The 72,089-nt window shown below is 36.6% G+C and overlaps 1 protein-coding gene and 1 long non-coding RNA gene across 2 annotated transcripts; both read left to right on the plus strand.

The window, feature by feature from the left end:
* Positions 1-11,857: 11,857 nt before the first annotated feature.
* On the plus strand, positions 11,858-31,082 carry LOC133833908 (uncharacterized). The gene is made up of 2 exons (XR_009893203.1): positions 11,858-11,987; positions 30,169-31,082. It is a non-coding gene; the product is annotated as an uncharacterized LOC133833908 (long non-coding RNA).
* Positions 31,083-57,054: 25,972 nt separating this feature from the next.
* On the plus strand, positions 57,055-58,495 carry LOC133778012 (FCS-Like Zinc finger 2). Its single transcript, XM_062217813.1, has 2 exons — positions 57,055-57,560; positions 57,864-58,495. Exons 1-2 carry the CDS (start codon positions 57,259-57,261, stop codon positions 58,048-58,050), a joined length of 489 nt encoding a protein of 162 aa, XP_062073797.1. The 5' UTR covers positions 57,055-57,258; the 3' UTR covers positions 58,051-58,495.
* Positions 58,496-72,089: the final 13,594 nt, after the last annotated feature.

The raw sequence follows: 72,089 nt of genomic DNA on the forward strand, positions 1-72,089 counted from the left end.
AAATTTGTTGTTTTCTTTTATTATATTTTTCGGAAATCCACTTTCCCATTTTGTAAATTTTGGATAATTATGAGTTTCCTTATTTAACTTATATTGTCTCAATTTGTTTATAAAAAGAAATTTTATATTACAAATATTCAGTACTTACCCAAAGTCGATTCTGGATTATTTGTTTATATATTTTCGTGCAGCTCAAGAATTAATAAACAGGAAACTGGATCCTTAATATCATTAATTGTTGTTTCCTTTTTGAGCTTGTTTTTTATCCGACACAGGTCTGAGCTGTCCCCACCAAAATCGTATCTGTCGGATCAGCATCTTCTAAAAAAGGCAACTCTTCATCAATCAAGAATATCTTCAATTATTCTTGTCTTTATTAGAAGAATTCTTTCTCAGCCTTTATGAGCACAAAAAATGATTCTATAAATAGGGTTCTAAAGGCAGTGAGAAAAGGGAACTCTTTTGTGCATTATTTGTGAGCATAATTGTAATATTTGTGAGAGTTCCTCTTTGTATTCAAGATCATAAGTATTCACGTGATCTTGTAGAAATATGTGTGTTTAGCTTTTAGTGGTGAGTTTATACCATGTTCATGAGTGAATACACATTGTAATTTGAACACAACGTTTATAGTCTTCGGGAGAAGATTTTTTACAAGCCTTGCGTTGGGAGGATGCAAGCACTCACTAGCCATTGAAGGGAGTTCAAGTGGTTGAGCGTTTCAATCAAAATCAGATTAGTGAAGAGAAGTGCAATAAAGTTGCGGCAAATCTCAAGAGGGAGTCTTGTTTTGTTTAAGTCAATATTTTGTACTAGTTTCTTTATTAGTTGGTTTTATTCTCTGGGCGTGGCCCCAAGGAGTAGATTATCCGAAAGGGTTTCTGCACCTTGTAAAAATCCGTTGTGTTCTTTATTGTTTTGCACTGTCTTTTTATTGTGTTCAGTTTCTGTCGTGACAAATCTGATTCTGTCCCGTTAGAACTGCAATCTGTGTAAGCAGTTAATTACCATTCCGCACTTTAATTAATTCACATGGTTTAATTAATTTGGTAATTATTAAAAACAAAATTTCAATTGGTATCAGAGCAGGTCACTCATTTCTGAGTGTGATCTTGGTTTATTCCGTTTGTTGTTCTTGTTCTTGCAATGTCTTTTTTCACAAAAGGAGGCTCCATAACTTGCCCCCTATACTCAACAATTCAAACTATCCATATTGGAAAGTTAGAATGAGAGCCTTCATCAAATCTCAAGATGAAAAGGCTTGGAGAGCTGTTTTAAGTGGTTGGACTCCTCTAGCAGAAAGCGATGATGTAACTAAGGTAAAATCTAAACTTGACTGGACTGATGCTGAAGATAAACTGTCCAGTTGCAATAATAAAGCATTACATGCTATTTTTAATGGTGTTGGTGAAGGTTACATTAAATTGATTTTTTCATGTATTTCGGCCAAAGATGCTTGGCAAATCCTTCAAACTCAATTTGAAGGAACTACTGATGTCAAGCGTTCTAGGCTTGTTATGCTCACAACAAAATGTGAAAATTTGAAAATGAATGAAAATGAAACCCTCACTGAATTTTATGAGAAATTGTCAGATATTGCTAGCGAATATTTTTCTCTTGGTGAAAAACTTGAAGAGAATGTTTTGGTTCGAAAAATTGTTAGAGTTCTCCCTGACAGATTTCAGACAAAGCTAACTGCAATTGAAGAAGCAAAAGATCTGGACAAAATAAAAGTAGAAGAATTGATGGGTTCACTTCGAACTTTTGAACTAAACCAACAAATTAGACAAAAAGGTAAGACAGAGGAAATCAAGGAAAAATCTATTGCCTTGAAATCTTCTAAAGGAAAGTTCGGATGATGAGATGGCTCTGTTGACAAAAAAATTTCAAAAATACATAAAGAAATTGGGAAACAAAAAGGCCATATCCAAAAACCCAAAAGGTAATTTTTCTAAACCCTTTGAGACTAATAAAAAGGATATTCAGTGCAGGGAATGTGAAGGATTTGGACACATTCAATCTGAGTGTGCAAATACCTTAAAGAAAAAGAAAGTCATGACAGCCACGTGGAGTGATCAAGACTCTGAACAGAGTGATGAGGAGGAAAATAGTGTTGCCTTAACCTCTGTTCACAAAGGTATGGTTTTCTCTTCAGTTAATCACAAGGATGTATTATGCCTTAATAATTCTGTTCAGAATAATGAGAATTCTGACATTGATTCTGATGATTCTAACTTAGATGAGGAGTCATTGAAAGAGTCTTATAAAATAATGTATGATCAATGAATGAAAGTGTGTTCTGAGAATCGTCTAATGGCTAGCAATAATAAAAAATTTGTTAAAAAAATTGAAAAACTTGAGATGATTATTGCTTCCAAAAATGATGAAATTGATTTTTTGCAGAAATGTGTCAAAATGCTTAATCCTAGATCTGGAATATTGGATGATATTCTTTCTGTAGGAAAAAAGGCTGGTGATTACAGTGGATTAGGATCTAATGGATCTGAATCCTCAAGAAAAACGGTTTTTGTAAAATCTATAAATTATCCGTCTGTTGTGCCAACTAACCGTTTTGCATCTGCTGAGACCACAAAGTTGTCATCTGATTCAACAGATCTACAACTAAAGAAAATTTCTCCAAAAAGAAACATTGGACAATTTGTACCAGTTTGTCATTTTTGTGGAATAAAAGGACACATAAGACCTAAGTGTTTTTCTTTGTTAAATTTGTTCAAAAAGAATTATGTTAAACACTTTGGTAGTATGAATCAATTCTTGACCGAAATAAATTCAAAATCAAAAACAATATGGGTCAAGAAAGTTAACTTTGTTTGCTTAGCTACCTTTACCTGCCATAAAATGCATGCATCTAGTTCATGGTACTTTGATAGCGGTTGTTCAAGACATATGACAGGTAATGCCAACATACTTACCAACTTCAAATCCTTGAAGTGTGGAGTAATAACATTTGGGGATGGAATGACAGGAAATATTTTAGGTAAAGGTACTCTAAACATTGAAGGGTTACCGAAACTGAAAAATGTGCTTCTTGTTGATGGGCTAAAAGCCAACCTAATTAGCATAAGTCAAATTTGTGACCAAGGTTTTCTTGTTAATTTTTCGCATGATGAGTGTAATGTTTTAAATCAAAGTGGTGATATTGTTCTCAAAGGTTGTCATTCTTTGGATAATTGTTACACTCTCACACAAAAATTCACATGTCATGCATCTTCATCAAGTTTTAATATTACTGACTTGTGGCATGAAAAACTTCGACATATAAATTTCAAGAACTTGAAAAAGATTGCTAATGCAGGTCTCATCCGTGGTATACCCAAGCTGGGTAAAGAATCGCTTGGTAAGTGTGAATCATGTCAATTGGGAAAACAGTTGAAAATTTCCCATAAAGCATTATCCGATATTAATACTTCAAATGTGTTAGAATTATTGCATATGGATCTCATGGGTCCTATACAAGTTGAAAGTATTAATGGTAAGAGATACATTTTTGTATGTGTGGATGATTTTTCTAGATTTACTTGGGTAGATTTCTTAAAAGAAAAATCAGATACATTTGAAGCTTTTCAAACTCTATGTACAAGATTGAGAGTTGAAAAAAATTGTAACATTGGAAAGATTGTACGAATACGGAGTGATCATGGTAAGGAGTTTGAAAATTATGTTTATGATGAATATTGTAAATCTTTTGGAATTTTGCATGAATTTTCTGCTCTCAAAACCCCTGAACAAAATGGGGTAGTGGAACGGAAAAATCGTAGGCCAGAGTTATGCTTAATAGCAAAAAACTCACAAAGAAATTGTGGGCAGAAGCAATTAATATAGCTTGTTATACAATTAATCGTGTTTTTCTACGTCCAGGTACAAATAAAACTCCCTATGAAATCTGGAAAGGTTGAAAACCCAATGTCAATTATTTTCATGTTTTTGGGTGTTTGTGTTATATTCTTAGAGATCGTGAGAATCTGGGCAAATTTGATGCCAAAAGAGATATGGGAGTTTTTCTTGGTTATTCCACCAATAGTAGGGCTTATCGTGTCTATAACATGAGAACCCAAACTATTATGGAATCAGCTAATATGGTTGTAGATGATTTAAAATATTTTTCTAAGTACTCCCATGAGGAGGAAATTGACAGGCTCATTGATGTTCAACATCATAAAGAAATGGCAGATCTGACAGCATAGCCTTCGGAGGGGATAACAGCCACTGCTGACGTATCAAATGTTGATTCTGTCGAAACAACAACTGGGCAAACAGAGAAGGAAAATCCAGTTATTTCCTCTGACTCTGTTCAAAGAGAACCATCAATTAGAGTAAAAAAGAATCACCCTTCTGACCTTATTTTGGGAAATCTTGAAGAGAGTATGGTCACTCGAAAGAGGTATGTAAATTTGGTTCAATTTGTTTGTTTTACTTCTACTTTGGAACCAAAAAATGTGAAGGAAGCCTTAAATGATGAATCATGGATCAATGCTATGCAAGAAGAGCTAGATCAATTCACAAGGAATGAGGTATGGATTCTTGTCCCTAGACCGAGTCATACTAATGTTATAGGTACAAAGTGGATATTTAAAAATAAAACTAATGAATTTGGGACCATAATAAGAAATAAAGCTAGACTAGTTGCACAGGGGTACACTCAAGTTGAAGGAATTGATTTTGATGAGACTTTTGCCCTTGTTGCAAGACTTGAATCCATAAGATTATTACTAGCTATTTTATGTGTTCTTGGATTTAAATTGTTCCAAATGGATGTAAAATCCGCCTTTTTAAATGGATTTTTGAATGAAGAAGCTTATGTGGAACAACCCAAAGGGTTTGAGGATCCTTACAATCCTAATCATGTTTTTAAATTGCAAAAAGTTTTGTATGGGCTGAAACAAGCCCCACGGGCTTGGTAGAGACTAACTCATTTTTTGGTCTCAAAGGGGTACAAGAGAGGGGGAGTAGACAAAACACTTTTTATCAAAAATGTTGATGAAAATAATATGATAGCACAAATATATGTTAATGATATAGAGTTTGTAAACACTAATGATTCTTTAGTGCAGGAATTTGTGAAACAAATGCAGGAAGGGTTTGAGATGAGCATGGTATGAGAACTCAATTTCTTCCGAGGACTTCAAGTGAAGCAGTCAGATAAAGGAATTTTCATTTCACAAAGCAAGTATGCAAGAAGTCTAGTGAAAATATTTGGACTCGATGCATCTAAACCTGCTAAAACTCCAATGGGTACTACGGTCAAATTATCTAAAGATGAAAATGGGAAGAAAGTTGATCCAACTCTTTATAGGAGTATGATTGGGTCCTTTACTTAATTGCAAGTCGCCCTGACATCAGTTACAGTGTTGGAGTGTGCGCTCGTTTCCAAGGGAACCCCATGGAGTCTCATGTGACTGCTGTAAAAAGAATTATTCGTTACATCAATAATACTCTTGATTTAGGCATTTGGTACTCCAAATAAACAAATTTTAACCTTGTGTGTTATAGTGATGCAGATTGGGCAGGAAACACTGATGATCGCAAAAGTACAAGTGGTGGTTGTTTTTACTTAGGAAACAATTTGGTCTCCTGGCATAGTAAAATACAAAACTCAATCTCCTTGTCAACAACCAAAGCTGAGTACATTGCTGGTAGAAGCTGTTGTACTCAACTTTTGTGGATGAAACAAATGTTGGCAGACTATGGGTTTGATATTAAAACTTTAACCATTTTTTGTGATAATACAAATGCTATTAATATCTCCAAAAATCCTGTTCAGCACTCTCACACCAAACATATTGACATTTGTCATCATTTTATTAGGGAACTTGTTGAAAACAAAACATTGATTTTAGAATATGTTGAGACTAACAAACAAATTGCAGATATTTTTACTAAAGCTTTAGACACGGTCAGATTTGATTCCCTCAGGAAGTCCTTGGGGGTTTGTTTTATTTGAAATTGCCTCTAAATTGATTATCTTGCCTTGCATATGTGTTTGCGTAAATCTCTTGTCCTGTTTGGAAGAAATTTGATGAGCATATCTTTTGTATTTTAGAAAATGATCGTTATAAGTCCTATACTCTGTTCGAAAAAAAAATCATATTTGAAAAATTATAGACCATCCAATTTATATTTGATCAAATCATTATGTTTGTTTGAGCATTCCGTAATCCAGTTTCTTTTTCAGGCTCCATTTTGGAAAAGATCTACCTATACTGATGTGTGAAAGCCGACACTGAGTAAGTTGGTACCAGGTAATTAGCAATTATATTGGAGGATACTCTACCAATGTAAAGGGCTACCATCAGTATAAGAGTTATAGCCTCCATTATGGTTACAATTTGAAAAAGGCTAAAATCTCCAAATATGGGCAATGACCCTAGCTTTAAAAGGCCAAAAAGAAACGCCAAATTGATTATACATGCACACACACATGCCTATTGACTAGACTGTGTAAGATGGTTGTAAGACTCATACATATAATGAATTGATTCAAATATGTTTTGTGATTGGTATATTTTTCGAATTATGGTCTCTTAGTATTTGAATAATAACTCATTTATCTAATTTGTGAAAATATGGTTATCTTGTTTCTTTTGAACAGGACTTGGCATTTACATGGACACATATGGTATGGCAATTTACACTCCATTTTCGGCACTTTTGTAATAAAATAAAATAAAAAAATTGTAAAATAAAATATATGTTTGTATCGTGTATTTAAAAAAAAAGGGGTTTGAAAAAATTAATTGATGCAATTTATTTGTTTATCTTAATATATTCTAAAATATTAAAAAAGTTTCCATTTTTGAGGTGTGAAAGAATTTGTTTTAAAAATGAGATATTTTGGCATTTATCACTTAAAATCCGGTCACCCATTTTTGAACTTGCCTCATTTGTGCACCGAATACTCTATATATTCGGATTCACTTTGGTTGTTTCATAATCAGTGTTTTCTTGTTGAATCTCTCACTTATAACCAAAGTGTTTAGGGTTTCTTTCTTTGTGTGTTTCACTTGTTTCTCTCTTAGCAGCCATGAAGACTCGAGGCCGTGGTTCATCTTCCAAATCTGTGAAGTCTCAATAGGAGACAATTCCTGAGTCAGTTCCCACTGCCACTCCTCCAGTCCCAGCATCAATCCCTGCTGTCTCTCCTACTCCAGGCCGTCGACCTAAAACCACAACAAGAAAGAAGGTTCTTGCTCTTTCGGGTCCTATAGGATCTTCTGTTCTTGGAGCTTCTAGTAAAGGAGTTATGTTCCCCAACTTGGATGCTGAGCCAATCCTAGCCTCGGCGGTTTCACTCGCCTCTCCCGAAGGTCAAGTAAAAGCCAAACCGGCCTTGGCAACAAGTCATTCCAAATCAATTTCCACTGAAGCTGTCTCTGATCCATTTGATCATGACTCTGAGTCATCGTTATCTCCTGATGTATTGACCCCCAAGGCAAAGGGCAAACGCAAGACCAAAGCTGTTGGAACGAAAAAAGGGAAGAAGGCCAAAGTGGCTCCAACAAAAGGTACCATTTCCATATCTGATTTATCTCCACTATCCCGATATAAATTAAAGGCAAAAATCAGCCCACCTCCTTGCACCTCATCGGAGGATATTTCTCCTGAAACGAAAGATTCTCAACCTGAGTTGGACCCTTCCTTAACCGAGCCAAATCCTGATGTTCCTCTTGATGATTTGGCGGAGGAGACTGAATCTGAAGAAGACCCATCCGAAGCCTCTCCTGTTGCATCTAACCCAAAAGGCACCACACCTTTGGCATTTCTCGAATTGTCTTCCAAACTCACTAAACAAAAAGGTGCTCCTGTCCGTACCTCAGGTTCTTTCAAAGCTCATTCTCTTACTTTTTGTTTTAATGATAATGAGAAGCACATGCAATTTTATGAGCATCGTCATTTTATAAGTGAGCAAAATTTTCTTTTTGCTCCTCATCGTGTTTTTGGGGTCTTACTTACTTTAGAGGAAAGAGGTTGGTTGCAATCTTTGTCTGGGTTTGATGGGTTTGTGCCTCGGGTTGTCAAAGAATTTTATGCAAATTTGAATGATGAGTTATTAGACCAATCTTCTTTTATGTTTCATAAAGTGTATGTTAAGGGACATTGGTATAAGTTTAGTCCGTCTGAAATTGCTAAGGTCCTCACTCTCGTTCCTGTTGAGATTGATGATTCTATTGAGTTTGCAAATGATCAAGTTTTGTCTGAATTGATTGGTCAAGCTATGGTGTGGGAACCGAGCACCTCTCTTCGAGTCACGGATCTCACTCATTATTATGGTGCTCTTTTCAAATTCACAATGTTTAATTGGATGCCTACCACTCATTCCTCTACCATCACTCAAGACATGGCCTTTCTATTGTTCAAAATTGGGACTGGAGTCGCAATAGATCTTGCTGCTGTTATTTTTGACCAAATCATGTCTTTGAGTGGTGCCAAATGTAAGGGGCAACACTTGATGTTTCCACAAGTCATTTATAAACGTTTGGACTCTCAGCGTCCTTTGAAGAAGTCTCATGAGACTTTGATTTCTCCTTTGGTTGGTCCCACCTATACTGTCAAAGATGATCATGCTCTGTCCACAGCTCGAAAAGTCAAAGGAATTAATCTGGCTGGTCCTGGTTCTAGCAATGTTGTGAATGTCACTCCTGCTGTCCCGACTGATCTTGCTTCTGTCCAGACAGGAATTACAAGTTTTTCTGACTGGTTCATTCTAATGGAGGAGACTCAGCGCCAAATTCTTGCTTTTTTGGCCATTCTCAGTGCATCCAGCTCTCCTGCTCCATGATGGTCACAATACCCATTGATCTATTTTTATTTTTCTTTTGTTAGATGTAAAAGAACACTTGATGTGTCTTTCTTTTGGTTTCGTTTCCTTTGTTCTTTGGCATTTTCTTAAACAATGAGGGGGAGAGAGAGTAACTCTATTTTTTGGTACATCGATTATGTTGAATGAATTGCTGCTTCTTATTAACAGTTTTATCTTGTGCTTTGGTTATCTTTCGTAGGGGGAGTCATTCTGTGACTCTTATGATTTTAAGCACTTACTTGTGTTTTGCAGGGATCTTTCAAAAATAAATATTCTTTGTCTATAAAATTTCCAAAGGGGGAGATTGTAAATCCTATAATCGGCATTTTTATAGAAATATCTTTTTCTTAAAAGATAAATTGGTTGTTTCCCTTTATTATATTTTTCGGAAATCCATTTTCCTATTTTGTGAATTTTGGATAATTATGTGCTTCCTTATTTAGCTTATATTGTCCCAATTTGTTTATAAAGGGAAGTTTTATATTACAAATATTCAGTACTTACCCAAATTCGATTCTGGATTATTTGTTTAAATATTTTCGTGCAGCTCAAGAATTAATAAACAGGAAACTGGATCCTTAATATCATTAATTGTTGTTTCCTTTTTGAGCTTGTTTTTTATCCGACATAGGTCTGAGCTGTCCCCACCAAAATCGTATCTGTCGGATCAGCATCTTCTAAAAAAGGCAACTCTTCATCAATCAAGAATATCTTCAATTATTCTTGTCTTTATTAGAAGAATTCTTTCTCAGCCTTTATGAGCACGAAAAAGGACTCTATAAATAGGGCTCTAAAGGCAGTGAGAAAAGGGAACTCTTTTGTGCATTATTTGTGAGCATAATTGTAATATTTGTGAGAGTTCCTCTTTGTATTCAAGATCATAAGTATTCACGTGATCTTGTAGAAACATGTGTGTTTAGTTTTTAGTGGTGAGTTTATACCATGTTCATGAGTGAATACACATTGTAATTTGAACACAACGTTTATAGTCTTCGGGAGAAGATTTTTTACAAGCCTTGCGTTGGGAGGATGCAAGCACTCACTGGCCATTGAAGGGAGTTCAAGTGGTTGAGCGTTTCAATCAAAATCAGATTAGTGAAGAGAAGTGCAACAAAGTTGCGGCAAATCTCAAGAGGGAGTCTTGTTTTGTTTAAGTCAATATTTTGTACTAGTGATTCTTTATTAATTGGTTTTATTCTCTGGGCGTGGCCCCAAGGAGTAGGTTATCCGAAAGGGTTTCTGAACCTTGTAAAAATTCGTTGTGTTCTTTATTGTTTTGCACTGTCTTTTTATTGTGTTCAGTTTCTGTCGTGACAAGTTCGGATTTTGTCCTGACAGAACTGCAATCTGTGTAAACAGTTAATTACCATTCTGCACTTTAATTAATTCACATGGTTTAATTAATTTGGTAATTATTAAAAACGGAATTTCAATTTTATTTTTGAATTTTTTAAATACAAAAATGTAAATATTATTTTTATTTCGTGAGGAGAACAAGAGCATAGCTCGATGAAGGATCCCAACTCAAGTAATTCGCAAAATACTTCTAAAAATATGCTCGAATAATGACAGGTTAGCATGTGACTTCAAGCATTGAATAGATCCTGGCAAAGTATATGAGCCAATAAAGCTCAAAGGAATCGATGATTGAGCTTGAATAATGAATGGTTAACATCATCCATAAGAGCGTGAGTTTCTCATGGGTGTGCATGAGCTTCGTCTCAATGAATTTCCAATACGCAAACTTCATCTTAACATGTTTATCATGCCACAACACGAGCTTTCCATTTGTGAGAGGATAAGCTCCCAAAGTGCGAGCTTTGCCTTGATGAGCTTCTATTACACGAATTTCTTCTCAATGTGCTTCTCATTCAAGAGCACGAGCTCCTCATAAGCAAGCACAAGATCCCTCATATGTGAAATTCGTCCCAAAAAGCTTTCTTAAATCTCTCTAAAAGGAGAAGAAAAACTCTACATATAACGATCACAAGCTTCGAATGCTAGAGCTCATATTCGACAAATTTATGATAAAATGAAATAAAAATGTTGACGTAGATTTTCGTCAACTAAAGCAAGAGCAATTTAAAGAACTAATAATAAAATGAACACGATAAGATTTTTTGCGTGGTTCAGTAGTTAATTTTACCTAGCCCACGAGTCACTTTTATTTATATATATATATATATTCAATTCTTGGTTAAAGCTTTAAAAGTAATTTCACAAAGTGTGTTTGATACAAGAAGTGAGTATGAAAAACTAAATGATCGATAACTAGCCTATTTATAGAGAAAATGGTCACAGATTCTCCTCCCACTATTTTAGGGGAGGTTACAAGATATTTCATTTGAATTCAAAATAAAAAATCATAAATAAATAATAAAAATAAACTAAATATCTACTTAGTTCCTTACAAAGTGGAACCATGATTTAAATTTAAATCATGATATCTATTATGATTTTTTTGGGCTTTTAACACATTTTTGAGCTAACTCATGTACATATTCTCTAAGCTGAGGTAGTGGATCCCTCACGAGCAAACCCTCTCAATTTTTATGTAAGCTTCTCGACACTGCTCTGAGCTGGTACACATTACCGAGCTATTGCGTATTACAGTATATTCCTTAGCCAATTAAATGTTACACAAGAGTTTCTGCAGTATTCTCTTTTTCAAACTTGATATATTTCCCGAGTTAATTTTATTCATCTAAAAAATTGGGTAACATTTTTCCCCTCAAAAATATATGCTCGTATCCTTTGGGAGAAATTTTTAGACTGCCATCTTTGGAAATTGTGCCTACATACCACTCTCGAGTATAGAATACGTACCATTTTGTCATTAAGCACTTTGTTGGTACTTGACCATTTGTCACTGTGCACGTTCCTTCAATCCCCTTTCTTTGCCGCCATTTGAAAAAAAAAACCCTAGCCATTGATCACTTTTCATTTTATTTTAATGGCTCGGATTAGTTCTTGAATTTATTTTATAAATACATATTTTCCCTTCTCTTTCTCTTCTCGCTTTATTTTTCTATCTTCTTCTTTGTGTTTCCTATGAAAAACTAGAGATTTTTTTTCCTTTACTTCAATTAGTTTTCCACATCAACACCAAGTTTTCTTAAGGATTACTGATTTTCTCACCCTCATCATCGATTGCAATACCACTTTTTGCGTAAGTTTCCAAAATCCTTGTTATGTGAATTTATTTTTTACTATTTATGAATATTCTTGACTGTTCTTGATACAAAATAATGAAAAACAAGCTTTTGATCTGATTTTGGGAAAAAGGAATACCAAAAAATTTGTTTATGAGTACAATTTATGGGTTCTCATAGGGTTTTGTAGTAAAGAAGTAATGAGAAATTATTCTGGAACTATGGAACGTGTATAGGGATTTTATCGGATCATTTTTGGTAATTGTACCTTTTTATAGGAAAAAGTGTATTAAGTAGTAGGTAGCTTTTTAGGGTTTTCAAATCATAGGTGAAAGCCAAGTTGGGCCTATATTCGAGGTCCAGTGGATTTTTCGAGTTTGCTACCTAATTAGAATAACATCTTCTTAGCTCGGTTATCTTATCCATTGAGCATCTTTCATATATTCAGCTCGGCTATTAACCCTTTTGAGCTATTTTTTCCATGCGAGAGACCCTCACCTTTGCCTTTCTCTTGCTATATGTCATAGTCTGCATACGAGAAGAACTGGTGGGAGTTCTCAGCTTTTGCCATTTCGTATTGTAAGAAATATCCCCAAGTAGAATCTCCATTTTTCCAAAACCAAAGACTTATTCGAGCGCACGAACAATGGGTAAAAAGTCAAAACATAGTTACCTCCTGTAGACCTCAACTCGAAGAAGTTTATGAAGCCAAGAGAAAATGACTCCGTCTCACTGCGTGACCCGAGCCATTTTTTGTTAGCCAAATGCCATTAGCTTGACCTTTAGATCCAAAATTAATAGTTTCCATCGCCTTCAAACCAGGTGAATCAAAATTCGAGATAATGAAATAAACTCAATAATACAAACCTTAAAGGCTAATAAAAAATCACATACATAGTATAGTATGAAGAAAAATCTTGGAAATTTAAATATTGAAACAAGATCTAGAAATGATGTAAAATGGAGAGTAAAATTTCACCTCCTAGGTAAATAAAATCCTTACATAAAATGTAACTAGGCCTGGCAATTCGTGTTATCGTGTCGACACGATTATGACACGACACGATTAGAGTAAACACGAACACGACACGATTATTATTCTTGTCAGAAATCCAAACCCGTACACGACATGATTATCTTAGTAGGTCACACGACACGACACGATAACACGTTTAATAAATTTGTCATTTGACACAAATCTAAAACTGACACGATTAATACACAATTAAACGTGTAATGACACGACACGAAATTGACATGAAATTGACACGATTAACATAATATAAATAAATTAAAATGTTTATATCATCTTAAACGTGTCTTAAGCGTGTCATTTTCGGGTTAAGCGTGTTGACCCGAAAATGACACGTTTAATAAACATGCCGACACGATTATGACACGAAAATTAAATGTGTCACCCAAACCCATTTATTTCGTGTCGTTTTCGAGTCGTGTCATCGTGTCGTATCGAAAATTGCCAGCCCTAAATGTAACAGAACTATCAAAGATGAAAACACAAAATATAATTGCAAAAACGAAATTAAAAAAATATATCTTATATAGTTAGGATTTTAGAGAGATACTTTGAATTAGATAATTTAGTCTTCAAATTTTGGAAAACATCAAAATGCTTATATACGAGATAGAAAAAAGTTACATTTTAAAAAAAAATTATTAAATATTACAATCAATGATATATACATTGTAGTACAAAACATGTCAATGATTCCTAATTCTATTTACAATATAACTCTAACCCAACATAGCCCACAGAGCTTGATCTTGATATTGCAATGTTGATAGCACATTCTTGTTATAATCTTAGAGAGAAGTAGTGTTGAAATTCTTTCTTCTGAGATAGAAAATAATCTTAGAGAGAAGCAGACATGAACACCACTACCAATATCTGAGATAGAAAATAATTACTTTTGGATTGAAGATGTTTGGTACAATATAAAGAGGATATGAATTGTTTGTAAAATTCCATTGCTTAATATGAATTGTTTAATAAAAGTTGTACGTCTAAGATCATGCATAATCATGTACTATCCATGTATTTGTGATCATACAAATAATTTTTTCTTTAAAAAGTATTTTATAATATTTTAAATAAGTTTAGATTTTTCTTGTTCATCAAAAGGAAAAAGATTTATCACTCATAATTTTATATTTCATCAATTTTCTTTTTAAGGAGGTTTCTACTTGCTTTGCTAGTATATATAAAGAGTTCATGAACATTATCATTGTGCTTTTGAAAGTTCTTGTGTTATTTTCTGTGGACCAAATATATATTCAATTGAAATTATATTTTTCTTATTTGAAAATAGAAAGCTCATTTAATATAATAAAGAGAGGAGAAGAAAAAGGAAAGATTGAGTCAAAGAAAAAATTAAAAGGAAAAATATTTATATAAAAAAAGTTGAAATTAAATGTCACCTCACTTGAGATAACTGAGCGGTCTGGGCCAAATTTCATTCAATCTTGAAAGACTTTGCACACCAAAATTAAAGTAAGAAAAGTGATTTTCTATGACATGTTCCGAGAAAAGGGAACGGTCTTTGACAATTTTTTTTTTATATACATAATTAATAATCTTAATTGTTTCATGACGTAGAAATAAGAACATAACAAATACAAGTCTAGCTACTATCCTAAATTACTGTTCTCACAAAGTTTTTTTAAAAAATTTGTTTGGTGGGGTCTGGTCTCAAATTTTCAAATATTAAAGCATCTCCATAGAATGCTATAAAAGTTATTTTTTAGTTTATTTTTATAATATGAAATTCTCTAAAATATGTGCAAAATTTTATTTATGCTAAAAGTTGTATTAAATTTGACTAAAAATATAACATTTAACATATTTGACTCCTAATAAATATCACATTTTTTAATTACTCATTTATCATTCATTAATACAGTTTATTAATTTAAAAGAGTTTTTAATTTTTAATATATCTTTTAATAATTAAAAAAATAATTGTTTTGTATATTTTCAATAAGCATTAATAGTTATATTGACTTTTTTAGCTAGTTTGCACCTTGTGCATTTGAGTATAAACGTAAAAAGTTGGTCAAATATAACATTGACACACACTAAAATCTCCATAAAGTGTTGCTCTATATTGGAATAACTCCCGAATAGTCATAAAAATTTTTTGTCACAACTTGTGATCATTTATAAATAGGAATAAACTTTACATTGTAATAAATTATAATATTTTTTGGTCTCTCCTTTAGAAAATATGTCTCCACACAGTTATAATTGTGTTAATATTAAATATACTTATATATATATATTGTTGACGGCATTTTTCGTCAACTAAAAACAATAACAATTAAGGAAATGTATAATTCAGAAAGAAAAGAAAAAACAAAGATTTTTACGTTGTTCGATAGTTAAATCTATCTTGTCCACGAGTCACTTTTATTTATCTTTCCGTGTTAAAGCTTTCAGAGCAATTTCATAGAGTTTTTGCATAAAATAATTGTGTGTGTTCTCTAAAGACCATTGTCTAGACTATTTATAGGCCTGTTACATCAAAATATCCTCCCTTAACTTTAGGGAAGTTACAATATATCATATTTGAGTTTGAAATATAAATTTGCACATTAAAATACAATTAATTGCATTAATTATAAATAAATATCTCTAAGCAATAGGATTGATTACACAGTTTAAATTAAATCCCCATGATTGCAGGGATTTTACAGCTGGACATGCAATTTTGAGCCTGCTTCATGTATCGAGTTCAACGTGACTCCAATGTAAACTGTCAGACTTTCGAGAATACCCTTTGGAATAAGCCTTTGCGTTCGAGCTCGCCTTATAGGCTCGAGTACGAATGACGTGGCGCCTTAGCGCGACTGACTATTAGCGTAAGTAGTCATGCAGACTGCTCTTTACATATTTAATCTTCACAATTACGAGCCTACATTTTGAGGATGCTTTTCATATCTTCGAAATTTGGGTGCAACATTTTGCCCCCGAAAAAGTGTCATCTCGAGCCCCATGAGAATGAAACTTTTGAACTTCTCTTTCAAGAAATGTGCCCACCTACCACACTCGAGTATGCACACGTGTCATCAGAGGAATTGAAGTTTAGAGTACTCAAGTACTCTTTTCTACCCATGCTCTTTCATTTGCCATCTTTTTGTTGCCATTCTTCAGGATTGAATGTGGTCCCTTGGATCACATTTTAATTTTATTTCAAGGGCCAAGATTCACTCGGAAACTTCCGTTTTAAGCCTATTTAACCCCCTTTTCTCTCATTCTTCATCATTTTCACTACCTCTTCTAAAAAAACTAGACCGTTTAAGCCTCCTTGCATGTTCTCTTCGAAGAAAAAGAAAGATATCTCCAAAATCCCTCAATTTCTCACTCGATCTCCATTCGAAAACGAGTTCCCAAGGATTTCCTTGTACAAATATTACTAGTTGATACTCTAGTTTCCTCATCAACTTCCAACGTGCAAGTCTCTAATTTCTCTTTATTATGAATGCTTTTTTTAGGCATTCTTGATTCTGTTCTTAGGGATTTATAGGAAAAATGGGTATTTTGGTTTGTTTCTCTAAGATATTTAGGGATAAAAATAGGTTCGTATAGGGTAAATATGGTTAAAATGGAATCTTTTTTGGGTTTTAGGCAGGTTAAACACAGGTATCGTGTAGAACAAGAAATAGGCTTTTAAGAATAGGGTTTTAATGCAAGTATTTCAATACTAACAACTTTTTAGGTAACTGCCCATTTTCCTAAAAAAATCAGGGTAGCCCAAATTGGAAATTAACTATCCACTTCTTGTGGATACAATCTCGATACTCTGAGCCTATTTTAGCTCAATTACATCGAACCTTTAGCCTCGTTATTTCGAGCTTTCAAGCTCGAATTTTTGAGTTATTCTTTCCAATTTTATTCTTTTAAAATTTTGGGCCCTCATCTTTTTCTTTGTTGCTAGATGATGTAATTTCCAGAGAATTAGTGGGGGCCTGAATTTGTCATTCCATACCAACCTCCACACCCTCGAATTGAATCTCCATTTTCACGCAACCAAAGACTGATTCGGGAATACGAAGAACGATCTGAGCGCGAGGACGTCAGTGCCCATTTTTGACGTCAAATGTTTGAGGTTCAAGAAAGACAAAGAAGGATATTGCGAGTAGATATTTATCCCAATCCTAACCAAGAAATTAGGCCCATTCCTCTAGATCCTAAACTTAGGATCACCGTTGCCTTTCATCCTAACGAACTCTCTTTTAAGATCATGTAAAGTTCTTCAAGCCACCCTTCTAAACAGCTAGGCCCAAAAATTTCTTCCACCCCTGCCTTGGGAAGTACTTTTTCGTAGCTGAACATTATAAAAGAACCAATACTTCCACGAGGCAGGTTTCAAACATCTTGTCCTGCCACAACTTGAGGTTATCTACCAAGTTTGTGTGCTGATCTCCCAGCTTCGAGGAAATGAGCTGTGTTTGCTCCGGGTGAAGACCACCAGAAGAGAAAATACAAAATCGGGGCTTGGAGTCACGAGCACATGTGGGATGAAGCACTCCTCCCCTTGAAGGATTACTTCAGAAATTTTACCGATTGGGTCAGTATGGCCTCTTTACTTCTCTAGTCCAAATCATATCGATTCCTAGCGGCACTGAGGTCGCTATACCATGAAATGTCATGGGAGGGACCATCGACTTACGAGATCTTATATCTCTTTTATCTTAAAAGCAACCCTACTCGAGCTCAAGGTGGGGATGACTTCTTTTACTTGTCAAGCTACCCCAAAGAAAGAAGGCTGTTCGAAGATATACTGAATCATCCTCTGAAATTTAAGACACAGTCTCGACCAACGGGCTCGATCCATCCAAGTTCTACTCCTTTGAAAGACTCCATAAGTTTTTATTCTGTATTTTCTAATTTCAATCTTTTCCTTTTTGAGCTCGAATGTTCATCCCAATTGTTTATGCAGCCAACTTTGACCACCCGAAGCCCACCAAAGACATGGTGGATCACAAGAAAGCAATGATGGGGCTTCTGTAGGGAAGAAGGTCTCTTCACTACCTCCTTCACGAAGACAAGCTCCGCTTGTGTGGTGTTCTTGTCGAGGGCGAGTCTACAGATGATGTTGGGACTCATAAATATGCGAGATGGGAGAATGTCCCGATCCCAACATCCAAACCTCCTTCAAAGAAAAGGAAAGTGGGTTTGAGCTTGAGGGCTTCTGCTCCTTCTCCCTCTGAACCATTGGGCTCAGGGAACGAAGCCCAGAACGAGGCTTTTCCTGGCCTATCCGATGGAGGTAAAGTAGTCATTGTTATGTCTAACTGGTCCCCTACTCTCCTTGAGCGAGAACCCAACGTTTCAATTCCCTTTAAAATCCCTGAGTGTAATTTTATGACATAGTTAGGGGTAGACTTTAAGGTATATAGGAATGATAGTTGGCTCGTAGAATCCCAAACAATGTATAACATTAATGAGGTATGGGAAGGTATGGGGCTACAATATGGCTCGAACGAGTGGAGAGATTTCTCTGAATTGTCCCCCACTTTCTGAGGTGAGGAACCTGATTCTCATACTATCGAAATTTCCTCAGAGGACATAGATATTTCTTGGACCTTAAGTTCTAACCAGGGTGAACCCTCCAGTTAGGCTTCTTTTCGAATGTTGTACTTACTTTTGAACTAATTGTGAATAAATACTGATGTTTTTCTTTCCATTTACAAGTGAAATGGATTCAAATCTCGACAACATCCTCGTAATGCCCCCAAGGCTTGGTATCCTCGAAGAAAGACGCTCCACCTCCTCCTTCTAAGATCAGTAAGATCTCCGAGGGTCCTTTTGTGGCGGTCTCGGAGGTTCATTCTTCTGCTCCAAAGATAAAGACTCCTTCACCTCCTTCGAAGTCGAAGACTCCCCAAACTCCTCCTTCCCCCAGCCAAACTCCTACTGGGAGTAAAGGAAAAACGGTTGCTGACCTCGCTGTAATGAGGCCAGCTAGCACTCCTGTTCCCACCGTGACCTATAAATTCTCAGCCTCAACTCACGATCGAGAATTTGTCTTGGACAGCGAGGCTGGTGCCTTGGGAGCCGACCTGAGCTTCGAACTCCTTTCCCGAGCAGGTCGGTCTTTAAGTAATCTTGAAGCTCCTATTTGTAGGATTTTGAGGGGTAATAACACCAATGCCCTATTCGATCAGGGCCATGAGCTCGGGTTTTTGGTAAGATGTTTTTCAGACGTAAATATACCACTATCTTGCCTTGTTGCCTGCCTAACTCCTTGTTTACTTCAGGCATTCCTTGGGTTCATACGCCAATGGCCCCTTTTATCAACAAAGGTGGCCACCAGTGAGAGGCTTGCCTTTGACGCCAAGGCAACTCAGATCAGGGGCGAGGATGCCTTGAAAGAGGTTAAAGGCAAGCTCTCTTCTTTCGAAGCGGAGGCCAGTCGTCTGATGATCAATTTAGACATAGTCAAGGCCAAGCTCGATACGAAGACTACCAACTTTGATGCTGCCAAGACCGAGCTCGATATGAAGACTGCCGAGATCGAACGCCTTCAGGCTCTGACAGTCAAACTTGAGGAGGAGAAAAAAGCCACATATGATGTCCTCGAAGAAGAAAATGCTTGTCTTCTGGAGGAGCTCAAGGTGAAAAAGGAGTGGTCTACAGACATGGCCATGTACGTATTTGGTCCATGAATCTGGAGATTGACACTTCTTTTTTGATGGACAAAGAGGAGGCCTTCTTGGCCAAATGGCGAGCTTGATTGGCAGAGGAAATAGTGAGTGATGTGATCGCAGTTGAGGATGGAGGTGAAGCGGAGAAGGGCGAGGATGTCGAGTCTACCCTTGCACTGAAGGAGTAATTAATTTTGTGTCCTTATTACAAGGGTTTTGTCCCTTATTTTTTTGTTGACATGTATTTTACTAAAGTCCTTTAGGTTTAAACAATTTATAGCTCGAATTGGTGGCCTATTTCATTATCTTTTATTTGTTTAATTATTTTTCTAACTTTTTAAAGTATTTTGACACTTAATTCTCAGTCTCAAAAATTTTATATGTGTTGTCTACTTTACTTTTGCCATCATGTGACGCACTGTAACGCCCTGGCTACCCCAGAACAGTTACGGTGAACCGGAAATTCGACCCGCTACCCGAGTCCTTTGGTTAAAAACGTGATCTAGGTGTCGTTAACAGGTTAAGGCGCAAAACCAGTAAAAAGGAAAGGGCAATTTTCACTAAGTAAATAAATTGCTCATGAGCCTTTTAAAATGTTTACAAGTAGTTTGTAATACAAAAGAGTTGCTACAGTTCCATATATACAATCTCCGCCGGCCTAAGCGGCAAAAATAGGGTAAACCCCTAGTCCCTCTGAGAACTCCTTGACCGTGGCGGTCAAGCGGCCCTGTATGTACATCACACCGCCCAAGCTCTCCACTCAAGGTTGGCCAAGCTTTTCCTTTCCTTTACCTGCACCACATAGCACCCATGAGCCAAGGCCCAGCAAGAAAACACAGTAAAGCGCGATATAATATCAACAACGGTCATAGTAACCATTCAGGACTATCAGTCCAACAAATAGGTGACAATAGCCAAAAGTCACAATAATGAGCATCGCTCCCTCTAGCCATGTGACGATAGGGTCACCAGGGCTTAATCGATAAGTGTTTCATTCATAAGTTTTCTTAGGACAGGTGCAAGGTGATTAGTCACCAACATAACCTTCCTCACGACTCTAGAGTCGAATCTACAGACAACGTCCCTTAGCCTTGTGACAAACGGTCACCGGGGTCATATACCTTGGCTATAATCATCTGGTCGTAGACCAGGCAAGCGCTTATATGTTCATCGACCCTAGGGCCGGTCCCGCATTAATGCCATAGAGTCATTCAATGCGTGATCGTCGACTTTAGAGTCGGTCCCTGACTAGTCAGTGTCTCAAACAGGTAATTCGCGTTCACTAGCATTTAATATGCAATCCGTGTCCACATATATCAATCAACATGCCTTAATATCAAACCATGCATGTCATATACCTATACAGGGTGCAGCTGTATTCATACACTGTTTTCTTACCTCAGATTCGAGCTAGAAAGATTAAAAGAACGGCCCGCGAGAACGATCAACCTTTAATCCTTTAGCGGTCACCTAATTAAAACCAAACATGAGACATCATTAATAATAATGATCAACATAGGTTCCCACACCAATATCTAGCCTCCGGAAGACCAATCCCAACCAATCCAAGTAGTAGGAACACTCCCGAGGCCTAAAACTAAGTTCCCGGGGTCAAAACGAGCAAACGGGGCGAAAACAGGGCAAGGGCTGCGGCCCGGGCACCTTGGGCCGCGGCCCCCAGGGTTCCCAGAGGCAAGGGCCGCGGCGCCCCCCAACTAGGGCCGCGGCGCCCAGCAGGCACAAAGCCTCCACCTGCTTCTTCAAAGAAGGGCCGCGGCGCCTCAAGAACAGGGTCGCGGCTCTCCACCCTGGGCCATTCCCAACCGCGATTTTATCACTCCAAAGCCTCCAAAATCATACCTAAACATTCCCCAATCATCAAAACAAAGTTCCCAAGCTTCCCCATGCATCAAAACCCTCAAAACCCAAGGTTCAAACGAATCGGAAACTCAAAAATTCACAAAATCAATTCAAAGCTTAGAAACTCAGAAAACTCAAAACTTAAACCTTGATTACCTTCGATTGGGTTGTTTTCCATCAAATCCTTCGGTTAAGAAGCTTCTAATCTTTCCTAGGATCGCTACGCCTCAATCCTCGCTTGATTTCGACTCCCAGAACACGAGATATCCTCGAATATGCTCAAACGGTAAAACGGGCTAACAAAAGGAAGAACGAGAGGTTTTCTTAATGTACGTTCTATCTGACAACTACTTCAAGCTTAAGTAACCTCAAATAAAACCTGGTGCTCGGGGTCCCGAAAACACCCCCGGGGACACTATAGTCAAAACCTCCAAAATTTCACCCTGATCTCAAATATTCCCAATTTATCATCAAGTGAACATTTCTATTACCCCAAAATTGACCCCATTATGGTAAAACCGCTAATCCATTATATATGACCGTCTCATGCTGAATAGCTCGAATATATCTCCATAATAATGGGATCTCATTCACAAATTAAGTTATGCACCCAAACACACAAATTCACCCTCAATGGGCCAAATTAGCAGAATAGCATAATTATTTAAATGTGGACCCGCATGCACGCATATAACATCATATCATAATATAATTCACATATACATGCATAAACACATTTAATGGCGTAATTAAACAATTATGGCCCTCCCGGCCTACTAATCCAGCCATAAACCATAACAGAGAATCCGGGGCGCTACACGCACCATGTTTACTTGTCGAAGCATTTTGTGCATTTATTATGTGGCTTTTGACTTACTTGTTTATTCATACAAATAGATTTCGAGCTTATCTCGAATTTTCATATAATCATACATGGTTTATTCGTTTGTTCTTGGTTCGATCTCGTTTTAATCAAGGTCGATTTCTACTTGCACCATGTATCTTCTCTTTTGCAAAATACTTGATGGTGTGTAGAGTTATTTGCCTTGTTGTGTCTTGTTTGGTAACAGTTCCTTATCCTTATCCACGATGATAGTTTCATAGTTCCAAGGTTGAAATCGTATGTTGCAAAAAAAAAAATATTTGGACTAGGCACTGATCGAGTTCGTGCTTGGTTTGTTATCCTTGCACTAGTTATTTTTGTTTTATTATATTTTTTCGAGCCTGTGGTATCACCATGGTATACCACTTATGCCCCCTTAAAATTCTATGATTGTAAAATCTTAGGTTATTAAATATTCGAGAGCAAGCAAAAAATAAAAAATAAAAATAATGAAAATGGATAATGTTTTATTGATGAATGGCCTCGTTAAAACCTTCAAGAGCAAACCCTGTGGGAAAATATCATGAAGGAAAAAGAGTTCCTGTGGGAAAATACAAGCTTGGTTACAGCTAAATAAACATCATTCCATAATTTATTGATAATATGGTCGTAGATGTTCAACGTTCCAAGCTTGTGGTACCAATTCTTCATTTAGTTGAGCGAGTTTATAGACTCCAGGTCGAATGATGGATTCAATTTGGTAAGGTCTTTCCTAATTAAGCCCGAGCACGCCTACTGATGTATCTCATGTGACCAAAAATACTCTTCTAAGCACCAAGTCTCCCAATCCAAAGCTTTTGTCTCGAACCCTCTTATTAAAGTATCTTGTGGCGCATGGCTGATACGCGACATTATTAAGCTAAGCTTCGTCTCGCTTTTCCTCTATAAGATCTAACGATTCTTCGAGCTAGGATTGGTTTGAGTCTTGTGAATACACCTCACATCTTAGTGTTAGAAACTCAACCTCGATTGGCAACATGACCTCGCAGTCGTAAGCTAACGAGAAGGGCCTGTGTTTAGTCGAAGTTTGAGCTGTCGTTCGATAAGCCATAGCACTTGTGGTAATTCTTCTAGCCATCTTCCCTTTATCTCATTGAGTCATTTATTTATCAAACTTTTAGGGTCTTGTTTACAACGTCGACTTGACCAGTTTCCTGTAGATGAGCTATTGAGGAGAAGCTTTTTATTATCCCTTTCCTTTAACAGAACTGAGTGAACAGTTCGTTGTTGAATTGGGTTCCATTATCTGAAACTATCTTCCTTGGTACCCTATATAGGCATATTATGTTTCTTACCACGAAATTAATGGCTTTTTTTTTAAGTGATAGTGGCTAGAGGTTCAACTTTGGTCCATTTGGTAAAATAGTCCACTGCCACAACTGCGTACTTAACTCCACCTTTTCTCGTTGGTAATGATCCTATGAGGTCTGTCTCCCATACTGTGAATGACCATGGGGAGCTCATCATGGTGAACTCGGTTGGTGGAGCTCGTTGTATCAACCGAAGTGTTGACACTTGTCGCAACGCTTTACATACTCAAACACGTCCGCCTTTAGAGTAGGCCAGAAATACCCTTGCCTTATTACTTTTTTGGAGAGGCTATGCCCCCCAACGTGATCTCCGCAGAACCCTTCATGAATTTCTTCAAGGATTCTTTTTGCTTCAGGCGAAGTTACACATCACAATAAATGCATGGAATATCCCCTTCGATACAACTTTCCTTCCAAGATATTATATCTTGGTATTTGATACATCAACTTTCGAGCTTTATTTTGGTCATCTAGGAGATCGGTGGTTTGGAGATAGTCGATTATAGGTGTCATCCATGCTGGTTATGCGTCAATCATGTCAACCTCGTTGGTTTCTAGCTCGATGATACTTGGCTGTAGTAAAAACTCTATTGGGACCACATTGAGTGTGTCGGCCTCCCTGGTTGTTGCAAGTCGAGCCAAGGCATCTGCATTTGAATTTCGTTCTCTTGGGACTTGTTCAATTGTATAAAATTAAAATTGGCCAAATGTTGTTTTTACCTTGCCCAGGTATGCAACCATTTTCGTTCCTCGAGCTTGGTATTATCCTAGAACTTGGTTTACCGCAAGTCGTGAATCACTATAACAATGTATTGACTTATCTTTTTACTCAGTGGCCACCTGGAGTCCAGCTAGTAGTGCTTCATATTTAGCCTCGTTATTGGATGCATCGAATCCAAATCTCAACACTGAATGATATCTATGTCTCGATGAGGTGATGAGTATAATCCCTGCCCCCGATCCATTCTCATTGGATGATCCATCGACGTAAAGTCTCCACAGCTTCTGAGCTATGGTTATGACTTCCTCATTGGATATTCCTGCGCATTCTACTATGAAATTGGCCAGCACCTGTCCTTTTATAGTCGTCCTTGGGTGGTATATAATTTTGAATTGCCCGACTTTGACTGCCCACTTCAATAGTCTACTAGATGCCTTGGGTTTTCAAAATATTTGCCTCAATGGTTGATCAATCATCAAATGTATTGAGTGCGCCTAGAAGTAAGGTCGCAGTTTTCGAGATGAGTGCACTAGGCATACCGCAAGCTTCTCCATAAGGAGGTACCGGGACTCAGCTCCCAAGAGTCTTTTTCTGATATAGTAAACTAACCTTTGTACCTTTTTGTCCTCCCGCACTAACGCACTGATGGCATGCTCGGTTGTAGCGAGGTATAAGTACAATATTTATCCCAACACTGGTTTAGATAAGATTGGTGGTTCAACGAGGTGATTTTTTAAAGCTTGCTCCATCCACTCAAATTTATTGCCCCCTTTGAAAAGGTTAAAAAAGGGTAAACAATTATCAGTGGATTTTGAGATGAACCTGTTTAGAGAGGCCATCCACCCAGTCAAACTCTAAACATCTTTATGCTTTCGAGGTGAGGGAATTTCAATTAAAGCCTTAATCTTGTCTGGACTCGCTTTAATGCCCCGAGCATTCACTATGAACCTTAACAAATTTCCTAACGATACCTCAAATTAGCATTTTTGTGGGTTAAGTTTCATGTTATATTTCAAAGTATAGTAAAACACTCGGTGAGGTCATTGACATGGTTATTACTGTTTTTGGTTTTTACCAGCATATCATCCACATACACTTCCATGTTATTCCCAATTTTCTCATATAGCATATTATTTACCAACCTCTAATATTATTTTAGCTCGAATGACATTACATTGTAGCAATAGAGCCCTTTATCCATCATAAAGCTCGTATGCTCTTGATCGAGAGCATGCATTGCTAGCTAGTTATATCCATAATAAGCATCCATGAATGACATGACGTCGTGTCCCGAGGTTGCATCTATGAGCTAGTTGATCCGAGGTAGTGTAAAATAATCATTTGGGCACGCTTTATTTAGATCCGAATAATCTATACATATTTTACATTTTCCATTCAGTTTAGGAATTAAGACTGAGTTCACAATCCAATCGGGGTAGAAGGCGTCTCTTATAAAACGATTCTCTTTTAATCTATCAACCTCCTCCTTTAGGGATGTTTTCTTCTCATCATCTAGGAGCCTTCTTTTCTGTTGTTTCGGGGGGGGGGGGGGGTGTCAATGTTTAATGCATGGCTTATTATGTTGGGATCAATCCTGACCATATCCGAATGAGACCATGCAAAAACATCTTGATTCTCCTTCAGGAAGCGTATTAATTGCTATTTTGCTTCCTTTTTGAGATTTTTCCCTATCTTTACCACTCTGGTGACATCCTTGTTATCGAGCTGGATGTCTTCGAGCTCCTCTATTAGGCTGAGGTCTGCCTAATCTTCTTCCGCTCTAGAATTGATCTCATCTTCTACTTTGAAAATCCTTTCTTCAATTTCCTTTATTATTATTAGTGTTTGGGCACTAAATTGACTTTTTCCCCCTCATAGAAATACTATAGCATTCTCGAGTCACCAACTGTTCTCCCTTTAGTGTCCTAATTCTGCTAGGCATTGGGAATTTTAATGCTAAATGCCTTTCGGATATCGCTGCCCCTAGCCCAATCAAGGCTGGTCTTTCGAGCAAGACATTATAGGCAGAGGGGATGTTTACTACTGTGAATTCGAACATTCTTGTAACCAAGATTGGGTATTCTCCCAAGGTTACTAGAATTTTGATTGCTCCTGTGTTGGCTATCCCTTCTCCCAAAAATATGTAAAGGGTTGCCTCAAATGCCTTTAGGTCTCATACTTAAAGGCCCATTTTTTCTAGCGTCGCTTTGTAAAGGATATCCATCGAGATCCCGTTATCGATCAGTACTCAGTGGGCTCTTTTGTTAACGAGCTGCATGGTTATGACCAATGGGTCACTGTGAGGAAATTGTACGTGTGAAGTATCTTGTTCTGTAAATGTTATAAGTTGTGTAACGCCCCCAATTACCTAATAAGGCTTAGGGCCTTGATTAGGGGGCCAAGATGGAATATTATGGAGAATTATTTGAATATATGTGATTTAATTATGAAATATGTGTTTATGTGATATATATGTGTATCACTATATGGTTACGTGAGTTATATTATAATATGACTAGATATGCATGTTTAGGTGTATTAAATATGCATGTGGGACCGCTTCTTATTAGAAGGGCAATTTTCGTAAGTTGGCCTGTTACGGGTTTATTTGAAATATATGTGATATATGTATGAGACCACATTATTATGTGGATATATTTGGATTATTCGTCATGAGGCGATCCTGTAACACCCCAACTCCAGGGACCGCTACAGTGCACATTGTAAACAGTGCTAAACTCGCTAACCGAGTCGTTTGGCCATAAACGTGTAACTAAGTATGATTAGCGGTTTAGGGATTAAAAATTTTGGTTAAGATATAATGTTTCACTAGAACGTTTACTGTATACATTGGGATCCCAAAAATATAATTTCAGGGTCTATTACAAGAGAATATTTACAACAGGCCATTCTAAGCGGAAAAACAGGGTTTAACCCTAGTTCCTCTTTCAAACCTCACCCAAGTATTGGTCGAGCAGCTGCATATGTACACGTCATCACCTAAGCTCTCCAACTCAAGGATGGTCCAGCTTCCTTTTGCCTTTACCTGTACCACAAAGCACCCGTGAGCCGAAGCCCAGCAAGAAAACTCATATGCTCATGAACAGTCATATCATGATATCAAATCATATCTGGCATGCCTAGCAAACATAGCTTTATTCAAGCATGCAAATGAATTCAAACAATGCTGGGGTATCCAGGATAAGAAATCCTGCCCTTCTGATTGGATGACTATCAAGTCAATCCTAATCAGATGAGTGTCTCAACACTTGAGGTTCTGGTAAACCATGCTGAGTGACCAACAAGCAAGTCACTACGCGGCTCAGCACCCAAAGCCATGCATATGATGATCAAAATGATCATACAGAGCTCATAGCTCTGATCAGATGAGTGAATATCACTTGAGGTTCTGGTAAACCATACTGAGTGGAAGAGTGGCTGCTGGGTGAGCCACTAGCCTTCAACAAATGAGAGACTGATGGGTAAGTCTCTATTTTAACAAATGAGTGACTGATGGGTAAGCCAAATTCATCGAACTTGAGGTCGGTCCGGCATTAATGCTCTTTGAGTCATCCACTGCAGAAAGTTGATTAGATCTAATCTTTGTTGGCTTGCATTGAACACGCTAAGGCCATCTTGACTAATGAGTCAGCGCAATGTGACCAGTGCTCAGTACCACTACCGAACCTGACTAATGAGTCACAGCTTCACAGTTGATACTAACACCTTTGCCAATTCTGACTAATGAGTCAGTACCATGCACAAGTAAGCATTGCTACCAAACATATATCATATGTCACACATCCAAAGATGAGGCATTCAACATGCTTACTGAACAATTGTGAGCATAATAATGATCATGCACAAACACAGAGACTCAAGCTCTAACCAATCTCATATTCGATATCCATGGCATGCCCTAGTTACATGTTTCTCGTGCATCACATGCATCACACTTAATCATCCAACATGCCTCAATAGTAATCATATGCAAATGAGCAAGATTGCTAAGCATTCATTATGCTATCAATGTTTACATTTAAACATCCAACATGCATCAATAATAGCCATGCATGTCACACATGGGGTGCAGTTTTCTTACCTTGGGTCCAAGCACAGGTTACCAACAAATGAGCCACAAGCACGATCCTGATTCCAAGCCTCTAGTGATAACCTAGTCACAACCACAAATGGTGATCCAATGAGTTCAAGTTCTAAAACCAATCCTTGAACTAAAACTTAGCCTCCAAGACATCAATCCTCACTAATCCGGGTAGTAGGAATGATCCCGATGCCTAAAACCATGTTCCTGGGGTTAAAACACGCAAACGGGCTCAAAAGCCTGCCTAAGCCACGGCCCCCAGCACAACCTGAAGCAAGCGCCGCGGCGCCCAGCAAGAACAGAACTGGGGCACCTGCTTCATCGAGCAAGGGCCGCGGCGCTCAAGAACAGGGTTGTGGCCCAACTTTGGGGCAGCCATTTTCCTTCATTTTTAACCTTTTAAAACCTCCCAAAAACATGTCTAAACATTCCCAAATCAACAAATCAAAGTTCCCAAACTCCCCAATGGTCCAAAACCACCAAAACCTGAGGCTCAAACGAACTAAAAACTCAACGATTCACAAAATCCAATTCAAGCTTAAAAACTTTTAAAAACTTAAAACTTAAACTTTGAATTACCTCCGATTGAGTTGTTTCCAACTAAATCCTCCAGCTAATAAGCTTCTAATTCTCCTTAGGATTGCTATGCCTCGATCCTCGCTTGATTTCGAGTCCTAGAACTCAAGTTATCTTTGAAAACGCGATCGGGAGATGAAAAGAGAACTTTTTGGGAGAGAGAACGTACAGAACGTTCTTTTTATTCTTTTAAAAGGTTACTTCAAGCTTAAGTAGCTTCCAATAAAACCTAGTGCTCGGGGTCCCAAAAACACCCCCGGGGACATTATAGTTAAAACTTCCAAAATTTCCCCCTGATCTTACTAACTCCCAATTTATCACAAAATATTAATTCCCATTACCCAATAACCCGGTAATGCTCTAAATACCCCTTGACTTACTCCAAGTCAAGCTTAAATCCCGTTGTGACTTTCCCACTAGCTTACCTCCTAGGATCGCCTTGTGCTGGGTAACCTTGGCATAACCAAATAATAACAAAGCACCACGCCTATTTCACATATATGCTAAAAATGCCCGAAATAGTCAAAATATGAAAATCGCCCAATTAATCACAAATGGGTTCACATGCATATTTAATACACCTAAACATGCATATTATCATTAAATAGCATAATAAAGTAATTATGGCCCTTCCGGCCTCCTAATCAAGGTCCTAAATCTTATTAGGAAATTTGGGGCATCACAGATCCTATGGAGCAAGATAGTGATCTAGTCATAACGGGATCAAATACCCGACTCAGTGATAACTCTACAAAATAGAGTTATTTTACCATATTTTATATGCTAGTTGTTGCTTAGTTCTTGAGTTTTTAATTGATTTGTTAAGTTTTTAAGTAATTTTGAATTTATTGGGTTTATTTTGATTTTATATATATTTGTGTGTTTTTATAGTTATTTTGTTGTAAAATATTATAGTGAATTATTTGAATTATTGTTGTTTAATTTGAGGTAAAAAATGTTGTTTTATGGAAACTAAATGTTAAATTAAATTAAGTTTTAATTAATATTTTCAAATAATTAATATGATTTATTTTATAATTGAAAATATTTTATCATGACTTAATTTATATTTATTTTGTAGGAATTATGTTGTTTTTTTTGCCTCTTGAAATCCAAGAAGAGAAGAGAAAAAAAAAAGTGGTATTTTTGAGAAATTAAAAGGAAACCTCCAGCTGTGGCCCAATTCCCACGCAGCCCACCAGTGGCCTTCTGCCCAGCCAGGCCCGCCTGGCCTCCTTCCCAGCCACCTGTTGCATTCTCCAGGCCCACGCCCATAGGCCCGTGCCTCCATTTAGCCGCCTGGGCTTCCCACTCCTCAGCAAAGGCCCAACCGAATCACCCCAACATCCAGCTGCCTTCAGCTATTGCACCCCACGCCTGGCCTCCATGTCTTCAGCCAGCACCGAAGCCCACGCCTCACCTCTTGCCCAGCCGGAGACCCACCAGGAAGCCCATAGCCAGCTGCCATTTCCCCTTGAGCCCAACAAAAGCACATTGTCCCCTTGTCCCCTTTGTCTAAAAATGCCACATTTTTACCCCACTTTCTACATATTTTACCCAAAAATCATCATTACACCCTACAATTTACTACTATTTTCCATATTATAATTAATTCAATTAATTTAATCAATTTAATTAATTTAAATTGATTATTTTAATACCTTTTTTTTGGCTATAAATAAGGGAGTTTAGTGCTTATTTTTTAGGGAGGTTACACTACACAAGTTCCACTCTTTCAAGACATCTCTATTCTCTTCATCTTTTTCTTCTTTTTGGCCATTTTTCTATGAGTTTTTAAAGGAAAAATTTGGGAGTTCATCCTCCAAATTTTCCTATTTATGTTTGTAATTTTTAATTTGTATTTGTTATTCTAGTTATGAGTTTCTAATCTTTTTGAGATTATTAAGGTGATGATGAAACAATATCTAACTAGATATTATTTATCTTGTATTTTGATTTCCCATTTATGCAACAAAGTTTATGGATTTTTTGTAATGCCCCAAATTTCCTAATAAGGTTTAGGACATTGATTAGGAGGCCGAGAGGGCCATAATTGATTTATTATGGTATTTATTGAATACATGCATGTTAATGTGAATTATATTATTATATGATGATAAATGCATGCATACTGGTGTATTTATAATTATAAGGGCATTTTGGTAATTTGGCCTATTGGGTGCGTATTGTAATTTGTGAATGAGATTTCATTATTATGGAGATATATTCGAGCTATGCGGCATGAGACGATCTTAGATTATGAGTTAGCGGTTTTATCATAACGGGGTCAACTTTGGGGTAATAGGAATGTTTATTTGGTGATAGATTGGAAATATTTGAGATCAGGGTGAAATTCTGGAAGTTTTGACTATAGTGTCCCCGGGGGTGTTTTCGGGACCCCGAGCACTAGGTTTTATTTGAGGTTACTTAAGCTTGAAGTAGCTTGTCAGATAAGAACGTACGTTAGAAACTTCTCGTTCTCTCTCAAAACAGTCTGTTTTACCGTTTGAGCCTTTTTGAGGAAATCTTGAGTTCTAGGAGTCGGAATCAAGCGAGGGTCGAGGCATAGCGATCCTAGGAAAGATTAGAAGCTTCTTAACCGAAGGATTTGACGAGAAACAACCCAATCGAAGGTAATCTAAGTTTGAAGTTTTAAGTTTTTAAAGTTTTTAAGCTTAGAATTGGACTTTGTTAATTGTTGAGTTTTTGGTTGGTTTGAGCTTTGGGTTTTGAGGGTTTTGGAGTATTGGGAAGCTTGGGAACTTTGATTTGATGATTGGGGAATGTTTGGGTATGTTTTTGGAAGATTTGGAGTGTTTAAAACGCGTTTGGGAATGGCCCAGGGTTAGGGGCTGCGGCCCTGTTCTTGAGCGCCGCGACCCTAGTTCGAAGAAGCAGGTGTCAGGAAATTGGCCTTGCTGGGCGCCGCGGCCTGGGCCGCAGCCCTAGCCTCAGAGAACCCTGGGGGCCGCGGTCCAAGGTGCTAGGGCCGCAGCCCTTGCCCTGTTTCCACCCCGTTTGCTCGTTTTGACCCCGGGAACTTAGCTATGGGCCTCGGGAGTGTCCCTACTACTTGGTTTACTTTGGATTGATCTCTTGGGGGCTAGATATTGGTGTGGGACCTTTGATTATCATGTTATTAATGGTGTTCCATATATGGTTATGATTAGGTGACCGCTAAGGGCTTAAAGGTTGATCGTTCTTATATTGGTACTAGCTCGAATCTGAGGTAAGAAAACTGCACCCTGTGTATATGTGACATGCATAGTTATCATTGAAGCATGTTGGTTGATTATTGAGTATGACATGCATGGTTATTATTGATGCATGTTGGATGTTTAAATGTAAATGTTGATAGCATAATGAATGCTTGGCAATCTTGCCCATTTGCATATGACTGTTGTTGAGGCATGCTGGATGATTAAGTGTGATGCATGTAATGCACGAGAAACATGTGATTAGGGCATGCCATGAATGATGAATATGAGATTGGCCAGAGCTTGAGTCTCTGAGTTTGTGCATGATCATGATTATGCTAGAAATTGTTTAGTAAGCATGCTGAATGCCCTATTCTTGGATAACTGGCATATGATACATATTGATAGCATTGCTTACTTGTGTTTGGTACTGACTAATTAGTCAGAATCGACAAAAGTGTTAGTGTTAACTGTGAAGCTGTGACTTATTAGTCGGGTTCGGCAGTGATACTGGACACAGGTCAGGTAGCGCTGACTTATTTGTCAGAACGGCCTTAGCGTGAATCACGCAAGCCAACAGAGATTATATCTAATCGACTACTAGCATTGAATGACTCAAGGAGCATTAATGCCTGACCGACCCTGAGGGTCGATGAATGAAAAAAGAGCTCGGAGGCTAGTGGCTTACCTAGCAGCCACTCTCCCGCTAGAAAAGAGAGCTTAGAGGCTAGTGGCTTACCTAACAGCCACTCTCCCGCTAGAAAAGAGAGCTTGGAGGCTAGTGGCTTACCTAACAGCCACTCTCCCGCTAGAAAAGAGAGCTTGGAGGCTAGTGGCTTACTTAACAGCCACTCTCCTGCTAGAATCATGTGATGATCACCCATTGGTTTGAAAGCTTTATGTTCAGTGTGATTATAACGATAATCATTTGATAATGTTTATGAAAAGTGTTATGTTTTCTTGCTGGGCTTTGGCTCATGGGTGCTATGTGGTGCAGGTAAAGGCAAGAGGAAGCTGGACCATCCTTGAGTTGGAGAGCTTAGGTGATGACGTGTACATATGCAGCTGCTCGACCGCCACGGCCAAGGTTTAAAGTGGAACTAGGGTTGAACCCTGTTTTGCTGCTTAGAACGGCTTGTAGTAAATATTTTCTGTAATAAACTCTGAAATATATATTTTTGGGATCCCAATGTATATATTAAACGTTCTAGTGAAACGTTACATCATAACCAAAGTGTTTAAACCCTAAACCGCTAATCATACTTAGATCACGTTTTGGCCAAATGACTCGATTAGTGAGTTTAGCACTATTTACAAGGCACACTGTAACGGTCCCAGGAGTTGGGGCGTTACATTTTTCTTCTTCATATATGTCTTTCATCTTTAATATCTCATATTTTGGATTGTTAGATAATATGCACTTTTTTCTTCATTTTGCAAAAACATAATATTCTTTGTGTAAGATGTGTCATTAAATTGTACACATCCATGCTTAGAACAAAAATATTATGTTTTGCCTTATAAATAATGTTATTTGACTTTTTGTTGTTTCATTAGGTTGATTCACATTAAATACTTTGAAATTATACTTTTTGAAAAGTGAAGAAAAATCCTATCTTTTTAGAAGTAATTTGTGCTTAAAATTATAAATCTATTTGGAAAATGATAGTTTGATTTATTTTAACTATCACTAAAACTTGGGAATCAATGTACTTATAATTAATATTGAACTTATATTTTGTGAATTCTAATACCTTAATAATCTTATTTTACCATCTTGATTTCTACTAGTAATTTATTTATTTATATTATCTTTAATAGCTTTATTTTAAATCTTTTATTTTATATTCATGACATTAAACCTCATCAATCTTTGGAGCTAGGTTAGAATTTTTTAATTTTGATTTAAAATAGTTTTCTTTTTGATTTTAGACAATTCCTTTGGGTTCGATCTCGTGCTTACACGAACACTATATTCCATATACGATTCGTGCGCTTGTGAGTATAAATTTTTAAAACATACCCGTTTTGGGTCCATCACTCAGGGTGAGCCTAGGGGTATTTTGGTAATTTAGTACATTATCGGATAATGGGAAATTATTTAATGATTATCCGAGGATATTGGAAATAACGGGAATTGTGAGATATTATTTATGATTAACGGGAAAAAAGTGGCAAATGACGGATTCGCCCTTGTGAGCATTAGAGAATAACTAATGGGCTAATGGGCATTTGGGTCTTTTTTGCCAAAGTAGTGACTTAGTCACTGGCACTCAGCAACCTTAGAACTTAGTAGAACCAAGGAAAAACTAGCAAAAACAAAGCAACTCTCTCTCTCTCTCTCTTTCTCTCACCTGTTCTCTCTCCATCTCTATAAGTTTTAGCTTGATTTTGGGGAAAATTAGTGGAATTCAAGCTTGGAATCGAAGGCATAGGTCTAGAGTTTGTTCTCTCTCCCTGTTATGATTCATTTTTGTTTTTGGTTTTAGGTGTTCTTGAGCTTTGTGGCTCAAGATGTGGAATTGGAATTTCGTGGAGGTTTTAATCAAGTTTAAGGATGAGTTTTAGTGTTGGTAATGTGTTGATAATGTTCTGGGACTGATTTATGATTTTGGGGTTAGTTTGGGACATATTTTTGGTAAGAATTGGCTGAGGAAAATCTGGGAAAATTGGGGCTCGTAGGGTCGCGTCGCGACCCTATTTTTGGGGCGCTGCGATCCGCATGAACCTGCGACCCAGGGGGTTCTGTTTTGCTTAGGCGCATCGCGACCCTTCAGGCCTGAGTCGCGGCGCGTGTCCCTGGGAATGTAGGGGCTGGGAGCCTCTGACTTGAGGCGCGTCGTGACCCATTAAGGGGTGCCATGATGTGCATAGGCAGAATTGGCCAAGGCAATTTTTGAGTGATGGGAACTCAAACCTAAGGACTTGGGACAGATTTTACTACCTGGGTTAGTAGAATTCGAGGTCTCAGAGGCTAGGAGTCAGTCTGGAAGTCTTTATTTACTTGATATTGATGAATATAATTTATTATGGTCATGACTAGGGTACTGCTAGGGCTCAGGAAAGGATCGTGCTTGAGGGTCGTTCTTATTATACACTGTACTCGGACCTTAGGTAAGAAAACTGCACCCAATACGTGATATATGTGATTAGGGCTTGGACCAGTTGTTAAATATAATTATGAATAAGGCTTAGGCCCCTAAGATTGAACATGATTAATAAGTATTCTCCGTGATTAGGGCTTGACCCCTTTAAGGAACATGGTTGTTATTGTGTTTGTATTTAATTGGTTGAAATATATGGTTAATATGCATGCATACTTGTATTATCTGAAGGATGCTTATCGGTATCTGGTTGTCTGAGTATCTATTTAAGACATTGACTTATTAGTCATTTTCTTATCTGTATCTAGTTATCTGTTTATCTGGTTGTTTGAATATTTGGTTAAGGCATTAACTTATTAGTCAAGGGCGCAAAAGCGCGCTATGTGCTGGTCGAGAGGCTTATGCCTAATTAGGGACGTACTATTACATTGGCCAACCCTATGGTCGTTCGGAAGAAATAAAGCGCTTGGTTAGCTCTATGGCTAGTTACTCAGAGCTAGTCAAAGGGCCCCGAGTGACTCTATGGTCACTTAGCTAGAGCATAAAGCCTCAAGTTGACTCTATGGTCTTCTATTCAGAGCGGCAGGCCCCCAGAATGATCCTATAATCATTTATTTGTAATTATATGCATGCATGAGTAGGTTATTACTGCTGGGCATGCTAGATATGCATCTGAAATCTGTATTTACTGTTCATGCACATGTTTAAGCTTTCTTGCTAAGCCTCGGCTCACGGGTGTTATGTGGTGCAGGAAAGGGGAAAGGGAAGTTGCACCAGCCATGAGTTGGAGAGCTTCGGTGGTGATGTGTACATATGCGGCTGATCGACCACCACAGCCGGGGTTATCTTGGAGGAACTAGGTTTGTATCCCCTATTTTTCCACCTAGGTCAGCTTGGCTTGTATTTTGACTTGTATTTAACATTTTAAATGTTATTTTGGGATCCCATGTATGAACGTAAATATTTTTAGAAAATGGTTATTCCTTTTTAACTAAAATTTTTAACCCTAACCATTGTCATTAACCGTATTTACATGTTTATAACCAAGGGACTTGATTAACAAGTCTGACATTATTTAAAGTACACAGTGTAATAGTCCTGGATTAGAAGGACGTTACAGGTTGGAACTCGACTCTCTGTTGTTTTGGAGCTCAAGATTCCGGAACATGGGGAGATCCATCATCAGTCTGCAGCTCCCAAACATATTTTTTTTGGGAGTTTATAGTCATGCCAGCAATGTTAGGTCACCCAAATATAGTTATCACGTCTTCTTCATCTATTGGAGGGGGTCGATTATCTTCCCTGGCAGGGGGAGTCGTGGCTTGAGCTCATTGTGTCGGCTGGGCCGGGGCTGCCCCCTAATCTCACTGGGCTTGCCCTTGGTTGTTTCTATTTCAGACATACTGTCCAAGGTAACCCCTCGAGATCAACCCTTCGATCTTGCCCTTTAATTGCCTGCATTCCTTAGTTAGGTGATCAGTGTCCCTATGGAATCAGGAGTATTTATTTTGATCTTGCTTATTGCATTGGTTGTACATCACTTCAGGTCATCGAAATGAGACCTGTGTTTCATTGGCTACGTATATGTTTTCCCGAGTATCATTTAACTCACTGTATATGTTGAGTCTAGTTTTGTGTTGTGTTTAGGTAGTTTTTATTAATTTTATCTATTGTTTAGTGCAGTATTATGCTTGTTTTTGTTTGTTTCCAGGTTTTAGCTTATTAATAAAGGAAAAGAACAATTGGAGAAAATTGGCAGAAAAATTATGAAAATTTGGCTTTTTGGTGTTGATTCCATGAAAAGGTGAATCCTCAAGAAATTATATGGCTTCAGTGAATTTTCAGGACCAAAAGCACAAAAATTGAAGAAGTTGATACAGGCTGTGGCGCAAGAATAAAGGGCAGCGACGCTGATGTGTGTGTCTGCCCAAAAAAATTACACGGGCCACGACATTGAAGGGGTTGGTCGAGGCCCGCCTGATCGAAGCCCAGCTATAATTTAGACACGGGTCGCGACACTGAAATAGGTGAGCTACGATCTGCATTGCTTCAGAAGAAAAAAAATTAGGTTTTAATGCTAATTTTGAGAGGGGGGTTTTTGGGAGGGGAGTAGAGGAAGAGAGGAGGAAAACGTAGGGGGAGCCATTCTAGGGAAGATTGGATCGGATCTAGAGTTCTTTTTCTCTTTTCTTTGTCTTTCTTTATGTCAATAATTAATATTATGGATTTCATAGTCATGTTTATGAACTTATCTTTATTAGGATTTTTTAATGGACTCTCTTGAACTCCTTTGATGATCTAATGCAATATTAGTATTTTTCTTCTTCGTCTATTAAGCTTGTCTCATTCTATTTTAATGCATGAAATGTGATTGGCCATCTTATTTCATTATCTATTTGTGTTTGAATTGAAATTCTGAAAAATGAAATTTAAAGAAGCTTTGATTGAAACAACATAGATTTAATCTAGAGCGAAAGTATCTAGGTTATTTGTGTAGCATCTAGGTTGTGAATTCATTGCCTCCTAATTGTTGAATTTATCATAGAAATATAGAAAGTTCACAATTAGGTTGAGTTTTATAATTCCTAATCGATTACAAAATACCTTGACAAATTGTTAGCTTAATAAGAAGAAGAGATTTTAATATTGTGTTAGTGATTGATAGGAGGGATTGTAGATGAAAAATCCGCTAATTGTTTAAATTCTTGGAATTTTATTCTTGTTTACGTTCTTACAATCTTGCATTATTTTTAGTAGTTTTATTTGTAACACCCTACTTCCTTAGAGTCGTTACTATTTAAGTTTAAAATGTGCTTTCAACTCGCTAATCGAGGTTTTAGGTCAAAAGTGTAATTAAATCATAAACAGAGTAATAAACTTCAAAATTAATGTGTTTGACACTTGGGATCCCAAAATACTGTTTAGAGATATTTACAACATATAAGTACAAACCAAGTCGACTAGAAGACAAAATCTTGGTTTTAATACAATCATCTCTCAAAACCACTGGCTGTGGCAGCCAGGCAGGCCAAACATGTATGTGCCACTTCACGCTCTCCATACTCATGGTTGGTCGATTTTCCCTTTGTCCTTACCTGCACCACAGAGCACCCGTGAGCCAAAGCCAGCAAGGAAACCCTCACAAGTAGGAAACATATGCATAACAAACACTTAGCATATAAACAGGTCATCAATAGGCTAAACACATACGGCCATGTCGTCCCAGGCGCTTTACCAGGCCTTAGGTTCGCGGTCCACACCGTGAGGATATCCCAGGTAACCTTTAGGGTCTCACCCTGGCAACTCGCACTCCACGTGCTAAACGCTGCACCCGGCCCCTTGCTGCGCTCGACCTTGCACTCCACATGCGTAATGTCGTTCCCGGCCCCTTGTTGTTCCCGGCCTTGCCGACCTCGGCCTACACCATTCCCGGCTCTTGCCGAACATTCACACATTTCCATTCATAGCATAATAAAGCATATACTAAACATGAACAAATTCAATCAAAGGACTACACCCTGCAATACAATTAAATAGGGCTTTTCCCTGCATACAAACTCTATGGGAACAGTGGTTTTCTTACCTGAGTCCCGAGCTTTCCAAACACCGATATCCCGATCACAGTCCCCTAAACTGAGCCTCGCCGAAACCCTAGTCACAACACATTAAAAATATTCATCCATTAAATAGCTTTGAGCCATAACTCTAATCTCCGGGACCTTGAATTCTATCAATCCGGGTGATAAAATCCATCCTGAGCCTTAACCTTTGAGTTCCCAAGCCTAAACACACTTTAAAGTACAAAATGGCACTAAGAGCCGCGACCCTATGAGGCCATGCCGCAGCCCGTCCCCAAACCCGAGAGCACACCCAAAACAGGGCAGGCGCGTCGCAGCCCGCCCTTCTTCCAGGCCACCCAAATGCTTCGGAGGGCCGCGGCTCAGCAAGAACAATGTCGCGGCCCGACCCTTCAAACCCAGAAAAATCCTCCATTTTCTCTTCTAAAACCCAACCAATCATCCATAAAAATCAACCTAACAATCCAAACATTAGTCACAGAAGTCTTAAAACAATTTCATCAGCAAAACCTAACAAGAACTTAAGCCCAAAACCTCATCAAACCCAAAATCAATCCTTCACCCATCTACATGCATATTCTAAGAAAACCAACAGAAACTTCAAGAGAAATTCTTGTAATTTAAAGCTTACCCTTGCTGAATTAAGTCTCTGAGTTGATTTCCTAAGCCCCCAAGCTTTTAGCCCTCAAACTCTAGCTTCAATTCCTTAGTTAGATTAGCTTCCACCACCACTTTCCCTTGCTATGCCTTAGAGGAAAAATAAAGAAAGAGAGAAGTGTCTAAAAGTCGGTTTCTACAAATTCCGAAAGCTTCTTATGTTTTGTTTTATTTAACTTAAGCTTAAGGTTACCTCAAGGCTCAGGGTACCAAAAACGTCTCCGAGGGCAAAATGTTAAATTTCCCCAATATTCCCTCCTAGACATTCTAACCTCAGATATATCTCCAAATATTTATTTCCATAACCCGATAACCCCATAATACATCTAATACCCAAAATACCCCTCGACTCGGCCTGAGCCGGATTCTCAACCTCGTTGTGACTTTCTGGCTAACTGTGCCCTAGGACTGTCCCGGATCGTGCTACACAGATATATCACAAACATATCACATTTATTACATTTATGCCCTCAACAGGCTAAAATCTCAAACATACCCCTAATAACCAAACGGGGCCCACATGCATATTTAATTCAACTAAACATGCATCTCTATCACATATTCACATAAATTCACATATTTTATCCATAATTCACTTATTGCCATCCAGGCACACTAATCAAGGCCATAAGCCCTATTAGCAAATTTGGGTCGTTACAACTATCCCCTCCTTACAGAAATTTCGTCCTCGAAATTACCTGAACAACTCGGGATACCGCTCCCTCATCTCTGATTCAAGCTCCCACGTTGCCTCCTCAACCTTGCTGTTCCTCCACAGCACTTTCTCCAAGGCAATGGTCTTTCTCCGCAAGACTTTATCCTTCTGGTCAAGAACCTGAACTGGATTTTCCTCATAGGAAAAATCTTGGTCTAGCTCCAAATTCTTATAACTCAGAACGTGCGTCAAATCTGACACATACTTCCGGAGCATGGACACATGAAAGACATCATGAACCCCTGATAAAGCTGGAGGCATCGCTAGTCTGTAAGCTTCCTCTCCAACCCGTTCCATAATCTCGAAGGGGCCAACAAACCTAGGGCTCAGCTTGCCCCGAACACCAAACCGTTTCACTCCCCTCAAAGGTGAAACCCTAAGAAACACATGATCACCAACCTGAAATTCCACGCTCCTGTGTTTCAGGACTGAATAACTCTTCTGGCGACTCTGGGAGGCAAGCATTTGTGCTCTAATCTTCTCAATCGCCTCATTGGTCCTCTGAACCATCTTTAGACCCAGATATCTCCTCTCACTTGTCTCATCCCAATGGATAGGTGATCTACACTTTCTTCTGTAAAGCATTTCATACGGAGCCACTCCGATCGTCGCCTGATAACTGTTGTTTTACGAGAACTCGATCAAAGGGAGATACTTACTCCACGATCCCCCAAAATCTAGCACACAAGCTTGCAACATGTCCTCCAATGTCTAAATCATCCTCTCAGACTGTCCATCTGTCTGAGGATGGTAAGCGGTACTAAACCGTAACTGCGTGCCCATAGCCTTCTGCAGACTCCCCCAAAACTTTGAAGTAAAGGTAGGGTCCCTGTTGGACACTATCGACCTCGGAGCCCCATGAAGTCGAACAATCTCTTTCACATACAACTCAGCATACTGCTTCACAGTATAAGTCGTCCTGACAGGTGAAAAGTGGGCGGACTTAGTATATCTATCCACAATCACCCACACCAAGTCATGCTGTCCCATGGTCCTCAACAAACCAACCGCGAAGTCCATAGTAATATCTTCCCACTTCCATTCTTGGATCCCCAGAGGCTGCAGCAACTCCGCTGGTCTCTGATGCTCAGCCTTGACCTGCTGACAAGTTAAGCACTTGGCCACATAATCCACCACATCCCTCTTCATGCCCGACCACCAATACAAAACTTTCAAATCCTGGTACATCTTCGTCGTACCAGGGTGCAAGGAATAAGGAGTGGTATGCGATTCATCTAAAATCTCTCGCCGAATATCAGAATCCATCATAACGCAGATCCGACCCTTGTACTTCAATAACCCCATCTCTGAAATAGAAAAGTCCTTAGTCGCTCTGACTAAGACATTTTCTCTGTGTCCTCTCAATTGGGAATCTTTCCCCTGTGCCTCCTTAATCCTCTCAAGAAGTGTAGACTGAAGAGTGATGTTGGCCAACTGACCAACCACCAACTCTATACCTGCTCTAGTCATCTCCTCGGTTAGCTTATCAGATATCTGTCTCGAACTAAACAACTGTCCTGGGCCTTTCCGAATCAATGCATCAGCCACTGCATTACCTTCCCAGGATGGTATAGGATATCACAATCATAATCCTTAACCAACTCCAGCCACTGCCTCTGGCGCATATTCAGGTCCTCCTGAGTAAAGAAATACTTCAAGCTCTTATGGTCAGTGTATATCTCGCACTTCTCACCATAAAGATAATGTCTCCAAATCTTAAGTGTAAACACCACCGATGCCAACACCAAAACATGCGTGGGATATCTCTGCTCATACTCCTTTAACTGTCTCGATGCATAGGCTATCACCTTACCAGCTTGCATCAACACACACCCCAAACCCTGTCTGGATGCATCACAATAAACCACAAACTTTTCATTATCTGTCGGAAAACTTAACACTGGCGCGGTGATCAATCGTCGCTTCAACTCCTTGAAATTATTCTCACATCTGTCCGTCCAGACATACCTTGTCTTCTTCTTTGTCAGTTCTGTCAAAGGCGTAGCTATTCTGGAGAACCCCTAAACGAACCGCCGATAATATCCCGCTAAACCCAGAAAGCTTCTCACTTCAGGAACACTGCTCGGCCTAGGCCAATCTCTTACTGCCTCAATCTTACTTGGGTCAACCAGAATCCCCTCCTTACTGACGATATGGCCCAAAAATGTAACTTGCGGTAACCAGAACTCGCACTTGCTGAACTTAGGATATAACTTATGCTCCCTTAACCGCTGCAATACCAATCGCAAATGTTGTTCATTCTCTGACTCTAACTGGGAGTACACCAAGATGTCGTCGATGAACACAATCACAAACTTATCCAAATAATCCTTGAAAACCCTATTCATCATATCCATAAAAGTTGTTGGGGCATTGGTTAATCCAAGGGAAATAACCAGGAATTCATAATGTCCATACCTCGTTCGGAAATCAGTCTTTGGTATGTCTTCCTCTTTAATCCTTAACTAATGGTAACCTGATCGGAGGTCTATCTTGGAAAACACTGTTCTTCCCTGTAACTAATCAAATAAACCATCGATCCTAGGCAGTGGATACTTGTTCTTAATGGTTAACTTATTTAGCTCCCTGTAATCAATACACATCCTAAGAGATCCATCTTTCTTCTTGACAAACAACACTGGAGCACCCATGGCGAGAAACTCGGTCTGATGAACCCCAAATCAAGTAACTCCTGCAACTAAATCTTCAACTCCTTTAACTTTGCTGGAGCCATTCTATAAGGTGTCCTAGATACTGGCTCCGCCCCTGGCACCAACTCTATAACAAAATCAATCTCCAGCTGCGGCGGCAACCCTGGAAAATCTGCTGGGAAAAAATCTAGAAACTCGCACACCAATCTAGTCTCCCCCGATCCAACTGACACCACTTAGAGGTATCCACAATGCTCGCTAGGAATCCTATGCAACCTTCCTGCATCAAGTCTCTAGCCTTCAATGCTGAAATCATTGGCAACCGCGGTCCACTAGCTGTCCCCACAAATACAAAGGGTACCTCCCCTTCAGGTTCAAAAGTCACCATCCTGCGCTTACAGTCAATTGTCGCCCCATACTTCGATAGCCAATCCATCCCTAGAATCATGTCAAAGTCATCCATCGCAAGCTCAATCAGATCAGCAAACAACTCCCTACCATCTACCTTTACTGGTAAAGCTCTAAATCATCTCCTAGGGACTACCAGTTCCCCATTCGGCAATAAAGTCTGAAAACCCCTAGCATACAACACACTAGGTCTACACAGCTGATCTATCACTCTAGCAGACACAAACGAATGAGTAGCTCCCGAATCAAACAATGCAGTATAAGAAGATCCTGCACTAGAAATCTGACCTGTCACAACCGAGGGGCTAGCCTCCACCTCGGTCTGAGTCAATGTAAATACCCTGGCAGGAGCAAGACTGTCACTCTGCTTCAACTCCTCTTTCTTGACCTGAGGGCAATCCCTCTTCAGATGACTGGCACTCCCACAGAAAAAGCAGGCCTTAATCCTGCACTCACCCTGGTGTCGTCGTCTGCACCGTGGACACACTAGAAAACTCCTCCAGTTGTCACTTCCGCCCTGACGGCCAGTAGAAGCACCCCGTGCCCTTCTATCTGAACTGCGAGGAGCAAAGGAATCTGGGGCCTTCCTCTTCTGCTCACTAGAGCCACCACCTGACTGGATCCAATAAAAGGAGGCACTGTCCTCCTGGCATCGCGCCTAACAATGCTTTCCTTCCATATCTGATCCTCGGCCCCCTCAGCTGTAAGGGCCTTGTCTACAACCTGAGCATAAGTAGTAGTCTCTGTATCCAAGGTAATCTTCACATCACGGGCAATCATAACATTCAAACCCTGTATGAACCTGTCTCTTCTTGTCTCATCAGTCGACACTAGATCTGGCGCAAACTTCGCCAATCTGTCAAATCTCAAAGCATACTCAGTCACGATCAACCGATTATGAGTTAGGTTGATGAACTCGTCAATCTTCGAAGCTCGAACTGCCACACTGTAATACTTCTCATTGAATAAGTTTTTGAACTCTTCCCAAGTCATAACTGTTATGTTCCTTCTCTGAACTACCACGTCCCACCAGATGCGGGCATCCTCTTTGAGCATATAGCTAGCACAAGCTACCCTCTCATTTCCCTAAACCCTCATAAAATCCAGAATCAAGGAAATCTTATTTATCCACTGCTCTGCCCGCAGCGGGTCTGATCCACCTTCAAAGGTGGGAGGATGTTGTTTCTTGAATCTCACATACAAAGGTTCCCATTTTTTCTCCATAATAGATTGAACCGGCACCGGCGCCACAACCTGCTGAACTGGCAACCCAGTGACCTGAGGTGAGGCCTGCTGCCTCAACTGTCGAAGCTCTTCCTCTGTTCGTTGCAGTCTTGCTTCCATCTCGGCAAACATCTCTTGCCAATTCTGTGGGGCAGGTGGAGGGTCCTGACCCTGGTTGTCATCCTCGGCCCTACTGTCGCGGAGTCTAGATGATTGTTGAGGCATCTCAACAAATATGCCTGCAACCAACGACGCCGCTCATCAGGCATGATAACAACATCTAAAACCACCTCCTAAACACATCAGCCAACCACAAACAGTAATTCACATAACATACAGATAGCATATAACACACAACGGGCCATGCCCTGACATCATGCATACGTTAACTCATTCATCATGCTCTATATGAAATAAGCAGGAAAACAGGGCATTCAAGCACATATTCAAGCATATTAGTCATTCATACCAACAAACCCTGAGTCGAGCTTGTCACTGACAGTGAGCGTACATGTTCGGTCAATCTCCAGAACCATAAACCTTGGCTCGCTCTGATACCAATTTGTAACGCCCTACTTCCTTAAAGCCGTTACTATGTGAGTTTAAAATGTGCTTTCAACTCGCTAATCGAGGTTTTAGGTCAAAAGTGTAATTAAACCATAAACAGAGTAATAAACTTCAAAAATAATTTCAATTACTGAAAAACATAATGTGTTTGACACTTGGGATCCCAAAATACTGTTTAGAGATATTTACAACATATAAGTACAAACCAAGTCGACTAGACGACAAAATCGAGGTTTTAATACAATCATCTCTCAAAACCACTGGCTGTGGCAGCCAGGCAGGCCAAACATGTACGTGCCGCTTCACGCTCTCCGTACTCATGGTTAGTCGATTTTCCCTTTGCCCTTACTTGCACCACAGAGCACCCCTGAGCCGAAGCCCAGCAAGAAAACCCTCACAAGCAGGAAACATATGCATAACAAACACTTAGCATATAAACAGGCCATCAATAGGCTAAACACATATAGCCATGCCGTCTCAGGCGCTTTACCAGGCCCTGGGTTCGTGGTCCACACTGTGAGGATATCCCAGGTATCCTTTAGGGTCTCGCCTTGGCAACTCGCACTCCACATGCTAAACGCTGCACCCGGCCCCTTGCCCCGCTTGGCCTTGCACTCCACGTGCCTAACGCTATTCCCGACCCCTTGTCCTTCCCGGCCTTGCCGACCTCGGCCTGCGCTATTCCCAGCTCTTGCCAAACATTCACACATTTACATTCATAGCATAATAAAGCATATACTGAACATGAACAAATTCAATCAAAGGGCTACGCCCTGCAATACAATTAAATAGGGCTCTGCCCTGCATACAAACTCTATGGGAACAGTGGTTTTCTTACCTGAGTCCCGAGCTTTCCAAACACCGATATCTCGAGCACAGTCCCCTAAACTGAGCCTCGCCGAAACCCTAGTCACAACACATTAAAAATATTCATCCATCAAGTTCTAATCCATTAAATAGCTTTGAGCCATAACTCTAATCTCCGGGACCTTGAATTCTATCAATCCGGGTGATAAAATCCATCCTGAGCCTTAACCTTTGAGTTCCCAAGCCTAAACACACTTTAAAGTACAAAATGGTCTAAGAGTCGCGACCCTATGAGGACATGCCGCAGCCCGCCCCCAAACCCGAGAGCACACCCAAAATAGGGCAGGCGCGCCGCAGCCCTAGCTAGGGCATGCCGCGGCCCGCACTTCTTCCAGGCCACCCAAATGCTTCGGAGGGCCGCGACTCAGCAAGAACAATGCCACGACCCGGCCTTTCAAACCCAGAAAAATCCTCCATTTTCTCTTCTAAAACCCAGCCAATCATCCATAAAAATCAACCTAACAATCCAAAACATTAGTCGCAGAAGTCTTAAAACAAATTCAGTAGCAAAACCTAACAAGAACTTAAGCCAAAAACCTCATCAAGCCCAAAATCAATCCTTCACCCATCTACATGCTTATTCTAAGAAAACCAGCAGAAACTTCAAGAGAAATTCTTGTAATTTAAAGCTTACCCTTGCTGAATTAAGTCTATGAGTTGATCTCCTAAGCCCCCAAGCTTTTAGCCCTCAAACTCTAGCTTCAATTCCTTAGTTAGATTAGCTTCCACCACCACTTTCCCTTGCTATGCCTTAGAGGAAAAATAAAGAAAGAGAGAAGTGTCTAAAAGTCGGTTTCTACAAATTCTGAAACCTTCTTATGTTTTGTTTTATTTAACTTAAGCTTAAGGTTACCTCAAGGCTCGGGGTACCAAAAACGTCCTCGAGGGAAAAATGGTAAATTTCCCCAATATTCCTTCCTAAACATTCTAACCTCAGATATATCTCCAAATATTTATTTCCATAACCCGATAACCCCATAATACATCTAATACCCAAAATACCCCTCGACTCGCCCTGAGCCGGATTCTCAACCCCGTTGTGACTTTCTGGCTAACTGTGCCCTAGGACTGTCTCGAATCGTGCTACACAGATATATCACAAACATATCACATTTATTACATTTATACCCTCAACGGGCTAAAATCTCAAACATACCCCTAATAACCAAACGGGGCCCACATGCATCTCTATCACATATTCACATAAATTCACATATTTTATCCATAATTCACTTATTTCCCTCCAGACACACTAATCAAGGCCCTAAGCCCTATTAGCAAATTTGGGTCGTTACAATTGTTTTTAATTATCAAGATACAAAACCAATTTTTGTTAACCAAGTAGAAACTAAGAATTAATTTATCTGGTAATTGATAATTCAGCCCTTGTGGGACAATACTTGGTCTTACCAAGAAATTATTACAAATTGCGACTGTGTGCACTTGCATAGCTGTAATTTTCGCAACATTATATAGTGTATACAGAGACATATTTATCCCCCTTTTTCTTCTTACTCCCTTCGGTCTCGGGAGCACTACCTTCATTCTTCTTCCTCTTCGAAGATTTATAGTTTTAAGGATAATTCATGGCTGGTGGTTCCGAGGTCGTCGTAGAGTTGATGTTTATCGTTGTAGTCATCAGGGCATGAGGCGCTAACTATAGTGTCGACTTGGCCTCCTCTACATTGATAAACCTCTGAGCTCGGATAGTAAAATCAGTGATAGTTCACATTGGTTTTCATTGAAAGTCGTCCCAAAGGGTGCTCGGTTGTAATACTCCAGCTCGAACAACCATTAAGTAGTTGTTGTCATCGACATCTCAATCCCTTGCTGCCTCGATGTTGAATGTGATCCACCTGGCTGTTGCTTTATGTTCACCAGAGAGGATGCTTCAGGGTTTATGCTCTTTGCATCCCGAAATGGATTCTTGAAATCTTTTGATAGTTGTTCCCACAATGAGATCGAGTGTCTTCAGAAATTATCGAACCAACTCTTTGCCACCTTTGACAATGTTGTAGAGAAAAGCATGCACCTAAGCTCGAGGCCAATATTAGTGCTCTCATGACGGTGTTAAATGTGCTCAAATGATTGCTTGGGTCAGTATTTCCATCATATGGCGCTACGTGTGGTATCTTAAACTCGTGGGGAAAAGGTGTGCTCAAAATGCGAGGAGCAAAAGGCTCAAGATCCTCATCCGAGTCGTACACCTTTTCTTTATCTTTTCCATCTCGGAGGAGTCTAAACTGTTCCTCGAGTTGTCTTATCTTGTCTTGGAGTGGATCTACCACTGGCGGAACCTGTACTACTTGGGGATGGTTATTGTTCATACGAACTCTAGCTCTTTGCTGTAGTATGGTTATAGTTATTCCCGTACACAGGTTGTAAGGGCTCCATTTAGGCATTTAAGTGTGCCCTTAGATCCTGGTTCTAGGGGTTGTACTGCCCCCGGTTCTGGTTCAAGTGATCTCAGAGATCTGGATTATGATTAGGATAATCCTTATAATTCCTAAGCTCAATGTTGTAGACACTCATCGACCTACTATAATCTTGAATGTCACTCTAGAAGCTAACAGTCCTTTGTTTTCGTGGGGCCTGGTTTCGAGGTGGATTTCCCACGTGCACCTTGATCCCTGTAGCACGTGACCTCGTAACATAACTTCCAGATGGCTGGGGTTGTCTTTGGCTTGCCTCTGCGGAGTCTTTGCGGCCATCTCTACGCTCAGGCCAAGCTCGATGGTTCCTGTCTCGGCTACCACTCCTAACACTCTAGGCTGATCTTTACGGAGCTCCCCTGTCATTTCGTGGTCCACTTGGAACCTATGGTGGTACAATCCGAATGGCTGATGGATGTCTGATAGGAGATGGAGGATGTCTGATTGGAGATGGAGGTGGTCTCTTGTTGTTTGTGGTTGGCCTTGCTGGTTCTGGGTTATCATTCCGAGCTGCTTATGGGGTAGCTCGATTATTCCCATTGGTGACCGGAACCTCTCTTGGCTGGTTGGTTTGCGAGGCCTTTCGAGATGATACCCCATATTGGTTGATTCCAGTACTCACTCCAGCTCTTGTTACTTGACATTGTTGGGCTCTTTGTTCGGCTACCCCTGCTGCAATAGTACATCGAGGACGTCCCCTAGTCCACTGTGGGGGAGCTTGTAATTCTGCTGACTTCCTCATCATCTCCTCGTTTAGTCCCGTGGCCTTAGCCAGAATCTCTCGCAGCCTTCGGTTCTCCAACTCCACTATTGGCACATATCTCTCGAGAATATAATAATAACCTTCGTTAGGTGGCCTAGACCCCTGACCAGGTTTTAACGGGGCCGATGATGCACTTGCTTTAGCAGGATTTTCTTCATTCATTGCCTGTTTGCCAAGTCGTTGGGGATGTTCTTTCATTTGAGGAGTATTTTCCTCGGGAATTCTAGAATGGTTGACCATGTTTAGATCCAAGGACGTTGCCACCAGGCGCAACCATTGTTTGTTCACCAGAAGGTTTGAAAGAACAAGAATGCTTAATGCTCTCAATGAAAACACCAAAATGTTGATGACGTTTTTCGTCAACTAAAAACAAGAGCAGTTAAGCAAATGTATAATTTAGAAAGAAAATAAGAACATAGATTTTTAGGTGGTTCGATAGTTAAATCTATTTAGTCCACGAGTCATTTTTATTTATCTTTTTGTGTTAAAGCTTTAAGAGCAATTTCACAAAGTTTTTGAATAAAAGAATTGAGCGTGTCCTCTAAAGACCATTGTCCAGGCTATTTATAGGTCTTGTACATCAAAATATCCTCCCATAATTTTATGGAAGTTACAATATATCAGATTTGAGTTTGAAATACAAATCTGTACATTAATATACAATTAATTGCATTAATTATAAATAAATATCGAGCTCAACGTGACTCCAATGTAAACTGTCAAGCTTTCGAGACTACCCTTCGAAAGAAGCCTTTGCCTTCGAGCTCACCTTACAGGCTCGGGTACGAATGATGTGGCGCCTTAACGCGACTGACTATTAACGTAAATAGTCATGCCAACTACTCTTTACATATTTAATATTCACAACTACGAGCCTACATTTTGAGGATGCTTTTCATATCTTCGAAATTTAGGTGGAACATATATGTTATCTTATACATACTAAATATTCATGATAAAATTAGTCATCTGTTTAGACTTGTAAAATAACTTTGTATATTTCTAACATTATATAGATATGTATATTGTAGCTATACATTTATGTCATTTTTGTTTATCAATGTTTGCACATTGAATTTGACATGTTTAATCAATTATTATTTAATTTAGATTTAAATGTGTATATTTCTAACATTTTATATGTATAATTCTATTAAGTTATAACCTCCTCATTGTAATAAAATCATAGTAATAAAATATGTTGGTCCCGACATTATTACTATAGAGAGGTTTTAGTGTATTTTAGGCCAAATTTGGCATAAAATATTCACCATCCATTAGAGATGGTCTTAAAACTATTTTATTTTATGAATTTGGAAAATGTATACTATTTATCATGAATGTTGACATTACCCGCTATTTGTTAAAAGAAAAACAAATTTAATGTCAAACGAAAGTCCCTAAAATTATGTATTAAAAAAGTGACTACATTTTTTCACATCCATACATACAATTTAATTCATAAATAGTAAAATGTATAAAAATACTAGTTGTCAACCAAGTAAGTAAAAATTACATTTATAAAAAGAAAGTAAAAATTAGTAAATACTTGATAATGAACTATAAAAAGAAAATAATAATAAAATATCATAATTTATTTATTTTAATTATAATAAAATTTAATTAAGGATCTAATATTTTGGAATTTCGAAAAAAAAAATTTGAAATCAATAAAAATTGTAATATTTCAAGACGTTATACTCAAAATTCGTCATTTCCACGTGGCAGCCTGTGAAGCGATGATGTGTCAAGACAAAGAGACAAGGCACAACCGTCGCCGCCACCAGCCACCGTGAGGAGTGACCATCACCACTTTCGCAACACTTAAGAAGAGGCAGGACCCACCAGAGTTGGCCTACTTCTCCCATCTCGTGAAGCCAAATGATCCCCAGATGACCACACCAACACAAATCGTAAGAAGAAAAAGGCCCTAGCCAATCACCCTAGCTAGATGCACAAGTTAGACTAACACACATCACAAGGATCAGCTAAAGTCGTCATCAGCCATAGTTGGTCCCTGAGACCCTCGTCGGTTGCTAGTCGCCGGTTGTCGACCGCCATTCGCCAAGGGTGCTTGCCACTCGCCGGTGGCTCTCCTCACTCGAGCCTTCTTTCGCACCAGAGTGCCTCTTCAACCATTAAATGAACATGACACGCCGAATTACCATTTTTGGTGAGACACAAACTTGTTTCTAGCCAAGTTTACCGATATTTAGCCTGATCAGGAAACAAGGTGCTACCGTCAGCCCTTCCCATCTCCACGGCTATAATAAATCAAAATGTAACAAGGGTCGGTGGGTCAAAAAATAAGTCAGTAACTATTCATTTCCGGAGAGAGCTCTTACTCTCCATTATTGTAGCTGCCCCAAGAGAAAGAACAAACTCAACTTGTTTTTTAGGGTTCAAAGTTCATAAATAATACTGACTAAAGTAGACGTAGATCATCGTTTTTGGGTCGAACCACTATAATTCTTTATCTCATTCATTTTTTACTGCATTTATTTCTCTTTTCTTTGGCTCACCGTTAATCATTAAGGTCCGTTCTGAGATATTACACACAAAACAACGCTTCATTTATTACTATGTGCAAGTTGAAGAAAATACGAGCCAATTAAAAATTAAAAATTATTGAAACTTTGAATGCATGTCCCAAATATTTTCCATCCTTCATTTACAACAATATCACTTTTTATTTATTTATTTTGCTTACCCTTTGTTATATTTTTAAAATACAAAATATAGTTATAAAATTAATTTTTTTTCAACAAATTGGTATCTTAGAGCACTCCCAATAGAGGAGCTAAAATGACTAATTCTGTATAATATAGAGAAAAAATGGTTAAATAGTCTTCCAATGAGTGATGTAAACTTATATTTTTTTTTACCTAAATGAATAGTATTTCTCTATATGTAGTGAAACACTATTCATCATGCTATAAATATTTTATTATTTTTTTTATAAACTTTTGTATATATATATATATATGAGTGTGATATTATTATATTTAATTATTTTATTTCTTAAAATGAATAAAATATATTTTTTAAAATATAATATTTAAATAATGTAGAGAAAAAATAAAGAAGCTGGTATATGGTATAATGTAAAAATTTGAGGTAAATTATAAAAAAATATATTTTGTAATACATTTTCTCTATAATATTTAGCTAAAACTCACAAAAATATCTTCCATCAGCTCCTTTATACATATATCTATTATATAATAGCTATGCACAAACTCCAATTAATCCATATCTACATTTACATAACATTTACATATCATTTTAATATTACTATTTTTCTTTATAAGATTTCTCTCTCCCATTTAGTATATATTTATTATTTCTTTTTTCTTTATCAATTATTTTATTTTACTTTAATTAATAAAATATATTTAAAGATATAATATTTAAATGATGTAGAGAAATATATAGAGCAGCTGATGTATGATATAATGTAAAATTTAGAGATAAAATAGAAAAATGTGTGTTTTTGAGAAGTATTTTAAATGATGGAGTAGAGCATCCATTAGGAGTGCTCTTACATACATATTTTTTATAAACCATTTTTAAATTTCTTCAAATTAAAGTATAAGTTATGACATTTGATTATAATAAATTTGTCATTTTTACTTAATTGTTACACCTATAATTTAAAAAAAAAAAAAAAAAATTCCACCATACCCTACATAACTTAAATATTATTAAGTACCTGTGACATACATTGCCATTACTTTTTCTATTACTTATAATTTTTAACTTTCTAAATATCACAATTTATAGTTTTCAAGGTAAAACTATCAATGCATTATATTCAAATTTTTATTAAAATGATTTTATATTACAATTTTTTTAACTTTAGTTTATTATGTAGAGGATCTTTAGTTAATTATATATGATTGGTAAATTGACAAAGTTTTTTGTTTTTTTTTGGGTAAATCTTTGATTTGTAAAAAGTAGCATCTATTTCTTAATTATTAAATTTTTGCAGAGAGTGTTCAAGGATCTGTAACTGATTAATTTTTATTTAATCCATATAATTTGGATTAGTTTTGCTTCAATTGATTGTCTTTTAATGAAGAAATCCGTAAACCCAAATAATTTATTTAAAACATAACATTCATCAATATGATCAACTTGAAATGAATCGAATTAAAAACATTTTTATTATTTTGCAAGTACATTAATAATCGAGTATAATAGTTTCTGTAAGTTCAATAATCATCACAAATCACCATAAATGAATTATAAATTGGTCCATAATTTTATATAAACTTAATTGCAACAAACTTCCATAATTTGATGATTTAAAAATCTTTTTAGCTACACATTTGCAAAATATCTCAATGGAAAAAGAAAACTGTATCTATTCCAAACTATAGTTCATGAATGTAATACCATAGCTGTAAAAATTCACCTAAAAACAATCCGTTTTCTTTTCTGGTTTAATCTTTCCTAAAAAGAAAAAGCCTTAGTTGCAAGGTATTGAAGACATGATGGGTAGACTGAAGAAGTCATACCATCTAACAGACGTAACGTCACGTTATGATTTTAAAGAAAGTATCAGAAGCTGAACAGTATAATAAGTATAATCAGCGGTGTCAGAGAGCGTTAACTTTTTTGTCCGTTAATGAAACACGTGGCGTTAACTCACAATCTAAGGTGCAGCGTTGGTTCGTGGACTTCACCACACGTGTACAGTGGTGAACAATCAAGTTCCGGACAGCCTGCCCCTCCTGCCCGAGACTGAAGCGGAGTAAGTGCCCGCAGTGAGTAGAGGGAACAAAACCCTCGGAACAAGAGCCCGCCACGAGGGAATATTAAAATCCCAAAGATGACCCCACTGGCCCATATCATCATCATGGGCCCCCATTGTTGGGCCCACTTTTCGATGGTTTTGGGGGAGGTGGGGACCGCCAATGGAGTTGGAGAGTTTTTATTATTTTTTATTTTAATTTTTAACTTTCGATGTAAGAAAACGACAAAAGAATTTGGGAAAAAGGGATTGTGGGACCCAACAAGTAATGACGTCAGGTGGGGTTTTGGAGTGAGGGACAAGGTGGGAAAAAGTGAAACCGTGGGTTTGGGAGTTGTAGTACACGTACTACTAGTTATACTTTTGGTTAAACTAAGAGGGTAGAGCTATATTTAGTCTGACTTGCATGTATAGCGCGTGTATTTTACTCTCCGTACGGGTGTGGTCATTACTGTATTTATGAAGTTGAAAGACTTCGGTGAGTCATGAATGTGAATGGAGGAGAAAGACAAAAGTGGCCCTGAACAACTTTTGTCTTTTTATTGCATGATTGGTTTTCTTATTTTTGTTTGTTTTAATCAAAATTTGAATGTTTGTGATTATTGATGTAAGGAATACTTTTGTACGTATACATCTCATATGTGTAAACAGTACATATTGTCCATTTCAAAAAAAAAAAAAAAAATACAGTACATATTGCCTTTGAAAATTTATTATTTGTACACACATTGGATTTGAACAAGGTATAATAAAGGAATATTTTGCTCCCAAACAAAGAAATAAAAATACAAAGGAATGAAATTTATGTACATTTTCAACAATTTCTAAAATAAAACTATAATCATTATTAAGTTAGTATTATCTTCACGTAGTTGATTTTATTCATAATCCTAAATTTTAAAGGGTCTACAATAATCAGAAAAGTAATTGAAAAATAATATTTATTTGAATTCTAATATCATTTGTTGTTTGATTTTTTTTTTCATTCAATTTTAGCATGAAAACGATGTAAGAAATAATTTATTAATTTAATTCATACATTTTTTTTGAACAGTTTACTTAAGTTGAATTTATTCAGTTTATTCGGTTTATAGTTAGTGAAGTTTTTTATATAATAATATTCCAATTCATTCTCTCTTATTTTTATACCATTATTTTCCCATTTTTTTAATTTATTTTGTCGATGTGAATATGTCTAATAGCAATGAATCTAGTCAGCAATATGACTTATTATTGATGCTCTTCAACACAATTATGTATAAAAATAAATAATAATAATTTGTTTTGGTCGACATGTATAATTTAAATTTAGTCTTCCATCGAATGTGTTATTTCCTCACTTTTCTTCTGTATTCAAAAGGGTAAAAGGACAAAAAGGTCAAAGAGAAAGTGGAAAAAAAAATGATTTGACACGGGACTCACAAGAGGATCGTTACGCAGACGCGAAGGATGAACGCGTGGAGCAGAGCGGTGGGGTCTAGTAGAACATTGACGTTATCAAACGTCTGTATAGGTGTAGCTGAAAGCGAAGCATGTGCAATTGGGTCGCGAGTGGGGGCTACCCTGCTTTTGAGTGCAAACTCTTCTCAATATTAAAATAAACAACAACAACAATAATAATAATAATAATAATAATATCTTAATAAAACTTTAAAGCTCCACTCTTTTCACCCCCTACCCTCGCCTAATACACAAAACTACTAAAATGCCACAAACTAACTATCCACTGTTAGCAATAATGACCATTAGTTAGTTATTTAGTAAAAATAATTTATTATTATTATTATTACAACTTCCCTATATCGCCGTTCTTGTGATAAAAAACATTAAATAGAAGTATTAAAAATGTGTCTTCTTTCTAAATCAATTAATTTTGGTAATCTTATCTTGAAAGAAGAATTTTTCATTATTTAAATTTTACAATAATATGCATTTCTAGTTCTTGAAATTTTACCTTCTTTTTCTTTTGGGCAACTAGTGAGATTAAAAAATTACTCATAGAATGATGTGATTTTGAATTATGTGGTGATAAGTGAGCCAAAATTGCTCTAAATTATATTAGCAAAATATATATTGTATTGTATAATTATCTAATTCAATGTAAAAAAAATCAGCATTTTAATAAAATAAAATGCACAAAGTAGGGCTGTGCAAAAAATTTTACAACCCGCCCAACCCGAATAATCCGTCCAAACCAACCCGAAAAAACCGCCAAAAAACGCAACCCGAATAAACCGACCAAAATTTAAACCGCCCAATTGTTACATTGGGCGGGTTGAAAATATAATCCAACCCGCCCAATATAACCCAACCCGCCCAATTAAGCATTTATTATCAATTTGTTATTTTTAATATATTCAAATAAATATATAAATTAATTAAGTTTTGTTTTAATTTTTTTACTATAATTTAAAATATTATTTTAAGCTTAAAAAGATAAACTTCACACTATTAGTACTAGTATTTAAAAGAAAAAAATTACAAAAATGTAAAAAAAAAAATACCACTTTTGTTTGGGCGGGTTGACCCGCCCAACCCGACCAACCCGCCCAAAAAAAAATACAATTTCGGTTTGGGCAGGTTAACCCGACCAACCCGCCCAAATTATTGGACGGGTTAAAAAAAAAAATTTCTTAATTAGGCAAGTTACGGGTCACTTTTGCTAACCCGATTATGACATTGGACGAGTAAAAATGCTTTATAACATGACCAACCCGCCCAATGCTCAACCCTAGCACAGAAAATGTTGGACAATAACACTTCAATATTAACACCCAAACTCCCTTCCAAAAAAATATCAAAATTTAATAATATTCCCACGATAAAATGAGAATTAAAAAAAAAAAAGAAATGAAGGTATTTTCCTAGAATTAGAGCAAGACCAATGGCAAAATGGTCATTTGAGTATAATTTTATATAAAGAAAATAGAATAAAAAAAATCGAATGCAGGTATTATGAGCCAATGGATTCACAATCACGGATTTCAGAGAAGTGCCGTTGTTTAGAGAGAGAGAGAGAGAGAGAGAGAGCGCTCTTTCGTCGTTTTCTATTGCTCTATCAGTCTTCACCAACTCCCTTTAAAACCCCCCACTCCTCACTTCCTCTTCTCTAACAATAAAATCCTTCTCTCCCTCCCTCCCTCCCTCCAAGTCTCTCCCCTCGTTCTCTCTCTGTATTCGCCATTGAAGCTCAGTTCTTTTCTTCAATAATAATAACGAAATATACATAAAAATTGAGGAAAGAGGAACAACATGGACCCCATTTCAAGCTCAAGAAGGCCTTGTTTCATCGAAGAAGATGATGGTTTGGCTTCGCTTGCCGATATGGAAGCTGGGTTCTCGGGTAATCACCACCCGTTTTACTCTAGACCCCTCTGCTCTTCGAGGAAGAGTAGTTTCAGGAGCCTTTCCATGCCTTCATCTTCTTCTTCGTTTTCCCCCAGATCTGGAAGGTTTTATGATGCCAGATTTGAAGAGCCTCAACCCCATTTCTTGGAAGCCTGTTTTCTCTGCAAGAAACATCTGGGTGATAACAGAGACATCTTCATGTACAGGTCAGTTCCATTCAAGCTTTTCTGAATCTGGGTTAGAGGGTTTTTTTTTTAACGTGAGAATTTAGATCCAACCGGGTTCAACATTATTTTTAGAATTTTGTTTCGGATCACAAGACTCATTTTCAAAAGGGTATATCTTTTAGAGCTGAATGTGAAGCGAGAGAGTTTGATAAACAGAAGTTTCCTGCTTTTTCTTGGGAAACAAACACGGGATTGATTGTTTTGTGTTTTCTTCTTCTAATTATAATTTGGTTATAGAGTAAAGATTCTGATATCGGCTTTGTTTATTGTTGAATTTTTCAGAGGTGACACACCATTCTGTAGCGAAGAGTGTAGAGCTGAACAGATTGAAATAGACGAAGCTAAAGAGAAGAACCGTAACTTCTCTTCCATGAAAGCTTTGAGAAAAAAGGAGCAGAGAAAATCTTCTTCTTCCCCAAACAAAAGCCGGGACTACCCTTTCCGCACAGGAACAGTTGCAGCCGCTTAAAATCTGATTCAAAGAGAAATAAGTATAATAAAAATAGTAGAAATAATAATATATACCCGGAAAAGGAAAAGGAAGACGCAAGACTTAAACTTGTTGTTTTGGTTAAAATTTTCCACTAAGAACAGGGCCAAGGAGAGAAAGAAGAAGAAGAAGAAGACGACGGCGGTGTTGATAGATGAAAAAGAATCATGAAGAAGAAAGGTTTTGGTTTATGTTAGGTTTGGATGTGTTCTTGTATAGAGTGTTGTTGACAAGTGTGATTTTGTTACTTTGATCTGCTCTATGAGATGGCTCTTCTTTTGGGGTCCTTTCCCCTCTCTTTCCTTCTTTTTTCCCCCTTTTTTTGTTTGTTAAATTTGTATGGTAATGATATGACAGAAGCTTCATCAGCCTTTAATGGCGGAAGCTGAGAATGAAATGAATAGCAAAGCAAAGTTTCATGTTCTTTCTTTCTTCTTCTCCTTGAGCTATTGGAAATAAATTCTTTCTTGTTTAAACACAAATTTCTTTTCATTATATTCATCTTCAATTCATCATATAAAATGGTTTCAGGCAATTTTGAGGTGATTCTCTGATTGAGAAGAGACCTTTTATTGTATAGCTAAACGACAAAACTTGAGTTATGTGTGTGCTTTTTCCTTGAGAAGATGAAATCTTGAGATGGAGAAAGTAGAAGAGTTGTATGGAACTCTAGATTGATTAATATGATATTATTAACTTAATTATTTAGAATTTTTTTTGTGAACAGCTTCTGTTGTTTTAAATTGTTTAAGATTCAGTTCAAGTTAGTTCAGTAGGGATTGCTTTCAAGATTTGTTTTAAGCAGTAGATGTTAAAAAATATGCTGCAAAATATCTGATTGCTTTCAAGATTTGTTCAAGCAGTAGATGTTAAAATATATGCTGCAAAATATCTTCACCCAAAAGTAAAAGAAAGCATGGCTGGCTTACAGCTAATGAATATTAATAGTTATTTTTCTGTAATATAAAAAAAAATGTAATGAACTGGTTATATGTATTTCTCCATGCTACAAAACATCTTAAATTTGTATTTAAAAAAAAATCTTGAATTTGCTTCAATATCACCTTTTAAAATTTGACACGGTAGATTTAGTGACCAATTGAATTCTTATTTTGTATAAAATCTATTTAAAAATTAATGATGGCAATCACAAAGAGTATTTTTTGTCATTTGATATTTACATTTCATTTTAGTAAAAGGTCAATTTTATTTCTTTGCAGCAAAAAAATAAAAAAAATATAATTACTACTTTTTCAGACTACAAATCATACATCGAGAAGTTTCTTTCCATTTTTTTTTAAATGCTACGAAACATATAGTTTAAATTATACTGGAATAATAATAATAATAATAAATATAATTCTATGTTGTGATGATAAGTGTAATGAGGATATTGGATTTGGTTAGATTTGCTTAGTGGGAGAATGGATTTTGGTTAAAGAGTAAATGCTACAAAACTAAAATTGACTAAGGAACCATCCATACAGTTCATAAACTTGGTCCAATTTCTGTACATATATAATAAAAAACAATACATGTCATGTTGGACCAGCTAGACCAAGATTGTTCTTGTGGTATCAACTTGACAACAAACTTTGGTCCAGCATAAGTATTATTGCTGATATTTACTCATTTTTCTCGATGTCTGTTCGATTTATATAAAGTGCAAAATAAGTGTTTTTTGATTGGTGCTGATCTAATTTTTATGTTTTTGTCCAATTATACAAGAAGAGAAGTTTATGGAGTTCTTCTAGTATAATATGATTCTTATTTAAGTTTTGTTCTTCTGCCCAGAGAAGTTGGAGAGTGATTTAATCTTTTGATTAGTCATGCTAATTGTGATTTATGTCACCGTGTTTTCGAAGTATAAAAATAAGGTGGTCCATTTATTGCCTGGTCATCATGATGTTTTTTATTTTTATTTTTATAGTATCTTTTACTTGTATGATTAAGATTATAATACTTAGCTTATTTAGTCTAATGATATTTTAAAATGTTTTGAGTGAAAAACAACATAAATAAATAAAATATCCCAATCATTATCATTGGTTGGACCTTTTTTTTGAAGAAATTGGTTGGACCTATTAACATGGAGAAATTAAGAAATATATCTCATGGCCTCCTAATTTGAAAAATACGAATAAATAACATTTAATAAACATAGTTTTTATGTTTCAAACCCATATTCGGACTAATACATCACTGAAATAATAGATAAAGCGCCTACATGTTTGCGTTTCATTATTTTTATATTTTTCACTTATATTAAAATAGCATGGATATGCAAGATAATTTATCTAGATGCATAATAATCCTAATATGCAGAATAGATTAAATAAGATTGTCACAAAATAAAAATGATCGTCAGAATATACCTCCAGCCATTGATTTTGTTAACCTCGATCTAAAAGATTTAGATCTGTAAAAAGAAAAGAAACGAGTATTAGTGATGATAAATGACTTCCAAGCTCTCACCAACTTTTTAGATGGAGTATGAGAATGACACTACAAGAAAAAGACTCTACAGCGACGATATTTATTGCTCAGTCGTCGTTGTATGTAGGCAAAATCCACGAAAAATTATTTTTTCTTAATTTATTTAAAAAATAAGCTACAGGGACGACAGGGTCGTCAACAACACACGACCAGGCCCTCCAAAATTTCTAATACCCTACAGCGATAACTTCCTATGAATTTGGAGGGAACATGAGACGGGAACTGACTCTACGGTGACGACATGCCGTCGCTGTAATATGTTTGTCTATAGCGACGACCTGTTGTCGCTGTAGGATGCTCAGGGAACTCAACCGCCCAAAGTTGGTTGCCTATTTGCACCCTCTATAGCAACGACTTGTCGTCGTTGTAGAGTCATCGTGGAAAAAAGAGGGAAATATGTTATTCTAGAGCGACGACATGTCGTCGCTGTAGGATAGGGAGGGAACTTAACTGCCAAGAGTTGATTGCCTATTTTCTCTCCCTATAGCGACGACATTTAATCCACAGGTCAGTTATTTTGTACTCTATAGCGATGACATGTCATTGCAATAAGACAAAAGAAAAACGTGAGAATGTGAACCGCTAAAAAATTTAACTCAAATTTTCACTGCCTATGTCGTCACTGTAGGGTAGACGCGTAGCATACGAGAGGATTCATGTAGTATTCACTATGTCGTCGCTGTAGGGACTCACTGTTTTGAGTGAAACGGTCGTTTGAAATCACGGATGACTGGTCATTACCTATACTGACGACATGGTCACAACGATATAACACCCTAGGCAGGCCTTCTTCTTCATTTTCTGCAAAAAATTCTGGAAAAACCAGAGAATTCTTCACTGGTCCGAGCCTTTTGCTGCCATTTTCACCTTGCTTTGGTAATCTAATCCTATTTACTTTCTATTTTATAGTTTAAAATTTATTTTTTTGTTAGTATATGTGTGTATTTTGTGTTTATTATAAATGAGTTTTGAATTTTTTTTGGGTTATTTTATTTTATTCTTTTGTAGATTACTTGTGCCTAGCCCGAGCCTTGAGATTAGATTATTGACGGAAGACAGCGCTATAGCCTAACTTTTGGGTTTTTTTTAATTATTGATTAAGTGTTAAATTACGTTTTCAATTGTGTAATTGATTATTTTATATTGTGTTGAATTTTGTTTTTTAGGTTAGATTTGTATATTTTTTAATTTAATTATATTTGTACTTTTTTGGGATAGATTGTTGATATATTTATTAATTTAATTTAATTAAATATTATGTTATAAAAAAATGCCTATGATAGGTTTAGATATTAGATGATATAATTTTTTTTATTAATATATGTATGTTTATTTTTTATATGTATATGTATATGTATATAAATATGAATATATATGTATATGTATATAAATGTGAATATGTTTATATGAATATTATAATTTAATAAAAAATAGTTTATTGGGTTAGATAAATCTAATTAAATGTTTATAATATGATTTATGTTGTTGATATGAGATTTAAATCTTTATATTCAATTATATGTATATTTTGGGACTGGTTTTGTATATTTTATGCAGATTTTAATTTTTGAGATAGTTTAGATTATAGTCGTTATGTTGCCAAAATTTTAGTATATTTTAATGTAATTATTAAAAAATTTATCAAGTAATAAAAAAGTAGAATAAAAATTTATAATAAAGTAATTAATATAGTTAACTTTACTCTTGAAATTTTATTAAAATAAAAAATAGAAAATAAATTAATATTTTGATAATTATTAAATAAATTGAAATAATAATCTTTAATAGTAAATTAATAAGATTATAATTAAATATTTGTTTATTTAATGAATTTGATAATATATTCATAAAATTTGATAATATATTCATAAAATTCAATAAGATTTCACAATTTACTTGAAAAAATTAGTGTTTTGGTGATAAAAAAATTATTAGCAAATAAAGGTAGTTTTTTATGATTATCACATTGTGATAATTTATTTTCCACTTGAATCAGTTATGACGATTGGCAAGAGTTGGATAACTAATAGACGACGTAACTCTGATGAGTTTTGGAATGGTCTTCAAGCATTTATACAAATGGCCAAGAATTATGTGAATGCTTCGGGAGAAGTCAGATGCCCATGAGTTTAGTGTGTAAATATGCTGAATCAGAAACTGGATGTGGTGGAGGCTTACATACACAGATATGGGTTTCTGTAGCGATACGTGAAGTGGACCTACTACGGTAAACTTGATATGCCTCCAGTAGTGGACGGCGGAGCTCCAGTGACTGATGAGATGATTGACATTGTTATCCCAAAAATCAGGAGTGAATGACATGGCAGGGATTAATTACACGTGGCTGACACCTGGTAGAATCTGTGTTCGACTATTGACCAGGAAGATATTCAGTATCATGCGATCGGTCTCTTCATACGACCAGCCTGGTCGTATGCACATAATACGCAGAGGAAATCTTAGGCAGTTATGATGGAATCCGAAATTATCTCCCATGATTTCCTGAGTATCTGATTATTTAGGAAATAATATCTGTAACAAATCAATGTAAATCTTCCCTGAGCTTATAAATAGAAGAGGAGGGCTCAGGGAAAAGGATCCCTTTTTCTTTTCTGACTTCTAGATCACTTGAGATTAGAGTTATCAAATTAGTCATATTGTATTGTTCTTCAGAGGTTGGTGAAACTCATTGAACCCTAGTTCTTTGATCACTCCTTTGGATCTTACATCAATAACAATCTAAGTGGACGTAGGTTATTACTAGATCCTGGGGCCGAACCACTATAAAATCTTGTGTTCTTATTATTCTCGTCATCACGTTCTTTTCAACGCATTCATCCACGTCAAGCATATTTTGACTCCGTGTCAGTTGCCCAAAATCAGGGTCAACAGACATCATCAATGATGTTATTGGTGAACAAGACACTAACGAAGAAGGCGTAAATGAATGAATTTCAGATGGTGGTGACAATAGTGCGGAGAATCAATTTGATGATCTGTTTCAAGAGGTTGAAGTTGAGTTATACCCTGGTTGTACTTGGTTGTTTTCCTTGAACTTCTTGGCAAAGATGATGCACATGAAGGTTATGAATAAACAGAAAAATAGTTCCTTTGATGAACATTTGAAGTTTATGAAATTTGCATTCCTGAAGGATAATAAGATTCCGACTTCATTCTATGAGTCTAAGAAAAAATAAGGAAGTTAGGGTTAGGTTATCAATCATTTCGTGCTTGCAAGTACGACTGTTGTTTATTAATAAATGACAAATTGTTATTATTTTATTCAATTTAATTGTATTGTTTAATTAACATATGCAGCGGCTGCCGCAAAAGGAAGAGGTCGGTCTTGATCAAAAAATTTGCAGCAGCTTGTCAACGACAATAAATGTTCGATGGCTCTACAATTTGATCTAAAAGAGGGAACCTACAAAGCAGTTGGTGATTTTGGGACATTTTTCACGAGACTTATTGGTAACCTTATTGGTCACCATGTTCCGTTATATTATGACTTGTGGCAGAGTGTTTCGGATGAGCACAAGATTGGATTGATTCAAAAGCTTGAGGTAAATTTATCTACTTATTCACATGTAATGTTATGTTTATATAATTTAGAAAATCTCACCATTTTTTTTGGAGGAATGTTTCATTTTTCTCCGAGCTCTCCCTGAGTGGCGACTGATAGAGACTGGGATTAAGCGAGAGTTTCAGGATTGCTACAAGGATAGAAAAGGTCGCAAGAAAAGACACTTCGATGAACATGGAGGGTATGATGATATCGAGACAGCCAGAAAGAATCCACCGGAGGACATGGACAACGAGAGTTGGTAGAAGTTGATTGACCTTTTCACCACTCCACAGTTCATGACACGCTCAAAGGCAAATGCTGCCAACAGAGCAAAACAGAAGTATCCAAGTCTCCATAGATCGACTTCTTATGCTTCTACTCGATTTAAGAAGATAAATATAAATATATAGATAATTTGAAATATTTTAAGTTATCTTAATAATAATTTCAATATTTAACTGAGATTTTGTTAATTTTTTTTTTCAAAAGATGAATCTTCAGACTAAGGAACTGTCCATCATTATTAATATGTTCCATGACATGCACAATCATCCGACACATGGATGGGTGAACACGAATGATAAGGATTCATATGTAAGTAACTTTCTAAGTTTTTTTTTATATGTATATTATTCAATTATATTATGTATTAATTGTCTTGTTTCTAAACTACAGGATGCCTTACAGCAAGGAGCTCTGACACAATCCCAATCTCAATTTGAATGTGAAGCAGGAAGTGCCTCTGTCAATGAGACACAAGTCGTCTCAAAGGTACTTGGTCAACATTGTGGCCACAACTGAGGTATTGGACGCAAGTTGAAGGGCACTAGTACCTTTGCCTCAAGCGCCACCGGTTCCTCTTCACAATCAGAGACATCACCGTTTCCGTCCACCACAGTTGTCCCTCCAATGATACCACCTGAGGCTTTCCAGTCCATGATTCAACACTTCAGTCAAACCTTTATGACCAGAACAAAAACTTCCAGCAAATGCAAAAAATTTTGCAAGCAACAAATCCAAACATCCAAGCTCCACAATTTCAGCCTGTCAACTTGGATATGAATACGATAAAGACCATGGTGGCAAGCTTTCAACCACAACAACCACAACCACCACAGCCACCACAACAGAAACCACCATAGCCACCACAACAACCTGACGATAATGACTTTGGAATTGATTTTGATGACATTTAGTTTTATTATATTACTATTTTGAACTTATTAATATTTTGTGTTGCTTTTTATTTATTTTGGAGACAATACTACTTATGTTTTGTTATCTTACATTTTGGAGACTATGGATATTGTTAAATTGGTTTTATTATTTAATTAATAAATTGATTTTATTATTTAATTAAATAAGTTGGTTTTATTTATTTATTTAATTAATATTTAATATTTTATTAAATAAATTTTAATCAATATAATTAATTAATTTTTCAAAAAAATTGTATACCTACATCAACGACATGTTGTCGCCTAGGGTGCATGCTGAACACGAAAATTTGAGTTTTCGCGACACTACGGCTACGACATGGCGTCACTGAAGGCATATAAACCTACGCACTCTTCAGCGATGACATATTGTCGTTGTAGATAGGGCGGTCGACAGATCTACAGTGATCACATGTCGTCGCTGTAGTAGTTTTGAAATTCAAATTTTCAAATTTTGCAACCAGCAACAGTGACGACATGTTGTTGCAATATCCCAGTCCAAAAAAAAGGATTCCGTACTGCGACCGACATGTTGTCGCTGTAGTAAACCACTACTGCGATGATTGCGTTTTGTTTTCGCTATAGATTACTACACATACGAACCTACAACGACATTGTTTGGCAATGACATATCATTGCTGTAGACCCACATCGACGACTTCTTGATCTACAACGACGAACTCTTCTTTTTCTTGTAGTGTGAGCGTTGAGCTTGGGGACAAGAACCCTATATTTATATAGGTGAGACCTTACATCAAGGTCTCTGCCACATTTGATGTCATAATAAATGATAATCAATAAGGTATGAAATATTAGGTAACTCAATATTAAGTAACTACCTTAAATGCTGAACATATTGAGAATATCTGTCAATTAATCTCAATATTGACTTCAATCATAATTAATTAGATTATAGTTTTTGTTAACTCTAATTAATTTAATAAAATATTCTAACATTCTCCCACTTGGTCTGCAACAAACACATGAATCACAACGATAAATCCTCTTTTATGACGAGTATTATCATCCATGTATTACAATGTATTTATTACTTAACAATAAACTTAATGTGGTGATGCAACTTAAGACCAACTCCAATGCAAGATGTAAATCTTGTGCCAAATTTGGCACAAAAAATGAGTCAATGCTATATTTGGCTCAATATTTGCAATTGTGCTCCAATGCACAAGGTGCAAATTAATTAAAAAAAGTCAACAATTCATTTAATATTAATTGATAATATACAAAAAGTAACCATTTTTTCATTTTTTTTATTGTAAAAAAAGTAGTTATTAATTGTTAATTAATAAATTAGTGTTAGTATGGTAAATAAAAAGTGATATTAATTGTTGTGCCAAATTTGATACATCTTTTAGAACACCATTGGAGTGATACTTTTGCTAAAATGTACTAAATATGACAACACACCACCTTTTTGGCACTCCATTGGAGATGCTCTAATGAATAAACCCTATGTTTATTCAAGTCCAATGAAGATAAATTTTCTCAAATGAAGTTAAAGTGCACATGAATATGAGAAGTTATCTAAATAAGAGTTTAATTAATAATTTTTAATGAAAAATTACATAAGGGAAACATAATCTCATATATTCACTTTATGATCCTTGAATTTATGTAGTGGCATGCCTTTAGTCAAGGGATATGTGATCATTCAATTTAGTGCTTGCGTGCTTAATGACCACTTTTATTTTCTTTAACACGCTCCTTCATGACTAAATACTTAATATCGATACGCTAGCTTCAAATACAACTATTGTTGTTTCAAGCCATAAATACTGTAGCTAAATTTGTCACAAGGTTTTTCTTAATGGCTCAAAAACGGAATCTACAACTATAAGACCTGAAACTCTAAAATTATACACCATACGATGTATCCTCAAAACAGTAAATGAATCTGACTTCTAAAGTGGAAGTAGCAATTAGGATTTTTCATGACACAACTTTACCAGTATATATAAAACATAATCAAATGTTGAATTATGTGAATCAATATAATCGGAGAGATCTAAATCTGAGTATTTAACTATATCCAGATTGTTAGTTCACCTAAAAAAAGCATGTAATCCTTGGTATCATAAAGATACCTCATCACTTTCTATGTATCTCTTAGGTGGTATAAACTTAAGTTATTCTAATATCATCCCATAATTTTGACAGTAAATGCAATGTCAGGTTTTGTGTAGACATTAGGCTTCCGACAGTAGAAACATAAGGAATGTTCTTCATTTATTCCCTTTCTAGATCATTATTGGAATACTATTTCAAATTTAATTTATCACCCTTAACAATAGGAGCAACACTTGGTGAGCAATCTTTCATCCAAAATCTCTCTAAAAATTTCTTGATGTAGGCTTCTTGAGATAGACCTAAAATACCTTGATATCTATCAAGATAGATCTTAATGCAATGACATAAGATGCATCACCCATATCCCTCATCTCAAGTTCTTTGAGAGGAACTGTTTTACCTCATGGAGAAAACCCCTATCATTGGTTGCAAGAAGAATATCATCTACATATAAAATAAGAAAACAAATTTTACTCCCACCGACCTTCTGGTATATACATTGATCCATGACATTCTCTTCAAACCCAAAGGAAGATATGAGATCATGGAATTTTAAATACCATTGGCAGGACAATTGTTTTGTTGGGAATAGTGCCCTTAAAGGAATTGTAGTTGACAAATGTTTTAAATGAAATAAATAATTGAATTGAATTATTATATACATAGGCTATGTCCAATATTATAAGATAATATTAAGTGAATATCAGAAAATTCCAAAGTTTATCTATGTGATCTTAATCTCATATTGGTATGGGAGGATCGAGATTAAGATAATAAACTTAAACAATTTGCAGTAAAATAAAGTTATGAAATCTTTAGATTAATTACTGCTAGTACGGTCCACTAGCATTATGAATACATGTGACCTAGATCTGGGTTACTAGTATAGTAGGACAATTTAGTGGAGGTACTTTGCATGCTGAGAGTATGTAGAACTGGACAATATGTAATTTGTTAATACTTGTTTAAACTTTGTTTCATAGTATTAATCAAACACATCAAACAATGATCATATACACGATGATCTTAATCCTGAGGTTACTATGAACTTCTATATATGCCATCTGATCATTTGATTCATATGTTAAGGTTTGTCAGAATGATCAGGCTAAGAACAATTATTTCGGGGACTCAATGATGTATATGGCTGGGGACATAGTTTAACAGATATGGAATCTATACCTTCTTATAGATTGAATAATGGTTCCCTATTGGGTTGAATTTTGGAACTGTTATGAGTGCTCACGTCGCAAACTTGTTGTGACACAACCTTCACTAGTAAAGTCAATGGTACTCTAGGAACAAGATATAACTAAAAGGGTTAAACTGTAATTTTATTCCCTTTTAATTATGAACCATTAATAGAGGATTAACGCTGTATGTAATGATTATATCAATTGAAACTTTATTCTTAATAAGAGCTTTGATTAATAATATAATATTTATTGGAGCTTGATATTATAGGTCCATAAGTCTCCAAGGTGGCTCTATCAACACCATACAAGGTAAGTGTTGATACAATGGTATAACTGTAATTTGAGAATTTGAGAAGAATTTTATTCTTCGGGTCAAGTATGCAATTATATGATAATTTAGGTTGAATAATTAATTTAGAATTAATTATTAATTTTAAAAATATATTTATTAATTTAAATATAAATTTTTTAATTTCATATATATATAAATAAATTAATTAATTATTTTATTTGAGTGGGAGAAAATAAAATTGGTAAGTCAAAAATAATTTTTTGATTTATTTAATTTTAAAAGATGATGATAATGATGATCATCAATTTGAATTTAGAATTTAAATTTTGAAATATGGTTGCCATCTTTTCCTTGAAAAGATAAACACCTTATTTTGTGGGAGATTGATTTAGTTAAATAATTAAATAAAAGAAAAATGTAAAATCCCTGAAAAGAGAATAACAGTACACGCCTGACACAGTCCAAGGACTGTGCCATGCATGTACCACTATACAGATATTGTATCTGTGTAGTTTTTATTTTATTTTATTTAATTATTTAATAATTTAAAAATAGTTTTACAAATTTGGTAAGTTAGATATTTACCTAAATCAAATCAAATTCTATCATAATCATTATATTGTATTATATTACTATTATTATTAGGAATAATGAGGTAATATGATTCTCTATATATGTGATATAGAAGAAGAAGAGAAGAGATACACATATACAAAAGAAAACACACAACAATTCACAATTTATAATAGTTCTGATTTTTTTTATTAGACAAAAACTCTCTTTTTTCTTCTTCTTTATTCTAGCCATTCTTAGACCATAATCCAAGTTCTCATGTGTTGAGAAATACTTGTGATTCCTAAAATACAAACTCATGTTCTCTATGTGTCCACACACATCTTGAGGTGTAGAAAACACTCTGGAAGATCGTGGTTTGAGTGCTCAAAACTTTGGATAAGAAGATCGTTAAAAATACAAAAAGACTCAATGACACTTGATAGGCTTCAAGAGGTAAAAGTTTATGTTCTTGAATTTTGTGTTTATATATTCTATATACATATTTTATATTTATATATATATATTTGTTGCATGATTAATAGTATTGTATGATAATATTTCTGTATTGTTTTCTTGATCATATAAACTGTTTATATTGATAATAATTTTTTTTTATTGTTGTTGTTCTGTTGTTCATAAACAACAATGGGCCCACCACACAAAGTTTTTGCTATATGCTCTGAATGGTTTTCCAACAATTGGTACCAGAGCAGGTCATTAATCTATACATATTTTTAATTGCTGTGTGGGGTTATATGCATTTTTATATCATATGTGATATATGTTTGAATGGATAGATGTTTATTTTCATGATGATAGATTCTTAAGGGTTGTTTATTATGGTGCTTTTGGGTTTATGAATTGTTCTTAAATTTCTAGATGAAATATGTAAGCCAATTTGGGGCATAAGATTTTTATAATTTTTTGTTTAAAAATTCTAAGTTAAAAATTCGGTGATGGCTCGAGCTCGAGCCCCAAGCCCGAGCCTAGCCACGAGCTGTGCCAACCAACCTGTGAGCGCATCCTAGCCAGGCCAGCACCCTAGCCACTGCTGTGTCCAGCAAACGCGCCCCTGCACCCATGCGCCGAGGCAGCCACGCTCCCTGCTACCCAGTTACGCCCCTACGCTTCTCAGCCACGGGCAGTTGCTCCTCCACTGCTGGACCACCAACTGCCATCACCCTATGGTACAACACCTAATGTGTTGTTACCATAAATATATTTTTAATTATTCATTTAATTAAAAATCAGAAATTGAATTAAAATAGTTTTAATTTAGTAATTTTTTTAATTGAAATAATGGTGATTATTTACCTTAATTAAAAATGATTTAGTTGTAATCTTCCATAATTAAAATTGTTTTAATTAAAATATCCAAAATTAAAATTATCTTGAATTTTAATTTATTAAAATTAAATTACCCAAATTCAAATTGGGTCGTAGAAACTTTTGGGTGTTAAAACCTAAAGTTTAATTATTTTAAAAGTTTGTTTAAAATAATTAAAAAGTTGTATAATTCAAAATGGATATTAAAAAAAGGGTGTCATTGGCTCAACAAGACTGCATCTCAAGGTTCAAGATCAAAGTGTTCTTTATCAAGCCTTAAGTCAGTCTAGGTTACATTTTTCATGTATGTTTTGCAAGTATTGTAATTTTTCTAGAAATACCCAAAAGTTACCATACCCGCTTTTATTTTATTTATTTATTATAAATATTTAAATGTGATTAAAATGTTTAATATTTTATCATGCATTATAACATGTCATTCATATACCTACACAGTATGCGACTAGCATGCATTACATTCGTGTAGAAACATGCTATTAGGAATGCCCTATATTTTCTTATATGTTTATATATGATAATTCATATAATAATAAATTTAGTCTTAATTAGTTAAGATGGTAAATCAAAATTAAAGTTGAATAATTTGTTATTTTAATGAAAATATTTTATTAAAATAAAATGATGTTCTCTTAGTTAAAGAAAAATTAGAATTAGAATTAAGGGCACAATTTTATTTTTAGTTTTGCTTAATTAGATTAGTAATTAATAGAATATATTTGGTTAAAATTTATTTTTACAACTAAATTAAAAAATATTGATTTTGTGAAAAACACACTTTTTCCAAAATAGTGAGTGGGAGAGGGAGTTATGACAATAATTCTTATGGTCTGCATTATTGGTTGAACACCGAGAGGCATAAGAAGGGCCTCGTGTCGCCTCTGTTTGTGGCCTCCCTAAGGAAAGACTTTCGAATATGTTTATTTTTTCTCAAGGTTGACTTTTCTTATGAGAATATAATTAGTGATGTATTTCAAGTTTGACTGACCCTAAGGCACACTCTTGAGTTGAGGTCATTGATTGAAAATAATGGGTTACACTCCAAAGGTGTATCTAGGCTTTCGAGCACAACTAGTGCGTCTTGCCAAACTAGCGGTTGTTTATAAGTCAAAAGAGAAAAATGCGTTTTTAAGTTTTCACTTATGAAATTGAGATTTGTCTCAAAATTAATTTGGGGTTAGTTTGACCTACCCTAAGGCGGTCCATTAACTTATCGTGGATTAGTATATTTTTTATGTGTTTTTATATGTTGCATTCATGCATCA

The sequence above is a fragment of the Humulus lupulus genome, chromosome 5, assembly GCF_963169125.1.
Source record: "Humulus lupulus chromosome 5, drHumLupu1.1, whole genome shotgun sequence".
NCBI lineage: Eukaryota > Viridiplantae > Streptophyta > Magnoliopsida > Rosales > Cannabaceae > Humulus > Humulus lupulus.

Excerpts from the sequence above, each read along its gene's own strand:
- LOC133778012 (XM_062217813.1), top strand. The coding sequence starts at position 57,259 with ATGGACCCCATTTCAAGCTCAAGAAGGCCTTGTTTCATCGAAGAAGAT. Across the intron at positions 57,561-57,863 it reads AGAGACATCTTCATGTACAG|AGGTGACACACCATTCTGTA; the intron begins GTCAGTTCCATT and ends TGAATTTTTCAG.